The 70,808-nt window shown below is 45.5% G+C and overlaps 2 protein-coding genes across 4 annotated transcripts; one reads left to right on the top strand and one right to left on the bottom strand.

The window, feature by feature from the left end:
• Window positions 1-13,791: 13,791 nt before the first annotated feature.
• On the bottom strand, window positions 13,792-24,967 carry ANKRD16 (ankyrin repeat domain 16). Of its 2 annotated transcripts, XM_046679807.1 has the most exons (8): window positions 24,246-24,376; window positions 22,696-22,910; window positions 21,380-21,600; window positions 19,870-19,912; window positions 17,348-17,456; window positions 16,674-16,835; window positions 15,404-15,482; window positions 13,792-14,368 (listed from the first exon to the last, which is right to left on the bottom strand). In XM_046679807.1, exons 2-8 carry the CDS (start codon window positions 22,887-22,889, stop codon window positions 14,211-14,213), a joined length of 966 nt encoding a protein of 321 aa, XP_046535763.1. In that variant the 5' UTR covers window positions 22,890-22,910; window positions 24,246-24,376; the 3' UTR covers window positions 13,792-14,210. The 2 variants fall into 2 exon arrangements, with proteins under 2 accessions (XP_046535763.1, XP_046535762.1); XM_046679806.1 differs by lacking the exon at window positions 22,696-22,910 and having other exon boundaries at window positions 24,246-24,967.
• A 190-nt stretch (window positions 24,968-25,157) lies between these two features.
• Window positions 25,158-69,055, top strand: FBH1 (F-box DNA helicase 1). 2 transcript variants are annotated; one of them, XM_046678550.1, is made up of 21 exons: window positions 25,158-25,293; window positions 35,684-35,839; window positions 38,068-38,669; window positions 41,595-41,725; window positions 41,831-41,966; window positions 43,538-43,728; window positions 46,030-46,122; window positions 46,474-46,568; window positions 48,589-48,757; window positions 49,467-49,689; window positions 50,340-50,427; window positions 50,511-50,597; window positions 51,300-51,436; window positions 54,840-54,939; window positions 55,029-55,150; window positions 56,973-57,048; window positions 57,664-57,861; window positions 58,414-58,539; window positions 60,075-60,181; window positions 67,932-68,063; window positions 68,571-69,055. In XM_046678550.1, coding segments are annotated over exons 1-21 (3,141 nt in total). In that variant the 5' UTR covers window positions 25,158-25,292; the 3' UTR covers window positions 68,742-69,055. The 2 variants fall into 2 exon arrangements, with proteins under 2 accessions (XP_046534506.1, XP_046534507.1); XM_046678551.1 differs by lacking the exon at window positions 35,684-35,839.
• Window positions 69,056-70,808: the final 1,753 nt, after the last annotated feature.

Here is a 70,808-nt window from a genome sequence, read left to right as displayed (position 1 = left end):
CCACCCACCACCAACGTCGGAGTCAGACATTTCATGAAGGAGAAACACACCTTACCTCTCTTAAGCTCCTGAGATTCTGAGGTTGATTATTTCAGTGATGATTTAGATGTTGGGCTCCAAATTCAGCTCAATTCATTTTTACTCTGTTTAGCTAACAAAACAAATTAAAGAGCAAATCATTTTTGCCCTTTAAAAAAAAGGGGCAGAGTTGCTATATGAATTGGCATCTCATTTAGGGCTGCCAGACCTAGCAAATGAAAAATACAGATGCCTGGTTAAACTTGAATTTTAGATAAACAACAAATATTTGTACACTTTTTTTTTTGTTTTTGCAGGGGAAGACTTGCCCTAAGCTAACATCTGTTGCCAGTCTTACCCCCAACCTCGCCAAAAGCCCCAGTATGTAGTCGTATAGTCTAGTTGTAAGTTCTACTGGTTCTTCCATGTGAGCTGCTGCCATAGCATGGCTACTGACAGAGGAGTGGTGTGGTTCCGCACCAGGGAACTGAACCTCGCTGCTGAAGCAAAGCTCACTGAACTTTAACTGCTAGGCCATCAGGGTTGGCTCAACACATACTTTTTTTTTAGTTTAAGTATGTTTCATGCAATACGTGGGACATAGTTATACTAGAAAATAATTCACTGTTTATCTGAAATTCAAATTTAACTGCGTCTCATCTGGCAAGCCCAATCTCGTTATATCACATCCTTGCTCTTGACTGCTCAGAAAGCTCTTTCCCATGGTCTCCATAAATCAAAATGATTTCCATGCTTCAAATCCAGCCCAGATGCACTTCTCCCACACAACGTCTCCTACAGTCCTTCCTTTGTGGCTCTTGCCTGGCCCTTCTCACCCCGTGCCCATCACATAGTCATATGACGCATCCTGGTTTTCTCTTAGACTTTAGATTCTTGAGGGTGGAGAGTCTCGGTCCGGTACTCCTCACCTGCACCATTCATTCATTCAATAAATATTTACAGAGGGCCCACGCTATGCCAGGCACTAAAGAGACATGGACATTGATCTTGTGGATTTTACAGTTGTGTAGGGAAGACGGGCATTATTTAAACAATCACAAGCAGTTATAAGAAAAGATGTTACCAAGTGCTACGAGAGAAGGGCTGGCTTTCCGACTGGGGTCAGGGATGGCTTCTCTGGGGGAGTGACATTCGCGGACCAGAGGGATGAATAGGAGTAAACCACATGACAAGTCAAGAGAAACTTCCAGGACACCGAGGTGGGAGAAAATTTGGTCTGTCCGGGGAACTGAAAAGCCTGTGACACGGAAGCGTGACCTGGAGTGACAGGTGTTTTACGCTGATGGAGAGGCAGGGCTGGGCCATGCAGAGACTCATGTACCACTGGATTTTGTCCCAAGTGCAGGGTTATGAGCCACGGAGGGACACGCCCTAATCTGTCATAGGCTTTTTCAGGCTGCTATATGAGAATTACATGGAGGGACGCACAAACGTGGAAGTAGCAAGCCCGGTCAGAGGCCATGGGAGGAATTCAGGCAGGAGAAATGTGGCCGAGTTCGGGTTTGACAAGTGCTCACACAGTACTTCCAGTCCCACCTGCTGTCCCCAGGAAGAGGTGGAGTCTGTTTCCCTTCCCTTTGAACTGGGGTGAGGTTTTTGGGATGGCCCTGATGAACGGAATGTGGGGAAGTGAGGTTCCACGACTTTCAAAGCCAGGTTGTGGAGGGCAATATGGCTTCCACCCAGCCCGCCCTCCTTCTCCCTCTCTCTGGGTGCTCATCGGTGGAACCCCAGCCTCCAGCCTGTGAAGAAGCTTATACCAGCCCCTAGGCAGAGACCTCCTCTGGGAGAAGCCCACGTGAAGAACTCAGACTCCAACAAGAGCAGCATGGACTGCCAGACGCAGGCAGGAAGGAGCCCTCGAATGAGTCCAGCTTTCCAGTCTTCGGGCTGAGACCCCAGTCACCGTGGAGCAGGGAGGAGCCGCCCCTGTCGTGCCGGGCCAGGGCTCCTGACCCTCAGAACCCATGACCGTGATAACTGGTGGTTTTACACTGCTAAATTCTGGGGTGAGATTTTACCCAACCACAGGAACTGGAACCAGAGGACATAGTTAGAAATGTACAGGAGCAGCGGAGTGGAAGAAAAGTAGACCCATCTGAGACGTGAAAGGAAATAAAATTAATAAGATGTGGTCATGAAAGGTCAGAGAAGTTCTCAATTATGAAGATAAGAGGGAAGGCCCAGATGGAAAACATTTTGGAAAATTTTTCTTTACATTGTCAATGATGCATGCATTTCATCTTGAAAACTTCATTCTTTTGGTTTAATTTGATCCCTGTTAAAATGGAGACAACTCAGCGATTGGTAAAATCTGAATTTTTTTTCATTCATTAACATCTTAGCATGGATAAAGATGAGACCAGGTTTTCTTTTAGAGTAAAAAAATAGAGACACCTGAGGGCTAAGGAAAGGATGTCCCCAAGGAAGGAAGGAAGGAAGAAAATTAGGGAGACGAAATATAAATGGTGCCTCCATAACTCCTTTCTTTGCGGTCAGCCCTTCTCTCAATCTTGCCGCTGCTGATCGTGATGATTTTCATTCGTCTTTGATGAGATCAGCTGGTGCTGTTACTAACGATAACAAAGGCTAAGGTTCACTGAGGTGCTTGCCGTGTGCCGGGCATCACGTGCATTAATCCATGTCATCCTCACATCGGCACTGAAGGAAGTGCCACTCTTAGCCCTTTTACCAGGAAGCAGCGAGCAGGGAATTTAAGTAACTTGTGCAAGGTCACCTGGCTGGTCAGCAGTAGTGTGGGGACCCACATGCAGCTCTCTGTGACTAGGAGCCTGTTCCTCATCCCGACACATCTTCACTGATGGCCTCCAGTGTCCGCTACAACTTTCAGTCTATAAATAAGGGGACTGCTCTCTGCTTTCTAGGACTTTGAAATCTGAGGTTAAGGAGTGAGAGCGTGTGGGGACAGGTGACTGTACACAAATGTCCTCATCAATGCAGCTCTGATGAGGGCAAGTGACAGAGACCATAACTGTCCCCCAACTTCAACCCTCCCCTAGCTACCGTGTGTGGGTAAGCTGTGGCCAATGGGACGTGACCTCCCCTTCACCCTGGTCCCCTTCATGGGCTGGTGAGCAATCTTGGACCCCAGAGAACAGGGCCCCATGCTCAGGATGGCAGAGCCACCAGGAGCCTGGATCACGACACCAGGGGTCTGCACGTCCCCATCTGACCTAACTCACCCTAGGTTGGTGCCGCCCGACTCTTACGTGGGAGAGAAATAAACCTGTTTATGCTACTGCTATTTTGGGCCTTAGCTACAGGAGCAGAATTTATATCCTAACTAACATGGGCAACAAAGAAGGTGTGAATGGAGTGATATGGAAGCTCTGAGAAGAAGCAATTATCTGTGAAAATATTTATATTGTTCTCTCCCACTGTGTGTGTGTGTGTGTGTGTGTGTGTGTGTGTGTGTAAGGTGAGGGATGTGCGGGTTTTGAGAAAACATAGTATCCACACTAACAGTACAGATGATCCATTTCTCTTTGCTCTTGGAGTCTGTATGTTTTCCTTGCAGACCTCTCGTATCAAGCGATTTTTTTTCAGTCTAAGGTGAAATTGTAAAGTTGAGTTTGCTAAGCCTGCGCCAGCTGTAAGAGAAGGAAGGGTGTGAGGCCCAGAGCTACATACCCAAGGGCAGGATAATCCACAAGCTGGAGTTTGTTCCTAGGTCTTTTACATTCATCTGAATCTTAGTTGATTATGGATTTTCAGCAAAACAGGGAAAATAAAGCCCATGCAGACTGCAGGCTGGCACGGATGAAAGCCCTGCCTTAATGTTATCACAGACTGTAATCAAAATAGAAAGGCCCACCACACCCAAGCTGAACGTGCTTCCCACTCAAGTGTGTTAGCCTCTGTGTACGTCCACACCTATTCAAAAGCATTTTTTTAAAAAAGGAGATATATAGGAGATTTCTCCAATGCTGTAGTCTGTTCTTGTTTTTTCACTTATAAGTGTATACCCAAAATTTTATTGTTACTATCTGAATTTTGTGTAGAGTTAATTAACTCAATATAAAAGATTCTTACAAATCAACAAGACAAGGCAAACAACAATCAAAAGATAATGCACAAGACTGACTTCACGGCTGGTGCCAATCAATGGCCTCTCTGCGTCCAGGCACTGGGTGGGGCCCTCTCACACTGGGGCTGCACTTGGCCATGGGATTTGCTTTGGCTAATGGGATGGAAGTACCTGCACAAACAGAACAGAGATGAGAAAAGCACTTGAGTCTTTCTCCTTCCTCTCTTGCATCCCTGCCATCATCATGAAAATAAGCCTGGGCTGGCCCGATGGAGGCAGAGACCACATCCAGCACAGCCAGCTCTACTCTATACCTGCCAGCTCGAGCGACCCACCAGCTGACCGCAGACACACACGCGAGCCCAGCTATCAGCTGAGTCAGCCAGCATCTGCAGAACCACCCGGATGACCTGCAGACTCCTGAGAAAGAATTAATAGTGGTTGTTTTAAGCCAGTGAGTTTTGGGATAGTTTGTCACTAGGTAATAGCTAACTAATACAGAAAAAATTATGAAAAAGAAATAGAAATGGCCAATAAACAAAGCTAAAGATCTTCAGTCTGATTCATAATTAAAGAAATGCAAAATTAAAACAACAGAACATTCTCTCAAGTTAATAGAAAATAAGAGGGTGATAACACACAGCTTTGGTGATGCTGTGGAGAAATCAGGCAATTTCATATGTGGTAGATTTTGGAAGGTATTTTGGTAACACCAAGCATGGCTGGTGTGGGCGGCACTCGAGATCCATTCCAGCCTCCTTTTCACGTGCTTTCGTAACACTGCAGAAGCAGCAAAGTTATAAACCACACTTCCTGGGCTCCCTTAGAGCTGGATTTCCGGATGGGAGTTGGATTTTGCTAATCACTCGAGTTTGAAGAGGCACCCACGCTCCTGCTGGCAAACACTGTCAGGAAGGTGACCACTTCTCCCTTGGGGACTTCCTGGTTCTTCCGGCTTCCTGACCGCAGCAAAGACAGCAGCTCCCGGAGCTGGGAGGTGAGGTGGCAGCCTCCCTGTGGGCAAGGATTTTCGTGATGGAAAAGGCAGCAGTTCCTCTGGAGGCTCAGGTCTGCCACACGGCTCTGGAAGTCATTCCTCACAGTCCTGCCCAGATCCGTCTTTGAGCCGTCCCAGCAATTCTGCATACCCGCCTGTACCCTGTAATAAATCTCCTCTACTGAAGCCAGAATGTATGCTGCACTCTGTAAATGATACAGCTAGCAACATAAAACATTTACATATCCTTTGATCCACTTCTAGGAATTCATCTTCCAATTGCTCACAGAAGGACACAAAGATATGTGTTCATTGCACCACTGTTTATAATAATTTTGAAAACCTTAGAAGCATCCTAAACGTCCATAAATAGGAAACAGTTTAGACAAATTATGGTCCATCTGAACGATCAATGTTAAAAAGAGTGACTGAGATCTGCAAGTACTAATGAGAAAACATGGCCACGGTGCGCTGTTACGGTAAAAAAGTTGCAGAGGAGTATGCACTATAGGATCCTATTTGGGATCAAAAAGGAAATATATCTATCTCCACCTCCTGTGTGGAAAGCCCCCTAACAGTGATTACTTCAGGTGAGTGAAATAAGAAGCTGGGAAGAGGACCTTTAAAATTTTTTGGTGAGGAAGATTTGCCCTGAGCTAACACCCGTTGCTAATTTTCCTCTATTTTTTCTTGAGGAAAATTAGTCCTGAGCTAACATCTGTGCTAGTCTTCCTCTATTTTGTATGTGGGAAGCCTCCACAGCATGGCTGGTGAGTAGTATAGCCCTGCACCCAGGATCCAAACCCAGGAACCCGGGCAAGCAGAGTGCAAGGAATTTTAACCACTCGGCCACAGGGCCAGCCCCCAGGGGAAGAGGACTTTTATTTGCACTGTTCCAATTATTTTTTACCATGAGAAGTATTACTATGCTTGTAATAAAAACTCATTAAAAATTAAATAAGATACATGAGTGTTAGATCATGTACGCGTTTCTTTCAAATCCATAAATAATTTCTTGAAGGTACAATATGGGCCAGGCACTGGGTGCAGAGCTTCTGGGGTTTATGAGACGAGTAGGAAATACCCCAGGGCTGCAGTTTAGTGCACTTGAGTGGATAATCAGCTCTAACACAAGGCAAACCACGTGACTGTTGCTGGAAAGTGCAAAGCAGAAACGGGAGGAGAAATGAATTCTCACCGTGAATCTGGAAGACTCTGCCGGCTGTGGGCTTCGGTGGACAGATTTACGCCAAGAGCTCATTTGCATCCAGCACCTCCTCCTCTGCGGGCCTCTGAGGATTGCTGACGTCTGCCGCTCCTGTGTGACGGACTTGTACTGAGCTGTTTGCATGCAGACTCTCGGGTAAAGTTCCCCAAAACTCTATGAAGCAGGGCGGTTAGTGGGTCATCTTACAGATGAAGAGACGAAAGCTTGGAGATGCTGAGAAACTCGCCCAAGGTCATAAAGCCAGACTCAGGTGTGGGGGCCCAGAGCCGGGGAGAGGGTCCTCTGTCCGCTGGGAGGCAGGATCCTAAGGGCAGGCTGCTGCTGGGTAGTAACTTAGGTTTGGGACAGGTACCACGTACTAGACGCTGTGCTGAGTAACCCTTTGCTCTATTTACCTGGAATAATTTCACCCCTATCGTGGTGCAATCTAACCTTGCGCCTCCTCTGGACCTGATCCTGAGCAGCTGGCTACGGCTGGACAGAACGGCAGGACATGGAACCTCAGCGCCTCTCTCAGGCGGCCTGCCAGTCCCACCGTATTTCCCTATTCCAGTGCTTCTCAAAACGTGGGCTCCACACAGCAGCACCCACATCTGCGTCCCCAGGGAGCTTGTTAGAAATGCAAACTCCCAGACACCTGCAGCCTGGACCCTGTGTGAACTCCAGACCTCACCCACTGCCTCCTGGACTCCCACTCGGGTGTCTAATGGGCAATTTGCTCAACAAACGTCTGAACCCAAACCCCTGACCTTCCCTGACAGCTTGCTCCCCACTGTCTGTCATGACCCAGTAAGTGGCAATTCTATCCTTCCGTATGCTCAGGCCCGGAGATTGCACTTTTTCTATTTCTCTCACACCTGGCATCCAAATCCTGTCGATTTACCTTCAAAACACACCCTATACCTTCTCCCACCTCTGCCCCATCACCCTGGTCCAAGTTCCCATCACATCTCACATAAAGTGTAGCAATGGCCTCCTAACTGGGCTCTTTGCTTCCACCCAACACTCAGAATGACCCTGTTAAAAACTGGGTCTGATTTAATCACTCTTCTGCTCAGAACTCGCATATGGCCTCCTCCTTCTCCCCGAGTGAAAAGGCCCCAAAGGGCCTGTGTGACTCGGCCCCCGAACCCACCTTTCTGCCTCACGTCCCACCCTCCCGCCTCGCTTACTCACTTGTGGCCACAGTGGCTTCCTTCCCCTTCCTCTCACCCGGCAGACGCACGGCCTCCTCAGGCTTGTGCCACTGCGTCCACGCTGCCTAGAATGTCCACCCAGAGGGCCGCCCGCCCTCCCCTCACAGCGTACGTGCTTCTGTGCTCAGGTGGCACCACGAGTCCCCTGCCCGGCTCTGCCCCCTGCCCCTCCCTGCTGTATCTTCTTCCCAGCGCTCATCACCATCTAATGCTTCACACACCGAGCCAGTTTTTGTTTTTTGTGTGTGTGTGTGAGAGGAAGATTGGCCCTGAGCCAACATCTGTGTCCATCTTCCTCTATTTTATGTGGGATGCTGCCACAGCGTGGCTTGAAAAGTGGTACACAGGTCCGTGCCAGGGATCTGAACCTGTGAACCCCAGGCTGCCAAACCGGAGCACGCAAACTTAGCCACTACACCACCGGGCCAGCCCCTCACAGCCAGTTCTTACGGTCTGTCTCTCCAGCTACAAGTCTGAAGTTTTCGTCTAGGCTGTTCAGGGCCAGGCACAGAGGTGTTCACAAACACTTGCTGAATGAACAGACACGGGTTCTCTCGTTTAATCCTTGTGACAGGTTCCTCTGTGGTGGGTGGCGGGACTTTCACTTTAGAGGCGAGAAAGCTAAGGCTTAGAGGAACCAGAATGAACTCCCAGGTCACACAGAGAGTGTCTGAATCCAGGATGTCTGATTCCGGAGTCTGTGCTGGTAGCAAAGCTCTGCTGCCTCTCCGCTCTGTGAAGGTATCTGAAGCGGTACATCCCACACAGAGTTAATCACCATCACTGTATTGTTTATGTTGTTTCAAGTGCCCCCACGAAACCACTGACCCCAGAGTATGTTCTGGGCCTTCTGGAGACTCGGAAGAGGAAAAAAACGACATAGCTTAACCAGGAGGCTGGCTGAAGTGTCTGCACTTAGGCTCAGGTCGATATGTTCAGGCCAGAAAACGCGCCGTGGCAGAACCTGGGGAGCTAAAGATGTAACTGTTCCCTGGTGTTTCTCAGGAACGCCACCGCCTGTCCGTGTTATCAAGTCAAGTCCCTCGCTCGGGGATGGTCACAGGAGCTAAAACTCTGGGGACGCTCTAAGACAGGCCTTCGTCACACACGCTAAGCTAATCCTCAGTCACAGCTGAGGTCGGAGGCCAGCCCTCACTTTCACCTCGTTTCTTCTCAATAAAAATCACATCACTGTTTCTAATGGTTCACTCCACACCCTTGCTGGCTTATAAAAAGCCTAAAGGCTACCAAATGTAGGTTAACATTATTTTATCATAGAAAATGTAACATACATGTTCCGCCAACCCCACAGCTCCAAATACTGGTGTTGTAAATGAGACGAGGACGCGGGTTCCACTGAAACTTTCTCTTGATCGCCATCCTTTCTTCCTTTCTACATCTTCCTCTGCATTCCAGAGCTCAGCCTCCCCGAGGGCTGTCAGTGCCTCTTCCCCCGTCTCCCGCAGGACCCACTCATCAATGAGCCTTCCCCCTCTCTGCTCCGGTTTTCTCCCCACCACTGGATCCTGCCCCACGTGTGTAAACATACACTCTAAAAAATCTACCGCATCAAACTACTTCCTCATGTCTTTCTTTCTCTTCACACTCAACACATCCAACAGAGCACGGACCTGTTCAGGCCGCCACGGTCTCCACCCCTGGCCCAGCCCGACCTTCTGGCCATCAGATCCAGTAGCCTTTGCTTCCAGTCGAATGTGACAAAGCTTCAGAGATATCCTATCTACATCTTATCTTAACAAAACAAAAAAACCGAAAAATGACAACATGAGGATAAACATGGACAAGAATATGATGGAGGGGCCGGCCCCATGGCTGAGTGGTTAAGTTCGCGTGCTCTGCTGTGGCGGCCCAGGGTTTCGCTGGTTCGGATCCTGGGCGCGGACATGGCACTGCTCATCAGGCCACGTTGAGACGGCGTCCCATATGCCACAACTGGAAGGACCTGCAACTAAAATACACAACTATGTACCAGGGATTTGGGGAGACAAAGCAGAAAAAAACAAAAAGAATATGATGGAGCATTAGAGAGCGATTAAAATAAAAGTTCACAAAGTTTTGAAGAGCATTATGATATGCCTGTGATATAAAGTCAGGGTAAAAACTGCATAAATAGCATCATCTCAACTATATACATATAAAAAATCTAGGAGGAAATAAGAGTGGTTCTTTTTGGTTAGTGGAATTATAGGTTATTTTTGTTTTCTCCTTTACTTTTCTGTTTTACAATGAATCTTAAAAAAACACTATGTGAAGGGGCTGGGTCGGCCCCCTGGCCGAGTGGTTAAGTTTGCGTGCCCTGCTTTGGTGGCCCAGGATTTCACCAGTTCGGATCCTGGGCGCAGACATGGCACCGCTCATCAGGCCATGCTGAGGCGGCGTCCCACATGGCACAACCAGAAGGACCCACAACCAGAATACATAACTATGTACTGGGGACCTTTGGGGAGAAGAAGGAAAATTAAAAACAAAGAATAAATAAATAAATAATAAAATTTTTAAAAATCCAAAACACTATGCCAATAAAAGGGTCGCTGCTCTGGCCTGCCCCCTGCTGGCAAGTCCCAGCAACGTCACCGTCACACTTAGGGCCTGCCCTTCCTCTTTATTACCTGAGCTCCCTTCACATACAGTTATCTCTTTTTTTTTTTGGTCTGAGTTTTGTAATTTCTTTCCCATTTTGTAATTCCTTTCCTATTTTGTCTTGTAAATACTTTCTTGCGTAACTTTTTTTGGTAATATGTTAGGCCTCGCTATTTTCCAATGATTGCAATTCTCACGTATTTGTATCTCTTTCCAGAGGCTTCTGCCCTGGTCGATCTTAGGAACACACGCCCACTGTGGATCAGGTGTGCTTTCGGAACCAGCCAAAAGCCCCTGTGAAAGCGGATCTTGGTCAAGGCACCGGAAACCCTGGTGAACGTGCCCGTGTGTTCCCTGGGAGGGGAAGCACGGCAAGACCCCGGCAGCAGTCGGTGCCTTGGTCACGTTAGTGAGAGCTCACAGCTACGTGGAGGATGGATCTGAGGAGGACAAGACAGGGAGCAGGAGAACAGTTAGGAGGCTGCTGCAGTCGTGGTCTGGATGAGCACCTGAGGGCTCGGACCAGGGAGTCACAGCAGGCAGGGAGTGGAGCAGACGGACCGGAGCTTCCTGCCGGAAGAAGAGCGCTGGATCCCTGGTTTGCAGCTTGGGTCACTGGCTGAACTGCGGTGTCATCAATTGGGCAGAGAATACAGGCATATAGTAAGCAGGTTATGGGGAAAGCTAGGTTTTGAATAAACTGAATGTGGGATGGCCTTAGATGTCCACGCAAAAACATAGAGCAGGCAGAATAAAACAAGGGTTAGAGAGAGACTGGGGTGCTACAAACATCAGGGTGCAGGCGGAGTGAGCAGAATGGAGGAGGTGGCTTTGGGAGTGTACACAGAATAAGGAGAGCAGTGAGTGGGTGACAAAAGCAGGCATGTTAGCACTCACGGGACAGGCCTGAACACGCTCATGATGGGGACAAAAAAGGAAACATCAGACAGAAAAACCCAGGAGGTGTCACCAGAGGTGACAAGAAATGAGCTTCCAGAAGGCGGGAGTGACGGACAACTGAACTGAAAAGATCAGTAACATAAGGGCTAAAATTATATTGCTTGATCTGGCGATCAGGAAGTCACTGGTAACCGACTAGAGAACAGTGCACACAGCAGCAGCGAGGAAGCCGGACAGCAGTGGGGAGAGCAGTGCCTGGGAGCTGAGGAACCAAGTGTAGGAGCTTCTCCAAAGAAGTCTGGATGAGAGAAGATGCTTGAGACAGAGTAATAATTAGGAGGGGCTGCATGGGGCAAGAGTCAAGGGTTGAAATGAGGCCATCTAGGTGAGGCATTCAGCACAGTATCTAGGATACAGTAAGTGTTCAAGAAACATAAACTATTATCACTCACTCATTGACCATCTAATAATTTCAAACCTTGCCATATGCCAGGCACTGTTCTGGGCCCTGTAGACGTGGTAAATGATCAAGAGAGACAGAAGTCCCTGCTCAAGGACCTTACGTTCTAGCGGGGGACACAAACAGTAAACAAAATAAATAACTCAAAATGTATAGCCTATCTGATAGTGGTAAATGCTAAGGAGAATAAACAAGCTGGGAAAGGAGATACAAAATGCTGGAGGAAGGAATGAAACTTCAGACGAAGTGAGCTTTGAGGGCCTCCCCGAGATGGAGACTTTTAAATAAGACCTAAAGGAAGTGAGAAAAGTACCTATAATTAGGAAGTGAGGGAATAATACTAATTATCACTATTGGCATTAGCATTCTTTTTTTCAAAGGTTGGCACCTGAGCTAACACCTGTTGCCAATCTTCTTTTTCCTTCTTCTTCTTCTTCTCCCCAAAGCTCCCCCAGTACATAGCTGTATATCCTAGTTGTGAGTGCCTCTGGCTCTGCTATGTGGGACGCCGCCTCAGCATGCTTGATGAGCAGTGTCATGTCTGCACCCGGGATCCAAGCCAGCGGAAACCCAGGCCGCCGAAGTGAAGCGTGCCACAGGGCCGTCCCCATCATTAGTACTCTTAATATCTCACTATTACAGTCATAAATTACCATCTTTGCCACAATTAATGTCATCATTACTGCCATCTCCGGCTTTTGAGCAGTTTCAGCAGCAGCATCGAGGAGCCATGGTCTACTCTCCACAGGCTTCTCAAATCCAGAACCCCTGGGGAAGAAAAGTGTAACCCGAGAGACCACAACCCCTGCTAGTTTGTTTGGCGGGAGCAACGCTACAGATGCGACTGGACCTTGCATGTAGTCATGGCAAATAAAAAGCTGATTCAGGTGTGTGCTGAGGGGCAGAGAAGGCCCACACCACCTGATCCTTCCATCCCACCGGCACACCTGGAGCTCCACATAACGGCACCACCTTCAGACCCGCAGGGCAGCAACACAAAGACATGTCTGAAACAACAGGAGGATGGTAACCGCAGCTTGAATGGGTGCAGACGCAGAGCATGTGATTTAGAGGTCACAAGACAGGATTATATAACCAAGCTGTGCTTCTACCGGAACACGTGTGTGGCTGTCAGGGATAGGATCAGCCAGCACCATCTGGGAATAATGAAGAAGCGGAAATTCTTGCTATTTACCCAGTGCAGTACGATGCTGAGAATAGGTGGGTGTGTAAATTTCTTACCAGATTGCACTGAGCAAGCGGATTAAGTCTTGCTTGTGATTGATGCATACAATTTTTTAAGAGACTGACTTGAACTAATAATTATTCTTTGCAATTCAAAGAAAATGATCAAAGAAAAAGAGAAGAATCCAAATGCCTGAGGACTCATCCTATCTTCAATCTTGCAATTTAAGCTGATGCAAAATTTTTTACAGTTACGCAAGTGTTCATTCCTTAACAATCACAGGCTTTGTGGGCAGGTGGCACAGGACAGGAGCTGTGACCCTTGTGTTTAAGAACACACTCTTTCTTCAACTGAGGTAATGGAAAAGTTCAGAAAATATCTTAGATGCACTATTTGTTTTGAATGAGTATTTTATTTATTTCTTCTTGCTGGGAAAGATTTGCTCTGAGCTAACATCTGTTGCCAATCTTCCTTTTTCTTTTTTTTCCTCCCCAAAGCCCCAGTACATAGCTGTATATTCTGGTTGTTAGTCCTTCCAGTTCTTCTATGTGAGGCACCACCACAGCATGGCTACTGACAGTCGAGTGGTGTGGTTCTGCGCCCAAGAACCGAACCCAGGCTGCCAAAGTGGAGCATGCAGAACTTTAACCACCAGGCCATCAGGGCTGGCCCTTGAATGCATTTTTTAGACGTATTTATTACCTGAAAACAGCCAATACAGAACTTGTCTATTAAGAAAAATAAGTCCCGGGGCCACCTTGGTGGCATAGTGGTTAAGTTTGTACGCTCTGCTTTGGAGGCCCAGGGTTCGTAGGTTTGGATCCTGGGTGCAGACATGGCACCACTCGTCAAGCCACGCTATGGCGACATCCCACATAACATAGAGGAAGATGGGCACAGATGTTAGCTCTGGACCAATCTTTCTCACACACACACACACACAAAAGATAAAGAATCCTCAAGATTAAAACATTATAGCTTAACTAGCAGTGCTTAAAATATAGAAACATTTTCATTAACTCCTTATAAATGTCTGTGTCAACAGATTATAAGCACTTCCTTCCCAACTACAAAACCAAAAGTTAAACCATTGTAATGGCCAAGAAAAAAGCATATGAAAGAAGAAAGTAAACAGCTAACAGCAGTTTCTTCTACTTTTAATGTTATCATTGCCTTGCCATATATTTATTATAAAACATTTCATATATATACACACATATAAAAATATGTACACATCATATTCATGCACATTATCTGCTATTCTAAGGAGTCCAGACACTGACCTCACAGACATCATCTAATCCCACCTGAAGGGTAGGAAAGTGAAATACAGCCTATGGGAAGATTCCGATTGTGCTCAAGATCTCACACTGTGCCAGTCACACAGCTGGGAAGCCAGCCTCCCAATCTCTGGGAATTCTCAACTGAGTGGAGAGGGCAGAGTGAAGGAAGGCAGAAAACACTGGCTACTGACCGACTTCACTGAATCTGGTAACGACTTAAGCAGCAGGATGGCAGTTACCACGCGCTGCACTGTCTTCCTTTAGAAACACCCTCACGTCGTCACGCTGTGGTCGAAGCAATGGAGGATGTCTGCACTCCGTGCGAGCTGCTGAGCCAGGGTGCCCGTGATGTCTGCGGAGTCTCTCAGCCCAGACTGCAGGAGAAACTCGACACAAGCCACGTGCTGCCCTGCACAGGCCAGGTGCAGGGCTGAGCGGAGGGAGAGAGAAGCCACAGGAACTCAGTGCATGACCCCAACACAATAATGACCTAGTAAGTACGTTGCTCCTAATAAAAACACTGGCTCTTTCAATTATACAGATCTTATATTTCCATAATTTATCCTTACGACTGCCTATATGGGATCAAAACATTTCTCCTTTTAACCTGACTGGGACTGAAATGGTTTTAAAAATAATAAAACCAACAGGAGAGGATGTAAGAGACTTGTCTGAAGCAACAAAGCAAGAATGAGAATCGGAGACTTCACATGGCACAGAAAACATTCTCAAAGTTTCGTGAATTCTCTGTGTGAGTAAAAATATCACCATGAATAAGAATGATGTGACAAAAAGAAAAAGTGCTGACATTTTAGAAAAACGCTAACCCATTCTGGTTAGAAGTTAGTGCAGGTTTCCAGTGTGCTGCGGGCCCCAAGGTCCCGGGTCCTGCCCCATCTTTAGGAGACAGTCTTGTGTCCCTGGACTCAGTGACCGCCCTCTGCAGCCCCACGGCGAGCAGCTGGTTATCTGTGCGATCCCACTAGACCCTTGCAAGGTGGCCACTGGCGCACAGAATAATAACGAGAGGGTTTATTCTAAAGGGTAAGTCTAAACAATTAGCTCTGAAAATATCTTTCTGAGCCATAAACTTAAAAAATTATAGTGATTATAGTTTCGAAATACACTCTAAACAGGGATGACCTATGAAGAATCTATATAACACCCGGATAGCTGGCGTCATCATGGATTAAGATAAAGTGCTTTTATGTCACATATATTGTTGTGGCTTAAAATAATAAAAACGACAATAACAGCAGTAGTAGTGAATAGTAGTCATCATGATTGCTATGGCAACAGCAATATTTCTATAGCTTTGCAAACAGAACAGACGTTATTTTAAAGAAAAGCTGGCTGAGCTATTAGAGGACTAGTACTAAACCAACGGTTTTAATATTAAGGTCCACGTACTGTTTCTATGCGGTTTACTAACAATTTCCAAGGCCCATGTAAAATGAGGGCGTACCTGACCGACTTCTTGCATCTTTAGCGTTGATGTCAGCACCCAAGGATAAGAGCATCTGAACTGTGCTTACGTGACCTTCCTGAGTGTTGAAACAAACTTGTTATCGCTGCGATGAGGACAAAAGCAAAGCTTTAAATGCAAACTCTAATGCACATTAGGTACTTTTTCTAAAACACAACTGCTAAAACTGAATTTTCATATCTAAAGGAAGACATGTTATATCACTCTCAAATTTCAGTAAAAATCAATAAATAAAGATTTTGGTGACATTTAGTCATTAGAATATAGAAGATTAACTTTGTAAGCCAATTTATTGACTAATACAGTTGGGTTTCCTTGAGTGCATTGAGTATAAATCTTGTGATTTGTACAGAACACACAAGTCCAAACCCTCCCAAGCAAACATACTCTTTGCTGAAGTCTTTAGGGAAGAGACAAACTAGAGAAGACTGCAGGCTCTCCTGGATGGGATTTTTATCACAGCTAGCATCACCATTTATAAGGCAATTTATGGACTTTCTGTCTAGCCAGTTAGTCCATTAGGATGCAGTGAGACTAAAATCAATTGCAGGTTTACTTTTCCTGTGGGTGAAGCCGCTAGCTTTTCTCCCCCTGCGGCCACATGCCACACCCTCAGCCCAGCCTCATCTATCTATCCACTTTCTCACGGGGGGAACGCAGGCAGGAGTGTAGCTCACCAGAAAAATACTTATTTCTGTTGCTAAGAAAACTAAGTAAAGGTAGGTAGCTAACCATGTTAAAGATAATCCACAAAAGACTCCTGGCATTTAAAACAGGAAGGTGCAAGCGGCTACTTTTCTAGGGAAAACTTTTTGCATGTCAAATATTTTATACATCGGAGAGTCCAGTAAATGCAATTTCCTTGCCTCAGTTAAAGAAATCTTAACTTCTGAAATCCAGTATAAGGAGAAAGAGCCAGAAATTTTATACAATGGATTTTTATGGCTTCAAATAACATTCCTGAAAACAAAAAAAAAGGTAGTGGTGGGGGGTGGGGAACGGACAGACATAAAGCCCAGGCAATATATGGAGTAAAGGGTTTTTCTCAGTTTTTACCTAGGAAAAATAAAGGCAGTTTTCTCCTTAAAGGGACACAGGGCTTCAGAATCACAAACATTTCAGGAGTATATCATGGGTGATTTCTTTCCTCCACAGAGTTGAAGCCAAAGAAACAGAATTCTGGAGCTACTCATCAGTGGGGTGAGGCAAGCCTAAGGGAGCAGGGACGCCGTGATGAAAAGAAACAAACCTTAGCTGCATAATGAAGTGCCGTGAGGCGGGTCGATGCTGCTCTCACATCTACGTCAACACCAAGTTCAGAGACCAAGAACCGGATGGCTTCGTTCTGCCCGGTGACTGCTGCCCTGTGGATAGCCTGGGCCCCCAGGGAATCCTCAGCAGAAACGCAAGCCTAGCAGGTTGGGGAGAGAGAGGAACAAAAATAAGGCGCAGAGAAACCTGGGCCATGGACCTTCTGATCTTTTGCCAAAGCTTTGTCATCTATGTATGTTTTTCTGGGCAGATGATACATAGCTTATGTAAGATTCTCAGAGGACTCTGTAACCAAAACAAAGGTTAAGAGTCAACGCTCTATGCTAAAGTACCAAAAGCGTACTGCGTGGGGAGAGCTTGTGGTTATCAGTGCTATCAAACGGCTGCTGTTTATGGAATCCTGACTTTGCTAACTGCTTTATGTGCATTATCTTATTTAATCCTTATGGTAACCCTCTGAAGAAAATTAAATGTGTCTCCACCTTACAGATGGGAGCACTGATGCTTAAAGAGATCAAGGGGTCCCGCAAGAGGTCCCTGTGGCAGAGCTGGGATTTGAACCCAAGGTCTGAATACCTATGCTTTCTGTTTATTCTATGACGTAAAACTTGTAGGAAGACCCAAAGGAATAAAACCAAACCATCGCTATACCTTATGTTTTTCCAGGAGCAGCCTTGCTACGTTGATGTGACCACACTGAATCGCGTCCATAAAGGGTGTGAGTCCACACTTGTCTCTGCAGTTGGGTTCATACTGGCACCTAGAGCCCAAATCCAACACACCAGAGCTGAGGAAAGTCACTGCTTCAAATCCATGCACAGTGGAGTCTTGCCCACCTGCAGTCCACAACACACCTTACAAACGATCTGTGAAAACCTGCGACTCTCCCTCTTGCCCCATCTCAGTATCTGACCTGAGCTCTTCAGGAGTGCGCCGCTCTTCCCCAGCCAATCAGCCCCTCCTCCAGCCTTCATCATTGGTCCAGCTTCTCATGCCAGCAGCCTTGAAGCCGTCCCTTATCCCTCATAACCAACCTATTACCAAAATCTCTCAATTCTATATCCAAAATATTTCAAAAAACTGTACCCTTCTCTCCATCTCTGCTTTCACCCTTATGACCAAGTCAATAGACAACAGCCTCCTTAATGGTTGTGCTCACTGAGGCTCCTGCCTTGCTAAGCCATCCTCACTGCCACCAGAGCAAGCTTCTCACCACGTGAATTTGGGGACAGCCACTCCTCCTGAAAACCTGGAACTACTCTCCAGTTGCAAAGGATAAAGTCTAAAACCACAACACGACCTCTAACCATCAGGATAACGTGGCACCTACTTACCTCTCCAGGTTCCTCGGGGACCCTCTTCCCTGGGCACCCACAACCTACTTTCTCTCCTTCCTTCCTTCTTCCTGTCCTCCCTTCTTCTGCTCCTCCAGTTGCCCAGCTCTTTGCTGCCTTGGCACTTGCTGATTCCCTCTGCTCGGGACCTGATTTCTCTATTCTTCCTTTGACAAACTCCAACTCATCCTTCACCTTGCAGCTTCCCTGCGACCTCACAGAGCCCTGTCTTCTCCCTCATCGACTGTACGACCTTCGTTCCCTCATGGCATGGCGTACTTTTCCTTTGTAGTACTACTAACGTCTGTAATTTTATGGTATTTATTTCTGTGACTGCTTGTCAACACGTGGCTTCCACACCTGCCTACAGGCCGTGAGGGAAAGGACCACGTTTGTTGTGCTTGTCACCCAGCACCTAACACACGGGAGGTGCTTAAAAAGTATCTGTTGAATGAATGAATATTTAGGAGTTTGCCTAAACCAAGAGTGTTCCAACCATCGGCAGGCAGGGCCCACACGTAAGCCGTGCTTTCAGGGCCCTGCGTCAGGCCCTCTTCTCTTCTTACCGTACATCGTTCCCTCGGGTAATCTCTTTCACTCTTACGGAGTCAACTGTCATCTCCGTGTCGATGAAGCCCACATTTGTGTCTCGGCCCACACCTCTCCACTGGGCTTCAGAACTGTGTCTCTAACTGCCCACCTCACACCTTTGCTTGAATGACTCAGAGCTACGTGCAACTCAGCATGTCCCAAAGTGAAATTATCATCTTTGCCCCCAAACCCTGCTGCTCGTCCAGTGTTCTCTATCTCAAGAAACAGCGCCCGCGCCATCACTGGTTGCCAAAGGGAGAAACCTGGAAGCCATCCTTGACTCCTCCTTCTCCCTCATCCGCTTTATCGAATTACTCACCTAGATCTGCTGCTTCCACTTCTTCAGTATCTTTCTCATCCCGACAGTCAGGTTCTTAGTCCAGCTACTGTTATCCCTCTCCCGTTCAACTGCCACAGCCTCCCACCGCTTCCACAGCACCCACTCCTGCTCCCCCTCCAATCCATTGTCTGTTTAGCAACCAAAGGATCTTTGAAAAACACAAATTTCTTGTTACCACACCCCCGTTTAAAACCCTTCATGGCATCGTATATGCTCAGAATAAAGTCTAAAATCCTTCACAGGGTCTAGTGTCCCACCTGACCTAATTCTGGCCTCCCTCCGCAGCCTCATCGCGCCCTGCTCTCCCCTTCGCTCTTGAGTCTTCAGCACATACTGAACCTCTTCCAGTTTCTCACATGCACTGTGCTTTTTCCGGGCCAAGCACTCAGGGGTACTGTTAGCTCTGGCTGAAATGCCTCCTGCCTCCCGCACTCAGCCTCGTCAGGCCACAGCTGAAGGATCACTGAGGCTGAGATTCCTCACTCCCGGGCCAAGCTGGGTCTTCCTGTCTCATGCTCCTGTCAGGGTCCCGCGGCTCCTCGCACACTCATCAGACTCCTGACTTCCGTGGGGGCCTGTCTTCCCTGCAGTCTGGGAGCTCTGAAAGGGGGGAACCACGTCTTGTTTCTGTGGCTGGATCTGCATCTAGTATGTGCTTCCTTTCTATTAGGCACTGAATTAATATCTAAATATTTGTTGAGTGAATGGTGAAATGGATGATTTTTCTTCATGCTCATTGGGCCATTTTTGTTTTATAGTCTTTGAGTTACTCACTTACATCCTTTGTTCATGTCCTTTTGGTACCTCAGTTTCTTTCCGAGTAATGTGCCTGAGCTCTTTACGTAGCACAGATTATCAACTGTCACAATTAGCGAATTATTTTCCTCTACTTGTTGTTTTGTTCTTACCTTCGAAGAAGCACCTGTACTGCCTCTAAACAGCCATGCATCGCTGGGAGAAGAGAATTGAGAATTAGAGCTTTTAGTGCGTATATAAAATGCATGTCTCCTCCTGGAACCTCTCTCTGCCCCATCCTTCTAGCTACGACTTACAGGAAGGAGTAAGTCAGGTATACTGTTACCACCCCAGAAAAATAAGGATTTAGCAGGACAAGTGGTAAAGAATGATGTTGTCACTTAACAGGTACACAGCTAACACCTGATTACCTTGTCTTTGTGAGCACTTTCACAGCAAATTTTCAATCCTAAACCTATCTCCTCATTTAGGTGCTACAAATCCCTAGGGCCAGTCAGTTCTTGCTGAGGAAACGTAAAACATTTTAACAGTAATCCACAACAAAATAACCAGGGATTTGATTCTCCTACTAAAAATAACTACACTCAGTGATAAAGATTTCGACTATGTGTTCTCCACCGTTTTCTGAGAATGGCTGGGTGCTGACTGTTTCTCTGGAAGAGAAGGGGAGCTGGTCAAATGATTATGAGCGGAGAAAAGTATTCTACTCACTTGCAAAGTTTTACAAAGGATTTCTTGGTCCCCACGTGCCCACTGTGGCTAGAATAATTACATGCCTATTTCCTACATTATACCATGTCACAGGCATTGATTTCTAGAGAAACGAAGAGCCCTGTGTGCTAATTCAACGTACCACCTAGAAGGCTAGATTATGTCCTGAATTTCTGGATCTGGACTCTTGAGCTCCTCAACATCCATCTCATCTTATGCCACAGGACTTTTGCTTTTTACTAATTTAAAACAATCCAGGAATAGATAATTCAGACTTAAGGATAATTACTCCAAACAACAACGACTGTACCCCAAATCTGTATCTGACATCGTCACTAGACAAGTCACATGCACTCAGCCCAGGTATTGAGTTAGAAGCCCCTCTACCTGTTTAGGTAGACAGCACTGCGGGGGCTGCTGCTGAGGATGTAAGAAAACAGCTCATTCCCTCCTGCCTTTAATAACAACAATGTGAAAATGACTATGGAGGGAGCAGCAGCTGGTTGTTCTGTGCTCACCACATGTCAGGCACTGTCTGAGGGATTCCCACACATCATGCTCTGGAAGCCCAACACCCACCCTGTGGAATGGCATCAATGCCATCATCACTTTGCTGATGAGGAAACTTGCTCAAGAGGCTGTTTCTTGCCCGAGGTCAAAGACTTCCTTAGTAGAGAATGGAACCAGCTTACCCTCTAACTAACTGGGGAGAATAAAACAGATAAATATGAAAACTGAACAACAGAGAAGAGCATGTTAAATGCCAAGTTACACTAGCTTTAGAAACTAATTGCATGCCAAAAGACCCCAAAGCTGCTCTTATCCTCTGCCCTCTATCTTCCAGAACCCTCCATACCCCCGTGGGTGCCTCGACCTCGATGATGTTCTGCAGTTCTGGGCAAGGCAGTCAGCCCACCCACGCCGGCAACCCTGCAGAGCTCCAGGCCATACCTGCGGTGTGCAGAGGAGTTCTCCCAATTTTGCTCTCTGTCTTCCAGGCAGCCGGGCAGACAGCGAGCAAGTACTGGAGGATCAGGGGGTCGCCTTCTCGGCTGGCAATGTGGAAACTGTTCCAGCCGTCTTTGTTCTTCAGAAGCGGATTGGCACCATGTTCCACAAGGTCCTGGATCACCCCGAGATTCTTCCTTGTGCAGGCCATCATCAGAGGAGTCCTGAGGCCAAGCAGGACAAGCTGTCAGATGGAAGGGCAGCCGAGACATTAGAAGCGCGAGACCAGGTCTTTAGAAAAATGCACAGCCTTGGGGGAGATGGGAAACCGAGAGGACTCAGGGGTCTGGGAAGCAGGAAGACTGGCAACTTCTCTGCCTGCTGTGAGGACCCTGGGAGAAATAATGAGGGGAAAATGGTGGTGATGAAGGTGCACCCACAGGAGGAAAATACCGAGGAGGCAAAGCTGCTTCTGAACTAGTTTACAGTATGGCACTGAATTGGGACAGAGCTAACCAAAACCAGAGACAGTTTGTCCTGAATAACACTTGCATAAGAGGTACTTTGCTGGACTTATCCCATTGACTTCAATCAGTAACCATTTATTAATTAAATTGTGCTGAAAAGGAATTAAAGAAGAGCATTTGACATAGCGTCTGGCCACAAGGAGCACACACTGGTGAAGCAAATGACACAGTGTGACTACAGTAAGTTTCTGAACAGACTGTCCTCAATCATGGGAGAGTGAACTATTATTAATGAAACAGGCAAACAGTTAGCCATTGATGATTAAGCAGCTAGCAACTAGAGTTTTTTTTTCTTTTTTGCAATTACTGATTATAGCTTTTAGTTGTTCACACGCCCACTGTTAACTCGGCTATTTAGGCAATATGCTGTCTGACTCCCACCACGTTCCTACAGATAACATCTCCCTGGGGATGGAGCCTGGATCACCATGATAACGGGCGTTTGAGCTGTTTTTCAGGAATTAGAACCCTTTGTCCACTTTAGACAGGTGGAGACCACCAACCCATCAAGCGCGCCCACGCAGATGTCAGATAATCGACCTTTTGACGTCAAGAGGCTAAAAACTCTACCCTCAGATCATGCTAACGCCACCATTTTGTGAGCATGCATTCTATGAAGAGCCATGAAATCTGACTACGCTTGCGCAGATCATCAATTACCTCCCCTCCAATCCCATCCCCTCCAATCATCTATCTCCACATTTCCGACCACCTTGCCCCCCACCCCATAAATATCCCTGAGTCCCTATTTTCGGGGAAGGGGATTTGAGACTCATTCTCCTGTTTGCTCACCTGGTTCCTCCATGATTAAACCCTCCCTCTGCTGCCATCTTGTCATCTTGGTGTCTGGTTTTCTGGGTGATGGGCAAAAACGAACCTGGGTTGGGTAACATGAATATCGAGGGAGGCGGCTCTGGCCTTCCTCTTCTCCCACATAAATGATTTGGGGTAAGCCATTTCACTTCCGCAAGCTTCTGGTTTCTCATCTGCAAAATGAGCTACGATTCCTGGAAAGCAGGGGAAGGTCTTGTTTACCTCCTATTCTAAGAGTTAGAACCTGTGTCTGGCACACTGCAGGAGCTCACTATATCGAGAAGACCTCTAAAGTCTCATGTAGGATCTCTCCTCTAAGGTTGCTATGACACTATTTACTAACACAACAGATGTGTATCTTTGGTCATGCGGTAATGACAGAAAATGACAACTTAAGAGGGAGAAACCCTGATACATGAAGGCTGGAACATTCAAGAACTTCACAGAGGGAATGAGTCTTGAGCAAGGCAGGATGACGGGAAAAGCGGGGCAGAAGGTATTTCAGAAAGCCAGGAAGATGACAATGCACGAAACTGTCCCACTGTGACGACACCTCCCAAATACAGAATCCAAGGAACCTTGCCCTTTTAACAGTTTTTGGGGGAGGCTATTTCCTTATCCACAGAATTGTTTTGAGGAGCATACGAGGAAATATGCCTCTGGGAACTATCTTTGGACCAGTTTACCGGCAGCATAAGAAAATCAGTCTTGTGCGTGGTCACAGCCAAAGTGCAACCCTCAAAACATAACCAGGCCTACGCCCCCACTCCCGTGGGCGAGATGCACTCTATTTAACTATATGGCTGTCTGCAGGCATGAACCTTATCATGCTACGAATCTTAAGATGTTCCTAACCTCTAAGGAGGCCCACATAGTACCGAAAACAATGTCCATCTAACAAAATGCAATCGGTTTGTGTGATGGTGAGTAATCCTGACTGTGCAGCAAGGCTACACACGTGAGAAAATCACAGATCGCCAGACACACGCAAGTGCATGTATAACTGGTAAAATCTGAATAAGCATATTGATTGTAGCAATGTCAGTTTCTTACTTTTGTTATTGTATCGCAGCTGTGTAAGATGCTAACTTTGGGGAGGCTGGGGGAAGGGCGCGTGGGACCTCCCTGAACATATCTTTGCAACCTCCTGGAAACCTGTAACTATTTCAAAATAAAAAGTCAAAACAATGCCATTGGTGAAGTAATCATTTGGCTAGATGATCCCAGAAGAACATCGCATTCTGGGGCTCATGCTACATGCAGTGCACACAATTCACTGTTGGATCCTTTGATCCATTCTATCTGTTCGATCATATTCCATACCGTTCTCTGCTTTATCAAGGGAAGCAGTTTGGAACAGAAGATTGGAAGAGTTAACCCCACAGGGTAGGAACAATGTTCGCTGCAGGTCATCTGCCCTATAGGGGAAGGGGGAGAAGCTATGCCGTCGAGGCGGACGAAGTACACGGGAATCCTATTCTGCGGGGAAGGGGGGCGGGGGGCGTCTTTCTGGAACTCCCGCCACCTACCAGTCGGCCTTCTTCAGGCAGTCGACCGCGGCTCCCCGGCCCAGCAGGTACTGCACGCAGTCCCGGTGGCCCATGGAGGCAGCCTCGTGCAGAGGCCGCTTGTAGTCTCGGTTGGCGGCCTCGATGTCCATGTCCCAGGCCTCGACCAGGTAGGCCAGCACGTCCCGACGCCCGTGGCGGGCGGCGCAGTGCAGGAGGGTGTCCCCGGCCGGGCCCGGGCAGAGGGCGGGCCCCGCGCCCCGTAGCTCCTCCCGCAGGGCGCCCAGCCGACCCTCCTGCACCAGCCTGCAGAGCCGCCGCGGGTCCGCCATGGGCCCAGCCCCGGCCCCGCGTTGGGGCACACCGGGACCCCCAGGCCCGGCGTGGGGAGAGGCCGTGCTTCCCTGAGCCCGGGGGTCAGGCCTCCAGCGGGCCGCGGGCTGCCGCGGACGCGCGCTTCAGGGGCGCCAGCACTGGTCTCGTTTTGGGGCGGAACGGGAGGCAGTGGGGTGATGCCGCCGCCAGGAGAGGCGCGCGCCGCCCGGGAGGAGCAGGCCGGCGGGGCCCTGCACCGGCGAGGGGCGCCGATCCGGGCTGGCTGGACCGCGACTCCGCGGAGGCCGCCGCGGGTCCTCGCCACCAGGCGGCCGCGGGCCCGCCCCTCGCTCCCCCAGCCGAGCCAGTCCCCGCCCCGCCGCGGCCCCTCCGCGGGTCCCTGGGAGCTGGGAGGAACTCTGGGAAAGTTTCCACTCGCCTCCTCGGCCCAAGCGGAAGCACGGACGGGGCGGGGCCCGCTAGCGGTAGCCTCGCCCCCTCCGGACGCGCGCTCCGATTGGCCTTTCGAACAGTTCGTCAGCGCTCCCGCTTCGTGCACACATCCCGATTGGCTGGAGGGGCAGTCCGTCAGCCCTGGCGGCGGGCTCTTCCCGGGCTGCGGCGAGGGCGCAGCTGGCGGAGGAAGTCCGCGGCCTGCTCGGGCTCGCGCTGCCCTGGGAACGCCGGGACTGGGAGGCCGGGCGGCCCGGGCCCAGCGGCGGCGGCGGCTGGAGCCCCGGTCCGGAGCGCCATAGTGCGTGAGGCCGCGGACGTGGCAGGGGGCGTGGGCGGGGCCCTGCCGTGTGGACACTTAACCTTTCGGGGTCCTTAGTGGGGGTCCAGCTTCCAGGGGTGGTCAGTGGGTCCGCGGGGGCACCGGGGTCCGGGCCGAGCGCAGGCGTGGAGGGGCTTGGGCGGCCGGCGGGGGGGAGCTGCAGGGGCGCGGCGGGCGTGCACGCACGGGGCCGAGGGCGCCCCCACACTGCGGCCCAGGAAGGGGGAGCTCGTCGTGTCTCGGTGGTTGTAGCAGTCACGGGGGACGTGGCCTCGGCTGCTGGCGAGCCAGCATTTCCTTTTCCCTCTGGTGTTTTGACCTTGGGCAAGTCATTTTATTGTGTCCTTTTTGCCTCTGTGTCATATGTCGTCTCCCTCCCCCTCACCTGAATTTTAAGAAATTTCAGGTGATGGGGGAAGGCCTGGAGCTTGTGGAGGGTAGGCTGAGATCGGAGCATGCCGTATGGGGGTGATGGCAGAGATTAGGGTAGGTGTTGAGGTCTCTGCCCGATCTCATTAGGTACTAGTCATTTAAACCCCCTGGTGTTTTCAGTTCCTTTAGCGATGAAACGGGAGTTGCTACTATTTGCCAGGTCAGGAAACAATTGTGCTTTATATTTTGGGTTGCACTCTATAGTTTACAAAGCACTTGACATTAGTTATCTATCTGCAAACAACCCTGTAAGGCGTCCTTACAGGTGGGGAAATTGAGGCCTGAAGAAGTTAGTGATTTTTCCACAAAAGTGTAGGTAATAAAGTCCCTTGCAAGGAAAGATGGTAGCACCTAACGAGTCTGCTAGTGCCTGGCAATCTGCTCGATAAATTAAGGGAGATCAAATGAAAAAAGACCCCTGGTATGAGCCCCAGACTATTTTACCAATGAGCAGATTGAATTTGGTTAGTTTATTGAATAATGTGGCTAGTCATTGGAGACAAAACCAAGGGCAGCTATCAGCTTTGCCAAAGTTACTGTTCACAGTAATCTTGCCTCTGCAAAAAAAAAAAGGAAGAAGTAAACATGCTTTGAAATGCATGAAGTTTTAGAACATTCCAGTCTTCGTCTTTACTGCAGCTGTTGGTGTCAGCTGCAAATGGAAGTTGAGGCATTTGGTAGCTTTACACTTTTTGCTCTCATGCTGCCCTGCCCGTCCTAATTACAAATGACCTCACCTTCTCTTGCCTTATGCCTCCACTTTCCCTGTCTTTAAAAACAAAATTGGGACACACGGATGCACAAGAGGACAGAATATTTTATATCCAGACGACTGGTGACTTACAAATGCAATTCTGCTTCTGCTGTCTTCTTTAGGAACTTATTTTTGGTCTGTATCCCCCTTTCGAAGACTAGGTCATATGTAGGTTAAACTGTACACGGCTCATTTGATGTTTCTGGAGCCAAACCTTGGTGCAGAGGGGAGGGCTTCTTACAGTAAACTGAGAGATGGAGCTATTCTGGGGTCTTGGTGATTTCCCAGTTGGGTTGCCCATTTCTTTTGTGCAGGCTTTTGGAATTTGTGGTCTGCCCTTTAGTGTCTCGTTTTGCATACAGTTGTCAGTGGCATTGTGACTTGCTACTTGGCCGTCTTCTTTCCTTTCTGTTACGTTGTGTTTCGTGGTTCTGTAGCGTTTAGTTATGATTGTCACTGTCCTGATGATCTGACATGTGTGGTCTGTGAGTGTCAACACCAAACTGTTGGTATGGGGTTTAGAACACTAATTTCAGAATTGTTGCCATCTTCTTTTCTTTGCTTTCATATCCCTCTCCTTCCTAGGCTGATTTTATTTGAAGACTGAATTTGGGTTCTGTCTTTGCCCTTCTGGATCTGAAATCACCTACTCCTAGAAATTTATTATCTGTTGCCAAAGCATCTCAAAGTCTGTGTCTTCAGCTGTCACTCACATGCCTTTTGACAACCAGTCTCGTATTTCAGAGTTCTTCCTGGAGCTTAACCTGGCATTCCACAGATAGCTCTAAAGCAAAAGAAAAACAACTATTTTCAAAACTGAAAACTTTCATCCTACCCCTACTCCAGGAAAAAGTGATTAAAACAAAAACACTATTTCTCCTTTACTCCTTAATGTAGTTAGTGACATTATCATTAAATTCTAGCTAGAAATGTGAGTTATCTTTGTTGTTCTTCTCTTTCACCTTTTTCTTCCAGTCTTGTTGAAAAAGACTGTCTTGATCTTCAGTTTCCTTTCTGTTTCTTCTGCTGCTGTTCTAAGGCCTTTACCAACTCTTGCCTCGGTTGGTAAAGTGACTTTCTGCCTTCTTTTCCTGACAATCTCCTTGTCTACCCAGCCTCTACCCAACCTCCAGTTATTTTAAAGTGTGAATTTAATTGTGCAGTGACCCCACTTATAAGCTAGGTAATTCCTGAATTGCCTACACCATAAAATCCAGTGTCCTTAGCATTGTATTCAAGGACTTTTATAGCCTGTGCCTCCAAATTCCTCTTCCAGCCTTGTCCCCTATCCGTGACCCTTTTGTTGTAATGAAACCCAACTTTTCGGCCACAATAGTGCTGTGCTATTTCTGCGTATTTTTGCATGTGTTTCTCTTGCCTTATTGAATCCTACTCATCTTCCGAGGCTGAACTTTTCCGAAAGCCTTTTCCAACCTTCCTAACTATGTTCACTTTTGTTTACCACCATAGCACTTCATGCATGCATTTGTGTAGCACTTACATTGCCTTAGGTATAGTAGTTGGTGTCTGTTTTGGTAGCTGCCGTATGGGCAGACTAAATCATTCGTTTTTATGTCCTCATTGTCTAAAGTAGCATTTCACATCAGAGATACCAAGAGAGGAAGCCCTCCTGGTGTTTATAATGAATCTGGGACATGCTAGATACTTACAAGAAACTGTGGAATGAATTGATGGTAGATAGAGCCTTTCAAATATATAAAAATATATTCTAGTCTGTAAGTAATGATCACTTTCTTGTTTTTCTTTCACCCTTCCTTCTTTTCCTTGTGAGAAACATATGTAGTGAAAAGCTCTGTCCATCCTTGTTTGCTAGAAGGGAATGCTGTCTCCAAGGGAGGAGCAGATGTGTGCATGGTGTGAGAGGATCTAAAGATTGAGCCTGCGAGCCCAGACCTTGTGGGTTCCTAGAGAAGCAGGATGTGGTGCTGGGAGGGCCCTGGCTTTGCATCAAGAGCGTGTGCTCAGAAAGGAGCTGGCACTAGAGTGTTTTCTTTCTGTTTGTTTCCTTTAGAGCTAACGGGGACAAAATATTTTGAAGTTTTTTCATTTTGTGTCTACAGTATTTAGTGATATTTTCCTTATAATTATGTTTTCTAAATACTTGTTAAATCTTTGGTTATGACATTTCACAGTGATAAAAAACAGTCACATGGGAATTAAACCTGAGGTTTTTGGAAGTTGCTTTAAATCTTTCTGGATACGGAAGGGACAGTGTTACAGGAGAAAGAACATGGACCTGGGGAGTCAGAAGACCTGAGTTCCATCACCTACAGGCTGTGTTGTGACTTCAAGCAAGTCTTCTCTGAGATCTGGTTTAATCGTGGCACAATTGTAGGATTATGCGAGGATCAAATGAGAATATGGGAAAGAGCTTCGAAAGCTATGAAGCACTTAGGAGCTGTAAGATAGTGTAGGGTTTCAAAGCCGAGGAAGACAGCCTAAACTTCAGAGGGCAGCGCTGTGGTTGTGCATTTGTTCATTTAACCGATAGTTACTTTGCAGTACGTGTGGGATGCTGGGGCTGAGTTCCTCTCTCCTCCCCCCTCCCTCCCACCAGACCCCAGAGCTTTCAGCCTGGGCGTGGAAGACATATTAGTACACACACCAACAATTGTTAATAATATAACAATAAAGTATACTACAGTAATAATAATTTGTGTATGACATATTAAATACATAATTATACAAATAATCGTTACAAGTATCTCAGAGACATGCAGAGTGGTTTTATTATGGCAAAGTGCCTCCCGGCTTGAATGCACACTTGCTCCAGTACTGCAGTTGGGGAGTGACACTGTTAACTGTGTTTACATTGGGCTCTTCCGTCTCATGGGTTGCAGTTTGACCTGTGAATTCTCTAAAACCTTGTGGTAATGGCCTCCATTGCCGTGCCTCTCTGCCCTGTCCACAGGAAACACAAGAGGGAAAGTGTCCCCTTGATGATCTTCACAGAGCCCCTTGGAGACGAGTGAGAGGCTGTGGGAACTACCAAGATGAGGTGGGGTGACTCAGTGAGTTATCTAGATTAGCAGAATTGCCCTCTGCGGTTCTCGTTATGAGCAGTCTCTCCACTCGGGTACCTTGTACTAGAGAGTTACCTCGATTTGTAATTTTTAAAAAAGCGGTTATTTAATAATAATCTTTCCCTCCAGGACTTGTAGGCACTTATTATCTTCATCTTGTCCATTTAGGTCTGTAACCTGTAAGTTTTTAGAGGACTTTTCGGCATAAATTCTGATAAGTAAACGTGGGAGAAGAAAGGAAATTATTGGGTATCAATTTCCAATGATCCTGGACCGGTCAGGAAGCTTGGCTGCAGTAACAAATAGATGCAAACGTGTCCTGACCTCACCATCAAAGTTCATGTCTCCATCATGTAACCATGTGAGGTGGTTCCAGGTTTTTGGAGAGTGTGTGTGTGTGTAAGTTAGGGGGGAGGAGAGCGCTCTTTAAAGCAGTAATCCAAGGACCCATGCTGCTGGACGCTCTTCCTCTTTGAATATGTGGCTTCTCAGGATGGCCTGGGGAGCCCCTTCCCCGTTAACTGGAAGGGAGCCGGGAACCGAGGAACAAGCAGGAGTGGTGTCTCCAGGCCAGGCCTGGAGGAGTCATGCATTCCTTTTGTTCACGTTCCGTTGGCTGGAGCTCAGTCAAGGCGACATCCGACTGCAAGCAAGACGGAAATGTGGACTAGCTGTGTGTCGAAGAAGAGGACTAACAGTCTTTGCCACAAAACCCAAAGCACTCCGTTTCACTTTCTGTGACTTGTTTTGTAAATTTTTTTGCAATAAAGAAGATTGAAAAATAAAGCCAGGCAGTTAAAGCAGAATTGAGGAATCATAGTCACGTACTTCTTGTTCAGTGGGTATTTGAGTAGCTGTTATTTGCAAAGTGTTGTGCTAAATGCTTGGAGGAATAAGATTACGAGACATGTTCCGTGCCTGTTAGGGGCTGTAGTCTTGTGGAAGTTTAGTAAGAACTGTAGTTCAAGAGAGATGGTAAGAGTCTAGTCTGTCTGCAGGCCTGATGGGGAGTGAGGCGGCGGGAAGTGGGGCTAGGGTGGCAGGCCATCAAGGTGGAGAGATCCTGTGATTGACAAGGGCCAAAGGCCTGGTCAGCACCACTTTGAAGTCAGACAGCAAAGACCGGGAAGCTGAGGTGCCAGTGGTCTGCTGAGTTGGGGTCTCTAGGAAGGGGGACCCACGGGAGTGGGGGATTGGAGAGTTGTCATGGTGTGTAAAGCCATCACAGAAAATCAGCGTAGGAATGGGCAAAATTATTTGACAAAATGGCTTTGATACATTCTCAGTTTTTTTCCTGTCCTCACACCTGAGGGATATGTTGCATTTCTGTTAGTCACTGGTAGTCTGCAAGAGGGGTACAGATATTCACCTTGGTATACGGGAGATTCAGTTGGGCATCCTCGGGGCCTTATATAATCTGGAAGGCCCACGAGTGATTCTGATCTCTCCCCATCCGTTCACTGCACATTCCTCAGGGAGCACTCTCTAACTTTGCTCCTTAAAGAATTCAGGGAGCATTCTCTAACTTTGCTCCTTAAAGAATCGTGAGCAGCTGCTGACGATGACTGCCCTTTAAAGAGGCGTGTGGTGCACTTGCTGTTTGAGGGGGGGATACTTTGAGGTTTGGGTGACTCAGGGAAGGAAGAAGGAACATTTGAGCATCTTTATTTTGACGAAGTTATATTTGAACTGCTGGTTAAAAAGCATGTATAATAGAAGGGTGGTTAGAATTTTACTGTAGTAATTTTTTGTAATTCCGCAAGAACAGTAATGCTATTAAAATAGAACTTATGCACCTTTTAGGAGACACTCAGAATGGTGTGGTCGACATGTAATTCTCACATTTCAGCTGATAGGTTTTGTCAGCCTCAACAGGGGTGTCACAGGGGTGTCACTTTTGTCTATTGTCTCATTTGAACCTCATGCCATTCTGTGAATTCAGTGTGGCAGGTTATTATAATCCCCATTTTTAATAAGGGACTCACCTACCGAGTGGAGGAGGTCTTGTGACTCCAAATCTGAATACGCCACACATCCTTGTAGTTAAATGGGCTTGTTTAACTCCAGAGGGAGGTGCCGGCTCCTGGCTCCCAGTTCAGTGAATCACAGAACCTCATCTCTGAGAGACCTGAGAGGCAGGTAAAATACACTCTAGTTTTTCTGACCTCTAGCTGAAATCAGAAAAGTAATTTTTGACATGTAAATACAATAAGAGTGTTAGCTCTGCCTGCCAGGTGAGCAGTCATGACTCAGGTGGCACCAATTCCGATGGACCATATGGGTAGGCGTATTAGTACCCAGGAGCCAGTTGGCTTAGTCCAGGCACCCCTCCCCCGGGCTGTTAACCTTCACTCCTTCCATGGTGGCTTCATGACAGAATACGCCGGAAAACACCAGAACTCTCTGGAAGCAGAACACTGTTCCACTCACTCCCATGACCTCTTTCTTTTGCTCCCGTGCCTTTGTTAGATTTCTGCAAACGTTTAATCTTCTCAACAAGGCTTTAAGATCCAGACGTATTTTACAGAATAAATACGCAAATAAAAGTCTACCCCTGTCTGTATTACCTGTTGTTCCAAAACAGTTCCTTTTGGGTATTTTTGATGTTCTCTTGTCTGTCTGTTGTGGTACCTTCCGGGAGGTCCCCCTCTGTGGTCTGCCCTTGCCAGGTTCCACATGAAAGCAGTTTTGCAGCAAAATCTTATGAATTAGGGCTTAGGTTCCTGTTCCTCCCAACCTTACCACTCTTACCTTTCTCTCTTCTCATCCTCCTTTGTTCTTTTGGTATCTGTGTGCCTGGCACCGTGCCTGGTGCAGAGGGCACAGCAGTGGAACAGGTAGAGTAATTCCTTACCTTCTTGGAGCACTCTGTCTTTGACTCTTAGGCGTGTGGTTAAGACCCTCCTACCTGGTTGATGGTCATCAGGGACTCTCCAGTTTTATTATGACATCGCTATTATAGTTAGTTGGCTGGGGAAGGCTGGGATAAAGCCATTCTTAGGTACTTTTTACAGAAAAAGTTCTAAGGTGCCTTGTATATGTATGAGTACCTCCTTTATACAAATCTGCTGCCAGCCTATGTCTTGTGTAACTTTCCAAAACCTGACTTTAGGGGTATATTGCAGATTGGGGTGGGCATCTAATCTCTTGGTTGACCCCAGCGTTCTAATTGGTTATATGTCTCTACTGACTTTCAGAATTCTTAACATTACCTGATAATGGCAGTAAGCTACAGGCCTGTGCTGGCACCGGGCTCCTGGATCATGTGAATCTGAGCGGTGTAATATTGTTGATCTTATTCCTTTCTGATTTTATCTATGGAAACTGCCTCTCCAGGTCAGGTTGGCGATAGACCGTCACCTTCTGTCTTAACTTTTCTCAGCTACCTCCAGTTCCAGTTCTAGACAATGTGTTTGCCAGCTCTGAAACAACTGGGGAGATTAGAAGAGAGAGAAAAGCAGAGATCCGTCACATGTCTGGCATCTGTAGGGTCAGCGTGTTTATTGGTTGGAATTCTGTGGCAGCTCCTGTGGTTGAGCCAAGTGTGTTTGAAGCACCTGGATTAGGGACCAGGGTTCGTCAATGTTCTGGAAGGCCCGTTGTAGATTTACTTTATCTCTTTTGCCAGTCTGACCAGAGATTCCTGTTCAGACAAAATAGTAAATAGGTCGTTGACTTTGTAATATGAGGGGTTTTGAGCAGAACAGGTAAAACTTCATGTCTTATTTTTAAAAAGAGAATAATCAGACTTCAAGCTTATTTTTTTCAATATAGAAAAATTTCGTATTTTTTTTTTAATATAGAAAAACTGCACATTCATTTTTTGCCTCTGTAGGTGTGAATAAGACTATTGGTTTTGGGGCCAGCCTGGTGGCACAGCTGTTAAGTTCACACGTTCCACTTTGGCGGCCCGGGGTTTCGCCAGTTTGGATCCTGGGTGCAGACCTACACACCACTTGTCAAGCCATGCTGTGACAGGTGTCCCACATATAAAGTAGAGGAAGATGAGTACAGTTGTTTGCTCAGAGCCAGTCTTCCTTGACAAAAAAAAAAAAAAAGAAGAAGAAGAAAAGACAAGACTGTTGGTTTTCATTGTAGGGGAATATGTTCAACAACAACAAAAATTCAAATTTATGAAATCATTACAGTGGAGGGGATATTTTCTGTTCATAATAAATAATTAAGACATATTACTTGTTATTTCTTGTGTATTTCCAGTAGTACAGAATTGGCTGCAATTGGACTGCTGATGCACCTCACGTCTTGCCACTATAATTTGCATCTTTATAATTTGCAAGTTATTTCAATGTTTTATACAAATCAGTAATATCTAAGCTTTGTTAAATAGAATAAGCAGATGGGTGTGTGTAGAGTTTTATAGTTTAACAAATATTTTTGTATTTTCTCATTTAATCATTATAACATCTCTGAGTCTTAGAGAAGCTGAGTGACCTGGGGTCCCACAGCTCCTGTGTGGTCGGCTGAGGGCTCACACCTGGTTTTTTCCCTTCGAGTCCACTGTCCCCTCCCTATACAATACTGCTTTTATCCAGCTAAGCTTATTTGTAAATACTACATGGCTTAATAGTTATGTCACTGCATTTAAACCTAAATTCGGGTGGTTGTAGGGTCTCTAGCATCCTTTTAGAGGGGCTTGTAGAGCTATTTTTATGTATAGAAATAGTTCTTTTAAAGTCTTAAAATATCCATGAAGTTTTTTTTTTTTTTTTTAACTCTGTTAAACCTTGAAAGAATAAACTGAAATTTGGAAAGGTAACTTCTGAAGAAGCTAAGGGCTGAGGGGAGTTAATGGTTAAAATATAAACCGTATCAGTTAGGGGCCAGCCCCATGGCCTAGTGGTTAAGTTCGGTGCACTCCACTTCGGCAGCCTGGGTTTGGTTCCCAGGCACAGACCTACCCCGCTTGTCAGCAGCCATGCTGTGGCAGCGACCCACATACAAAATAGAGGAAGACTGGCACAGATGTCAGCTCAGGGCAAATCTTCCTCAGCAAAAATAAATAAAAAGTAATGATTTCTTCAAAACAACACTGTGCCAGTTATACTCATTAGTGCCTTGGTTTTAGACATTTTCAGGCTTAAAGGAAATGTTGAGTGAGGTTCCAGCATTTGATACTATGCTTTACTCGAGTATTTTTCGGACCTGTGGAATGTGGTACTGGCAGGAACTGATTTTATTCTGTCTTGACCATTTCCTGTAAAGGGTAACTTTAATTCTGTTATATCTGTTCTTGTTCTCTCTCTCTCCCTTTTTTTATTTTTTAAGTGTAACCCTTCTGTTTTACAGTAGTATAACTATTCTATTTAATGCCATAAGGAGGTAGCTTGATCTTGCATACAGTAACAGATAGAGAAACTTGAAGAGTCTAGGTTAAACATGAAAAGGAATTACCTAACAGAAAATGACTAATATAATATGAAATCTTTCAATACTCTTGAGGCAGAATTCTGGGTACAATTGCTGCTATAATGCATTGCTAAGGGAGAAGATGTAATTTCCTCCTCTGAAGATGCTTAAAAGTGAATTCGATTCTCTGTTCCTTGGGGGCCTTGCTCCCATCGTCTTATATCAGTGCCCAGTATTGAGATGCTCTGGGGGCTAAGAGAGGCGTGCGGTGTGGTCCTCTCAAGGAATTTGCAGCGGCTGTTGTATTAGTCACTGCGTTCTGCTTCTGAGACCTGGAGAAGCTGGGAGATACAGGGCATGAATGAGTGTATTTTTGAAAAGCTATCACAACTCTTAAATATTTATGGTAATTATGGGAACATAAATGGCCTGCCTACCGTCAAGGAAAAGATGCCAGATCTCAGTTTATCCATTAATGGCAACTTCTTTTTGAATGAGCATTTCATGATCAGGATGTCTAGAAAGTATAAGAAGTAGAAAAGTCATTTTGGGATCTTATTTTTAAGATTCTGTCTTAAATTATAAGGAAGAAATGGTAAGAAACTATGAAATGGCTAAAAGTTGATGGGAATATAGGGAAAAGGGGAAGGGCTGGCTGGGATGGCCCACGGGCACTATATTCCTGAAAATTAAGTAGAATTTGCTGGCTAGCTTGTAGAATTTATGATAACTAACGAGTGTCCCGTTTCTTCTGCCTCTTGCTACAAAACAGTGAGACGGTTTAAGCGGAAGCATCTTCTAGCCATCGACTGCCAACATTTGGCTCGGAGTCACTTGGCTGTGGCCCAGCCCTTCGGTCAAAGATGGACAAACAGAGATCCGAACCACGGTCTCTATCCTAGACCCAGAACAAAAAGAGGGACTAGGGGTATGTCTTCCCAAAAAGTACCTTGCATTTCAGAATCTGTAGTGTATGTGGCCTCTGAATATCTCCCAGGATTTGTAAACATTGCTGCTATGATTTTGTAGTCCTGTTGCAATAGTGTGATGCTTCTTTTCATTATTTGTGAGTTGACCGTGAAAATTCCATCCTTATTTACAGTGGTTGATAAAAGCCCCAGGAGAATGTGGCTGCGTGAATTCCATTAGCTTGCTTAATTGTAACGTGGTGGAAGACACGTACCAATATCACCACTGTTCCAGTCCAGACCATTGTGATTTCTTGTCTGTTCAGTGGTCCTCCTTGTCCCATCCATCACTAGGTCACTGTATCATTATTTTTCTCCAAAATGTCCCCTGCCCAGTGCTTCTGTGATGGACTCTGCCTTGGTCACCTCGTACCTGGGCTGCTGCGATAACCCTTCTCCTTGCCTTCAGATTTTATTTCTTCCAGTCAACTGGAATGTAGTCATCAAGTTAATATCCTTGAGTACATTTTCTATCACATCGCCTCTATGCTCAGGAGCCCACAGTGAAGTGGTTCCCCGGTACTATTATGGACTCGAGCTCAAACTTGCCACCACCTGGTATTTATTTGTTACACATCACTTCTCCTTCTGGCAGTTTGGTGTTCTTACTACCCGTCTCTGTGCCAAACGAATTCCTACTTTTGTTAGTATCTGTTGGTATAATCCAGATTGCCGTATTTCCCTGTGATATATCTAATTTCTGAATATATAATTCTGACAGAATCCAACTCAAATCTTACCTAGTTGTTTTAAAGTATTATAATATGTGTTTATCGCTTTCTGGAAGTACTGTAACCAATTGAATGAGGCAGTTTTCAACTTAGTGGGTATACATTGTTTGGTATCTTGTTTGTGTCATGTGTGTAAGTCAGCTTCTCTTCTGTGTTGTCTTTGCCAACGAAGACTTTGCCAGTGTGTGTGTGTTTCAGCGTGGAGTCCTGGCCCAGAGCAGGTCGTGTGTGCTTCATAAATGCTGGTGTGATCGAATTCCACAATTAGAAAATTGCAGAATTTAACCGAGGCCTGTTGACTTCAAAACTCTGGGTTTCTATCAAATTGCCCCAGAAGCAGTTATAATTTTTTCCTACCATAGAAAAAGCATGAAATTCTGTAACTTCTCTTAAAAGCCAAACCTGGATTCATTCCACTTTCTTATTTTCCAAAGTGAGAATTCTGGCTACAGCCATTTCAGGAAGGAACCATGTATTTTGTTATATATTGATAAGGTGTTTTAATCCTCCATTGGCATTTTTCAGTAAGTTGTAGGCGTTTAAAAATGCAGCGGTGATGTGAGAAATCACCCTTTGGACTCCCCTAAATGCCTGAAAAATGTGTGAGGGCAGGAAGCACGCACTGTTATGCGCCACATGAAGATGTTTCAGTCAAGATGGACCACTTATACCATGGTGGTCCCATAAGATTAGTACCATAGAGCCTACATGTGTAGTAGGGTATACCATCCAGGTTCGTGTAAGTACATCCTGTCATGTTCACACAACAATGAGATCCCCTAATGACACATTTCTCAGAAAGTGTCCCCATCGTTAAGCAACACGTGACTATACCATTCTTCACTTTGTATTTGTCTCAGAATCATAGGTGCTTAGTAAATGCCTATGGAATAAATGTATAGGCTAGATTATGTACCTCTATAATAATATGAAGAGAACACTGACCACCTCCTTTTCATTTTAAAATAAATTAATGTGTCAGCTTCACAGGAGGAGATATAAGTAAATTAAAAGAATTTTAACTTTGTCAGATGAGAAGAGTGGGTTTTACTGACTCCTGATAACCTAAAGCATTTTTCTTTCTGCTGAAGCAAACTCAGATTTTTCATTGTAAGAGCAAGCCAGAAGAGGTGACATTTTCTAAGTGGATCTGTGAACGTGAGCGTTTACGTTTTGTCTGTCCATTCGGGTGTTCAGTTTGTGTATATTGCAAGGTATGATGTGGTCCTCACACCATCTGAAGACTGATCTCTTTCTCTTTTCAAATGTGTGTCTGACTATATGATAGAGCCAAATAAGTATGTTTTGGATTAATCTATTTATATAATCAATTGACCACTAAATAGATCCTGTCTCTTTCCTCTATTAATATACATAATTGAAAATTAATTGATCTCATATGGCTCAACCAGTCATTTACTCATTTCTAGTTCATTGTGTTTGGGTTCTCTTTACAGGTCAAGGATGTCAAAGACGCATCACTGAATTCTTCCTTGCTGGCCGGCAGCGGTGCACCAATGACATGGCCAAAAGCAATTCTGTGGGCCAGGACAGCTCTAAGGACTCAGAGGGTGAAATGATCTTTGCTGCAGAGAGCAATTGTGCTCTGCCTCAGGAAGGAGATGGAGAAGCAAGGCTGGGCTCATCAGGGTCTGCTCTGCCTGCCAGGAAGCGGTCTCGGTCCTTTGAGGATGAAAGGAATCAGGCTACAGGGACTAGTCAGTGGGATGGGGTTTCTAAGAAAACCCCACGGCATCGTTTGTCTCTGTCATGCACAAAGCCCACGGAAGCCAGGCAAGAAGCAGAGGACTCTCTATCATGGCTCTCTGCAGAATCTGGAGAATCCAGCCAAGAAGTGGAGGACATTGGTCCTGATCCCATTCCCGACTCTTACTATGGGCTTCTTGGGACCTTGCCCTGCCAGGAACCCCAGAGCCACATTTGTAGCCTGCCCAGTGAGGTCCTGAGGCACATCTTTGCTTTCCTCCCCGTGGAAGATCTCTATTGGAATCTGAGCTTGGTGTGCCATCTTTGGAGGGAGATCATCAGTGATCCACTGGTATGTGAAACGCTTGCAGCTCCATGATGTTTCCTCTTAAAATACACAGATTAGCTTCACTTAATGCATACTTCTGATGATCATGTTTCTTCAGAATTGTGAGCTATAATTGCTTTTCAGTTGATAGAAGGTTACCTATATGTTTGTGGCCTAATCTGCTCTCTGATTGCCATTGTCTGCATGTAGCTTCCATTTGCCCCCAGAATAACATCCAGATTCACTGGAGGCATTTAAGGCCTTCCGTGCTTGTCCCAGCTTATTACTCCAGCCTCATCGCTCGCTTCTCCTCAGCACGTGCCTGTATTCTATCCACAGCAAATGGTTTGCTGCATCCCAACCATAGATCGCGTATTCCTTTCCATATGTTGGTCTAATCCCCACCCCCCAGCCCCATGTAAAGGGCCCCTCCTGTCTCTGTTGACGTCTTACCTCTTCTTCAAGGCTTCGCTCTGCTCCTTCCCATTTCATCCCCTTGCAGGTATAAATTGTCTGTTAGGAACACTACAGTTTAGAGAGCCTTCCTCCCGTCTTTAAATTATTAGCTCGTCGGTAGAAGGCTGATCCTGTTTGTTTTTGCATTCTCCATTGTGCCTCATGATATTTTACGTATAGTAGGTGATTCATAAATGAGTGTCTCGTTGAGTCACCCTGGAGAAGCTTTAGAGCTGGATACGGTGGGCAGCCCATGCTCTCAGAAAGGATTTCTCAGTGCTACAGTTAATCATGTCCTTGCTCCAGCACCATGCTCTTCCTTTCCTGTTAAATTATACTTTTTCCCACCCCAGGTTCAGGTTCTCAGGTAAACCTGAAGGCTGGGGGAATGTTTTGGTTACTTTATACATCACTTAGGCTAGCCATTGGGAATAAATCAGAGAGACGGGGTGAACTCTCCCTTCAACTATATTGAAGTTTAAAAATTCAGGGATGGAGTGTAAGATGGATATATCAAGACTTAGTACGTTTTTCTTCTAAGCACAAAAGGTTTTGGAGGAAATTTCATGTCACTCGTGCTCCATTCTTTGCTTAGGGTCTTGTCTTCTACTTTCTGAGAAATGTCTTTCTGCTTTTAAATGTGAACTGTTTTCTGTATTTCTACCCCAAAAGTTGAGACCTCTCTGATGTGAACTGAATAGTCATAGATGGGGTTAAGTGAGGGTTTTCTCCATTCTGCTTGAGAAGGTTTTTGGGAACATATTCCAGCTTATACTTATCTCTTGAAATGTTAGAATAATGTATCATCACCATCAATGACACAATGTATTTATTTTCAGTAACCTATTATAGCTCTCATTTTCTTTTCATTTCTTATCATGTCTTTGTCTGGCCTTGGTGTAAGGTTATGCTGGCCTCATAGAATAAATTTAGAAGTGCTCCCTCCTCCTCAGTTTTTTCAGAGTTTGAGAAGGATTGATGTTAATTCTTCTATAAATATTCAGCAGAATTCTCTAGTGGAGACATCTGGTCCTGGGCTTTCCTTTGTTGGGAGGTTTTTGATCACTGATTCAATCTCCCTGCTGGTTATTGGTCTGTTCGGATTGTCTATTTCTTCATGATTCAGTCTTGGGAGGTTGTGTGTTTCTAGGAATTTATCCATTCTTGTAGGTTATCCAATTTGTTGATGTACAATTGTTCATAGTGTTCTCTTGTAATCCTTTTTACTTTTGTGACATTAGTTGGAATGTTCCCTCTTTCATCTTTGATTTCAATTATTGAATCTTCTCTTTTTTTCTTAATCAACCCAAGAGTTGTCAATTTTGTTGAGTTTCTAAAAAACAATTCTTAGTTTCTTTGTTTTTTTTCTATTTTTCTATTCTCTCTTTCGTTTATCTCTGCTCTAGTCTTCATTATTTCCTTCTGCTAGCTTTGGGTTTAGTTTGTTCTCCTAGTTTCTTTAGCTGTCAGGTTAAGTTGTTGATCTGTGATCTTCCTTCTTTTTTGACGTGAGTGTTTACAGCTATTAACTTCTCTCTCAGCACTGCTTTCACTGCATCCCGTATGTTTAGGGATGCTGTGGTTTTGTTTTAATTTGTCTCGAGATATTCTTTAATTTCTTTATGATTTCTTTTTTGAACCGTTAGTGCTTTTAACAATGTGTTATTTAATTTCACATGTTTGTAGGTTTTCCAGTTTTCTTTCTCCTACTGAGTTCTAGTTTCATTCCATAGTGATTGAAAAAGATACTTTCTAGATTTTCAGTCTTTTCACATTTGGTAAGACTTGTTTTGTGTTTTAGCATGTGATCTGTCCTGGGGAGTGTTCCATGTGCACTTGAGGAGACTGTGTGTTCTGCTGTTGGGTGGAGTGTTCTCGGTATATGTCTTTAGGTCAGTCGGTCTAGTGCTGTTCGAGTGCTCTGTCTCCTTATTGATCTTCTGTCTGGCTATTCTCTCCACTCTGGAAAGTGGCGGATTGAAGTCTCCTATTACTATTATGTTGCTATTTCTCCCCTCAGTTGTCAGTGTTTGCTTCCTAGATTTAGGAGCTCTGATGTTTGGTACGTTACATTTATACTTATTAGATCTTCTTGGTGAATTAGCCCTTTCATTGTTGTCTGATCTCCTTCTTTGTCTCTTACAATAGTCTTTGACTTTAAGTCTATTTTGTCTGATATTAGTATAGCCACAGCTCTCATACTGTTAATCTTCATTGAAACTCGGAGCCATTAGTGTCCTGATATTTCAGATATGGAAATTGAAGCACTATCTTTCCCAAATTCTATAACAAGTTAGCGCTGAAACCAAACCAAGACACGGTTCTAGTTTCCAGCCAAAATCTGTGTAATGTTTCTACCCTATTTTCCCAGCTTTTGAATTGCGAGCTATAATTGCTTTTCAGTTGGTAGAAGGTTACCTGTATGTTTGCGGCCTAATCTGCTCTCTGATTGCCATTGTCTCCATGTTGTTTTGGGTTTTTTAAACTATATAGTTCATTCCTTGGAAAAAGCTGTATCATCGATACTTGATGAATGAAGAGCAAGCCGTCAGCAAGGTGGACGGCATCCTGTTGAACTACGGCATAGAGAAGGAGTCCGAGCTGTGTGTGCTGAACCTCATCCGGTGAGTTGCTTTTCTCCTGGGAGGAACACAGTTTCTGAAGACCTTTCACGTATATTATCTCTTATGCTCATTTTTCCCGTGGACTCTGCCGTGGATGTTTTACAGCTACACAGCCACCACTAAATGCTCCCCAAGCGTGGATCCTGGAAGGGCATTGTGGAGTCTGAGGGATCATCTCCTCCTTCCTGAGGCGGAGGCGTGCGTGCGTCAACACCTCCCTGATCTCTATGTTGCTGCCGCGGTACGTGAACAGGCTGCGGAATTGTTGGGCCGGGCAACCCCTTTTCTCACGGGGAGATAGCGTATTGGTGATTATGTTTGGCTGAAGGTTATCTTAGATTTATTTTCAAAATCTTTGAGGCGTTAATCTTGTCATTGGTCCCACTAGAGAAATAAAAGACCACATTGTTACAGATTCTTAAATTTGGAAGGAATTTTAAAAAAGCATTTAGTCCAATTTCCCTTTCTGTTGAGGAATTCTTGACAGAGGATGGTTGTCTAATCTCTGAACACTTTTATTTTTTTGAGGAAGATTAGCCCTGAGCTAACATCTGCTGCCAATCTTCCTCTCTTTGCTGAGGAAGACTGGCCCTGAGCTAACATCTGTGCCCATCTTCCTCCACTTTATATGTGGGACGCCTACCACAGCATGGCTTGCGGAGCGGTGCCATGTCCGCACCTGGGATCCCAGCCGGCAAACCCTGGGCCACCAAAGCAGACTGTGGGCGCTTAACCACTGCGCCACCAGGCCGGCCCCTGAACACTTTAATTAATAATGATTTCTTTATAAGGCAGCACATTCCATTGTTGACAACTTGGGTTAACTGAAAGGACGAGAGAAATTAAGGGTCTTGCTCCAGATACGTAATGAGTTGATGAGAAGCCAGAAGTAGTCCTCAGTTTCCTGACTCAGTCTTGTGGCTCCTCGTTTAGATCACGGTTTCTCACATTTTGTCTTGGAAGCTGACCGCAACCTCAGCCTATACTCTGCAGCCAGTGGAGGGTTGGAATCCAGCCATGTGCATTTCTCTTTCTGTCTGTAGTGAAGCGATTGTCGATGATGGTGGAGTGAGTTTTCTTTCACAGGATGGCTGTAGTGAGAGGTGCCTGGAACTTTTCCTTTCTTGGAATGCATTTTTTAACAGGAAGACTTGTCGTAAAGTTAAGAATGATAACGATATATGTCCATTATTGACTGTTTGTATGTTAGTGAACATTTTCTTAGACATTACTAAATGGAGCATACTGTGTCCGTAATAATAATTTTTCAATAATTTACTATTTATTTAACTTAATATTTAATGATTATTAAATAATAATGACATAAATAGTAAATTAACATCTTAATGCCAGGAATTGTCAGTCTTGATTTCCCCCTCCGAAGACTGCTGTCTTCTTTTGTGTCTCCCCCCTGTTGTGCCTCCCAGGTAGGCACCCATCTGAGAGGGAGCTTGTTTCGACTCTGTTGAGTATCTGTGGCCCTGAGAGCTCACGTTGACCTGGAGAGGGGTGGGGTGGAGAGGTGAGAGTATCATCTCCATGCAAGGTCCTATGTTAGAGACTTTATAAACGTTATTTAATTAAGGAAAACTAAGAGCCCAAATCCAAAAGTGCTCAGAAAGGACTCCAAGGCAAAAAAAAATGGTTCCCATTATTTCCCAGATGTCAGGTGGGAAGTTTACACCCAGTTCAGACAATCTGTAGATGACACCAGGACCCCAGACATGGCTTTCTTCACTGGTTGTCTGAGGTGATCTTTATTAATTATGTTTTGGGTCTTTTCTCCCCTCCCTGGTCCACCCCCCTCCACAGGGGGTCAACGTGTGGGCTCTGGTCGCAGCCATTGTCCTCCTCTCCAGCAGTGTGAATGACATCCAGCAGCTGCTCTTCTGCCTCAGGAGACCCAGCTCCACCGTGACCATGCCAGACATCACTGAGACCTTATACTGCATCGCCGTGCTTCTCTACGCCATGAGGGAGAAGGGAATTAACATCAGCAATCGGTAAAGTGGTGGGAGGAAGAGCAGAGACACGGAGAGAGTGAAAGCTCTAGACTCACGACAGTCCCAGCCCTGCTTACCGTCCCGTCTCTGCCACTGCCGCTCACCAGCTTTCACGTGGGGGTGGGGAGAGCACATAACACTCCCACTGCTTCTTTATCTGTAAAGTGAAGGTAGTGTGAGGCTTAAGTGTAGCGATGCAGGAAAGATGCAGGAAAGAGTGCTCTGCCGTTTAAATATGAAGTGCTCTCCAACTGTAAACATCCCTGAGGCAGTTTTGAAGTCCCCTCACAAAAAGAAGTCTCTATTCATATGTGCATACATTTTCCTAGGAAAACATTAGGATTTGGTTCCTCCATTTCTCATTTTTTGGGGATAGGATGTGCAGATTGTGGTTAAGTCTTATTTGCCCTGTCACCTTAGAGTGAGAAAGGCCATGGCTGTGGGTTGCTAATTCAGAGGGACCTTAATGGTTTCGCTCATCAGCAGATATCTGCTGGTGACTTTTGAGAGAGATCCGTACATGCAGCAAATTTTTGAAGCCCTACTCCACGTCAGATACTTTTCCAGGCACTAGGAATGCCCGTGTGAAAGAGGGAGACAAGATTCTTGCTGTTGTGGACTGTATGTTCTAGTGAGGGGAGGCAGATACCGCCTGAGTAAATGTGTCAAACAAGAACATGTGAGTGAATGATAAGTGGTGCAAAGAAAAAGAACGGGGGGATGGGCGAGGGAGGTGGGGAACACTATTCTAGATCGGGCAAGAGAAAGCTGCTCTGAGGAAGTAACGCTTGAACTGAAACCTAAGTGTCAAGGACAGGCTGGCCGTTTTAAGATTCGGGAGGAGAGCATTTTAGCAGAAGGAATAGGTAATTTAAGGGAGCAAAGACAGGAATGAATTTATTATATACAAGGAACAGAAGAAGTCTGGTGTGGCAAGAATGTGGTGAATAAGAGGGAGACTAGTACGCGATTTTAAGAGGTCAACAGCAACCAGATGAGGGAAGATGTTGTAGGCCCTGTAAGAAGTTAGAGTGAACTCCAAGGTGTGAAGGGCAGCTTTGGACGGTGCCCAATCCCTGACCTGGAGACAGGCAGCATGATAATGCAGCGGATGCTGGAGAAGAAGTTCCAGAGAGGATTTCCTTTTCTGGAGTTAGTGAGCTCTAGGAGAAACGTGGCTGGTGGCACCAGGTGAGCTGCGGCCCAGTCATCCTGGGTGAGATTGAAGGATGGAACATTCATTCTCTAAAACTGTGAGAGCGTTTGCTCTGTTTCTGGGTTATGTTTGAATTCAGTATATATAGTTTATGTTGTTTCCCGCTTGATGGCACTGAGGCATGGGGCAAGGAGCTTTATGACATAATTTGGACAAGACAAACAGACAAATGATGAATAACATCCTTAAGTGCACATACACATTATCTGCATCTTTACACGGACATAGATGAGGAATGGGAAGTACGATATATTGAGTTTTGTTATGTTTATATATTTCTTCCTGCTTAATCTGGGAGATAATATGACCAGAGATTGAAATGTACTATGAAAGGTGTTTATTGCATCAAAAAGATTGATGCTGGGAGATTACCTCTTCTCACTCTGGGGATGGGAGCAGTGCACTAAACTGTGGGCGATCGGTGACGTGGGAGATGAGTGTGGGTTCAGTGTGTACATGGAGAGGTTTGGAGTGGCTTATGGCGGGATGTGTTCGACTGTGTCCAGTGCCTCTGTTAAGCGCTCTGAGTCACCTTCAGCCCTTCTTGGTGCCGTGGAGGCTGTTTTCTTTTCTAGTCCTTGGTAATCGTATCTTGCTATGCACGTAGCACCCTTCCTTTGGGACCTTAAAAGGTAGGATGTTCTTCAAGCTTCTAGAGTAGTATCACCTCACAAGAAGCAGGGAGCAGAGCAACAGAGGCTCAGAAAGATAAGACGACGACGTTAAGTTGATGTTGAACAATCTCACCGCTAGGAGCAGAGTTTACAAAGTTTGTTTTCAACTGGTCCTTACTGCTTTTGTGATTATTTGTCCCTTAATGTCACGGCTAGTGCCTCATTCCCCAAAGAGCATGTCCTGCTCCCTCCTTCTGCCCTTGCACACTGGAGCCAGGTGTCTTTCCCAGAACTGCTCTCCAAGAGGGCATGGGTCAGCTAGGGGTATTTAAATCTTTTCCTTTTTTTCATAAAGTGATGGTAGGCGTTTTCTTTATAGAAATGGAAAGAGGTCTGAATACATCTGAGGAAAAGTAAGATACAGATTGTGACTTAATTTGAAAATCTCTACGTCTGCCTTTTCCCTCTTAGGATTCACTACAACGTTTTCTATTGCCTGTATCTTCAGGAGAATTCCTCTACTCAGGCCACAGAAGTTAAAGAGGAACCATCAGTTTGGCCAGGGTATGTATATGGATCAATGTTTGCGTGTATGTTTTCTGTTGTCAGTTTTGACTCGTTCTCGTGCTTAAGGAGAAGTCTTTGGTTTTAACAATTTTATTGAGGTAGAAGTTACATTACATAAAATTCGCTCATTTTAATTATACATTTCAGTGATTTTTAGTAAATTTACTGAATGTGCAACCAACGTCATAATCTAGTTTTAGAACATTTCTATCACCCTAAGGGGAGGCCTTTCTTGGGGGGGCGTTAAATTTTGTTCATCCAGTCTGCCTGTTTGGTTTTTGATAGTCCCTTACCTGTTCTTTTCAATTCCTTTCTGTTTTTCTCATTTCTCTTCTGTATTGATTATAGCAAGAAAACAACCATCCGACTTACGCACGAACAACAGCTGATCCTGAGCCATAAGATGGAACCTCTCCAGGTGGTAAAAATCATGGCATTTGCAGGTAAGGGAGCTCTCCATTCCTGGAATAGAGTCGGGTTCCTGCCTGTTATCACTGCATCCCCCTTCTCTACCACCTGCCAGAGTATCTTCACCTTGATTTATTATCAAATTACTGCCATTGAAAGATCGAAAAAGCAGTTGCCAAGGAATACTTGCTTTTTTTGCCACTTCAGGGAGCATCCACACTGGAGTTCCAGTGAGACAAGTAGTTTATAGGAATTAGTGTGTAGGGTAGATACCACTGGGATTCATCCAGCCTTTCATTTCTCAGTGTATACACTCAGTCACCGATTGCTTATGGAGCAGCAGTGGCGTTAATCTCCCACTCGGAGGGTTTCAGTCGCTCCCTGGTTTCTGTAGGGTGAGGTCTAGAAGGCCCTCCCACCATTTGGCTCTAACCTACATTGCTAAATGTGTTGTCTATGATTCTGCCTCAGTCGGCTATCACACTTACAGTCTCCTAAAGCCCTTGGGAATTCTTTTGTCTGAACCTTTGCTCCTATGATTTTCTCTATCTGGAATTCCTTCCCACTTCTTTTCTGCCCGATATCCTACTACAAAACAATAACCGTTTATTAAATGCCTGCCATGTGCCCAGCACTGTGTTAATCCTAACAACATTCTGTGAGGTTGGTAAGTTATCTTTAGTTTATAGATAAAAATTCGAAGCTCAGAGAAATTAAAATGACTTGCCCCAGGTTAAATAAGTAATTAAGTGGTGGAGGTTGGATTCAGAGCTGGATCTGTTTCTCTCCAGAAACATGCTTTTTCCCCTCCCGGTCTCCTTCTGTCTTTCCCCCTCCCTCTCTTTCTTTGCCATGCTAGGTTGACTCCCCTCATTTCTGTTTCTTTTTGATGGAGCCTTCTTTAGCCATTTGACGCCTATGTCATCTCTGAACTCTTTCTGTAACTAATCATCTGTATTGACTGTTCAGTACCTGATTATATAGTAGGAATAGCCACACACACATTTTATAAGTCCTTCCACACTCTGTCATTAATCCTCTAAACAGCTCTGTTAGTTGGGGAAAGAGGTACTGTTTTTCTTCTTTTACAGGTGAGATTTTTTGTTTCCAAATCCATATTCTTTTTCACTCTACTGTGTTATCATTATAGTCTCATTTTGTTCTAATTGTTTCCACTGTGTTGATATTTTATTCCCAACTAGACTGGAATGTAGAAAGCTTGCTGTGTGTTTTTAATACACTCTTAGGACTTAGCATACAGCTGAACACATCCTTGGTGCTCAAGAAATACTTATTAAATGAATGAAAGTTGGATAAATACATAATCTGGGCCAGCCTGGTGGTGTAGTGGTTGAGTTCACATGCTCTGCTTTGGTGTCCCAGGGTTCATGGGTTCAGATCCAACACATGGACCTACACATCGCTCATCAGGCTGTGCTGTGGTGGCGTCTCACGTACAAAGTAGAGGAAGACTGGCACAGATGTTAGCTCAGGGACAAACTTCCTCAAGCAAAAATAGGAAGATTGGCAATGGATGTTTTCTCAGGACCAATTTTCCTCACCAAAAAAAAAAAAAGTGCATAATCAAATGAATGGTGGTGAGGTTGGGCAGACAAGAGAGTTCAGAATGGGTCAGGAGAATCCTTGAATCTCATTTTCATGCTCTTGCCATGGAAGCATTAATGACTCCTAGGTGAGGAATAGCTACCATTTATGGAGTTCCTCTGCTGGATATCTTGCTTATCTTTATCCTGCCAGACCCTATAAGGTCAGTGTTACCCACACATGACTGAGGAGCAAACAGTGAGGTCAAGTGGCTCACCTTTCACTCCTTGGGTAGAACCTGCCAGAGCTGCAATCCCAACCCAGGTTAATCTAGTTTAAAATTGGCTGCTCTTTTCGCTACACCATTTTTTAGTTTTAATCAGTATTGAAAATCTTGTCACTGGGAGCCAGCAAGAGGCGAGATAAGCGTGGGTAAGACCTGATTAGGGCATCCTTCGGGACAGTTTCTCCTGATCAGAGGGTCACTTCCTTTCCTCTTGGCTTCCCCAGGCACCGGGAAGACCTCCACCCTGGTCAAGTACGCCGAGAAGTGGTCTGAGAGCAGGTTCCTGTATGTGACATTCAACAAGAGCATCGCGAAGCAGGCCGAGCTGGTCTTCCCCAGCAACGTCACCTGCAAGACCTTCCACTCCATGGCCTACGGACACGTTGGGCGGAAGTGAGCATCGCGTTGCCACCATCGTCATGTCTAATTACGGTTTTCCACGTTGTGATCATCACGATCACATATGAACTTATGCTGTAATAACACTGAGAAAACTTCATGCTTTTATCTCCATTTACAGGCAGGAAGGATAAAGATAGATTTAGTGATTTGTACTTTTACCCCATAAACATATATTGTTTCCAAACAGCAGTATCTTGCTGAGGGGGGTGTTCTCATTTCTCTGGAATTGAGGCACAGAAAGTCAAAACGACTTGTCTGAAGTTCAGGATATCACCAATCTGATTGATCGGTTTTAGGCTTTCCTTGGAAGGGAGGGCAGGACGGGGAGAAGACTGGGTGGGGGTACAGTGGGCCCAGGTCTCCTGGGGCCCCTGAACATGGCATGAAGCCTTCAAGGAACTCCGAGTGGCCCTCCTGGGGGCCTCTTGCAGGCTGGTCTATACCTTGGAACAGTTGTATCTGCCCTGAGCTAGTTCATCTTCTGGGTTATTATATGTGACTTCCTGAAAGCCTGATGAAGCCATTTCAAATCATACGTGGACCTTGCTCAACTTCTCTGGCTTTTTTTTTCCCCTCACCTGTATGTGACGCTTAGGGTGACCTTGTGTCATTGGAGAGAAGGGGGTTGGGAGTAGGGGAAACACTAAACACCAAATTCCCAGTAAAGCCGACTACTGTTCATTTGGGATATGCATTACAGGTACCAATTAAAGAAGAAATTGAATCTCTTCAAGTTAACGCCCTTCATGGTCAATTCTGTCCTTGCGGAAGGGAAGGGAGGATTCATCAGGGCCAAGCTAGTATGTAAGACCTTGGAGAACTTCTTCGCCTCGGCTGATGAGGAGCTGACTATTGATCACGTGCCTATTTGGTGTAAGAACAGCCAAGGACAGAGGGTCATGGTTGAACAGAGTGAGAAGCTGGTGAGTATCCAGGCGTCTTTAGTGTTGGGGATCTGGGAGTGAATGAGCAGGGTTGACATGGTACAGTGTTACATGTGTCTTTCACTTCTTCAGAACTTCCTGCAGGCAGTAAAGGTGGAAGGGAGAGACTGTAGGCCCGCCGTGATGACTGAATGGTGCAGTGTCTTCTGTGAAGAACACTCATGAACATCTCACTTAGTCCTCACACTGGTCTTCCCGTTTAACAGATGAGGCACCTACCCAAGGTTTATAAGATCTTGTCCTTGGGTGTGCTGGACCTAGGATCTAAGGATTGGAAATCTCTTCTGATTTTTATCAAGTCTTCTCAATCATTTGCCATTCTTGTTATGAATTAGCTGTCAGTCATAAATCTAGAGAAATAATCCAGCCTTTTCTGGTTCATCAGATGATGTGCTCTCTGGGTGACGTTCTGTCCCCGGGCTTGGGACGGCCCCAGCTTCTTACTCATCTCGGCACTTGACATTGTTAAAGGCTGTCGTGGAGGCAGAGGGAGGTTAGGGGTGTGCCGGCTCATGGTGCTGTCATGGTGCCTTTGCTCTGACCTCTGTACGTGGGATGAAAGTGTGACTTCAGGGTGCTGGCTTTTCCAGGGTCTTAAACTGGGAGTTACCATATCACTTGCTTTCTAGAATGGTGTCCTTGAAGCAAGCCGACTTTGGGACAACATGCGGAAGCTGGGGGAATGCAAAGAAGAGGCTTACCAAATGACTCACGATGGTACGAAGTTCCCAAGTCCTTCTGTCTGTTCACTCTGGCTGCTTTAATTACGAGTTCTGACTCTTGCTCCTCCCTTCTTTCAGGCTATTTGAAACTCTGGCAGCTGAGCAAGCCTTTGCTTGCCTCTTTTGACGCCATCTTTGTGGATGAGGCCCAGGACTGTACCCCAGGTGATAAACTATTCAGGACATCAGTAGTCAGATACATAGAAACAACATCATGATTATGTAAGAGGACATATATGTGAATAAGTTGATTATTCTTATTTGTTGTAAAGAGGAGGAGCAAATGATGTTTAGTCATTCAGAAATCCTTTATGACCTGACTTTGGATGTCAACACTTGTCCTTCTCCCCGACCCAAAGCAGATTTATTTGCCTCTAAATGTTTTGCTTAAGTTATTCTTAAAATGTTGACCAAGCATGGGTCATCAGATGACAGGGACCTAGACTCATGGTGAGTGGGAAAAGGGAGTCAACTTAGAGTCAACAATTTGTGTTGTAACTTTTTCAAGGGGCTGCTAGAAAATAGTGTGACTGTGTAGGTCATTTTTGGGCCTTAAGTTATAACATTGGAGAAGATAATTTGCCTTATTTTACATTTGCCTATGTGGTTTCCTATACTCAATAATTTATCCGGGACTGAGATAATCTGCATTCCTAGGATTACAAACTGTTTCTTGTGTCCAGTATAAAATCGTTTTTTGGACTGAGTGTGCCTATCTTCCAGGAAAAGACAACTCTTGTTGTCCAGCCTGCCCTGGCTTAGTTTCATGAAAGCGTTTTCATCCTTTGTTGCCTTAAATATGGTTTCTTTTTGCTGTGTGGGCCGACGTTCCCTCCGATCTCTTACTTTCCCTCTTACTGGTTGCAGCTATCATGAATATCGTTCTGTCGCAGCCATGTGGGAAAATCTTTGTAGGGGACCCACACCAACAGATCTATACCTTCCGCGGTGCAGTCAATGCTCTCTTCACCGTCCCTCACACGCACGTCTTCTATCTCACACAGGTAAGAGCTCTCTTTGCTTCCGAGTCCCCAGAAGCGCATGAGCAAGCGTGATGGCCCCCCACCCTGGTTTCTCAGGGTCTGCCACGTGCCAGGCCCTCTGCAGCATCTGTGTCCAGCTCATAGTCTATAGCAAACCCCTGCTTCTAAGCAGTGGGTTCTCCGTCATTCTCAGGGGATCCGCAGAGTCACAACTGTTCTCATAATAGTTATTTGCCTTTTTCACTGTGTTGACATTTGCACTGATGGTGCAAAGCCGGTGGTGGGTAAAACCACCGGTGCCTTCCATGAGTCAAGGCTTCGGCACCACACGATACTATCCATCATTGTATTCTTGACTGCAACACACTCGGAGTTAAAAAAAAGGAAAAAAGCAGTCCACATAAGAATGTCCTTGATGATACAGCAAAAGTGAGTAATTTCATTAACCACTGACCCTTCAGCATGTCTTTGATATTCCGTGTGAGGAGTTGGGAAGTATGACTAAAGTGGTTCTGCACACTGGCATGTGGGTTGTCTCAAAAAGAGCACTTTTTTGGTTGAGCTGTGAGCTCACTGGCTGCTTTTTCTTGTGGCATTGTTGGTATGTGAAAGAACGGCTGACAGACTGACTCTGGTCGTTCAGACACGAGTATTTGGCATTTTCTCAAAAATGAATGAGATGAGCTATGACTTCAAGGAAAACAACTGACAAATGTTTGTTGCCAAAGATAAAATTCTTGCTTTGAAGTGAAATCAACATTTTGGAAAACTTGGGGCTGGCCTGGTGGCACAGCAGTTAAGTTCACACACTCTGCTTTGGTGGCCTGGGGTTCGCCAGTTCAAATCCCGGGTATGGACCTACTCACTGTTTGGCAAGCCATGCTGTGGTAGGCATCCCACATATAAAGTAGAGGAAGATGGGCATGGATGTTAGCTCAGGGCCAGTCTTCCTCAGCAAAAAGAGCAGGATTGGCAGTGGCTGTTAGCTCGGAGCTAATCTTCCTCAAAAAAAGAAAGAAAGAAAAAAAGAATTTTGGAAAACTTGTATCTGCCCCTGTGGGCATGACAACTCTTGGTGTCTTTGATTGTCCCAAAAGGCTGTATTAAACATTCCTCCCCTTCTCAATGTATATCCCTGTAAGGCTGAATTTTCTTCCTGTACTTCAACCAAGACGATATATCACAACAGATTAAATGCAGACAGAACTATGAGAATTCAGCTGCCTTCTGTTAAGCCAGGCATTAAAGAGATTTGTAAAACAGTGCCCCTCTTCTTGCTAAATGTTTTGTGTTTTGGAAAATGATGGTTTAAAAACCTGCATTCTCCATGTTATGTAATGGGTTTATCGTTATTTTTAAATGAATTAAATTTCTAATATGGTAAATAACGATAGGTAGAACTGATATAAATAAAATTTCCTTTAGCTCCTTAGTAATTTTTTAGAAGTGTGAAGAGTTCTGAGACCAGGAGGTGTGAGAAGCACTGTTTTAAGAAACTCACCTCTAGTTAGAGGACATGAGAGGTGGCGGCTTTTATTCAGGCGTTGTCTGAGTTTTGCTCTGTGGTAGAAAGTCCTGCAGCCTGTTCTGTGACTTTATTCTCTCGAGTTCCTGTCATTGCATGCTCCAGTCATTTAGAGTGGCATCAACTCAGAGTAATTTTTTCTAATAGACTTTTTTAGTTTCAGATTTACAGAAAAATTGAGAAGATAGTACAGAAAGTTCCCGTATATACCCAGCATTCAGTTTACACTATTAACATCTTATATTAGTGGAGTACGTTTGCCATAATTGGTGAGCTTGTATTGACACGTTATTAGAAACTAAAGTCCATAGTTTATTGAGATTTCCTTAGTTTTTACCTAATGTCATTTTTCTGTCCCAGGATCTTATTCGGGTCACGCCATTACATTTAGTTGTCATTTCTCCTTAGGCTCCTGTTGGCTGTGATGGTTTCTCAGACTTCCCTTGTTTTTGATGACCTTGACAGTTTGGAGGAGTACGGGTCAGGTGTTTGTAGGATGCCCCTATGTTGCAGTCTGTCTGATGTTCGTTCTCATGATGTTACGGGGTTTGGGGAGGAAGGCTTCAGAAGAAAAATGCTCACTTTCGTCACATGATATCAAGAGCGCCTACGGTCAGCCTGATTTGGGACCGTTGATGTTGACCCTGACTGCCTGGCCAGAGCAGCGTTTGTCAGGTTTCTGCACTGTGGAGTTGCTTTTCCCCCGCACCCCCTCCTTCCGTAGTGTATGCTTTGGAAGGAAGACCCTGTGCTCAGCCCTCACTCAGGGGTTAAGTGTTGGAGTATCTACATAGCCTATTTGGAATTCTTCTGCAAAGGAGATTTGTGTCTTCTCTCTCATTTATTTATGTCAGTGTGGACTCATGGATACTTATTTATAATTTGGGTTATGGCTCACTCACAGTGGTTCTATTGCAACGAAGTACTATTTGTTGAAAGTCTCATTTTCTGTAGGCTGAGTTATTGATGTTCTCCAAAAGGTTATATAACTTTATTAGCTTAAGTTATCAATACATGGAAAAAGGCAATAAATACCAGGAGTTTGGGCAAGAATGGTGTCTTTCCAATGGCAGTGGTCAAGGAGGTAGGGTGTTGGGCTGCGTTTTGAAGGGCAGGAAATTATTTTGCTGTGTGCTGAGGCAGGGAGAGTGCACGGAGCCCTCAGGACATGACGATGATGTGTGAGGCTGCTTATGTCAGGCAGTGGTTTTAAATTAATCTTGAGGGAATCTCAAAGGCAAGGGGAGAACCCCCCCCCTTTTAATCTTTTGTAAGTACATTTTACATTCTTCGTTAGGTTTGATTTGGGAAGAAGGGTAGATTTGCTTAAAAGAAAAGTTTGCTATTGGTCTTGGGGATAAAGGGGGATAAGGCTGTCCAGCTGTGAGAGATCTTGAAAGTGCATGCATCGCCTTTCCATCGTGTATTGCTCTCCTTTTTTGTAGCAAGGGCGTGGCTCGATGAAAGAGTGTGGGTAACAGTCACCTGACAGAGGTACAGGGTGGCAGTGGGAGAGACCAAATAAGCGAGGCATGAGGTTTTGGTTTCTGAGCTGAGCTGGTAGCAGTGGTAAGAAAAATAGTGTAGAAAATATGGCAGAAGAACCGTCAAGATTTAGATTTGGGGGCAAGAGGTAAAGAAAAATAGGTGACTCTAAGGTTTCAAGATAGAAAATGCTCTTCTGAAAACTTAGAAATAAAGTCAGTAGTTCTTTGCTTGTCACACTCCCGTTCAGTATCAGTGGGTTCACAGTAGGGAATTTCCAAATCTCCTCTCCCGGTTGGGTGAGTCAGGAATGATCAGTTGGGTTTGGCAAGGCCAGGACTTGCCAATAGTGAAATGTGTTCATGTACTCCAGGAAGGGGTGTTCACGCCTTTTGTTTTGTTGTTTTCCAACAGAGTTTTAGATTTGGTGTGGAAATAGCTTATGTGGGAGCTACGATCTTGGATGTCTGCAAGAGAGTGAGGAAAAAGACTTTGGTTGGAGGAAACCACCAGAGTAAGGCTTTCAGTTACTCTTATTTGTTACAAAAGTGAGTTTTCCTCTTTATTTGGATCTGCCATAGAGTCTGTGCTCTCTCCCAAAAGGTGGCATTAGAGGTGATGTCCAGGGGCAGGTAGCCCTGTTGTCCCGAACCAATGCCAACGTGTTTGATGAGGCCGTACGGGTGACAGAAGGAGAAGTACCCGCGAGGATACATTTGATTGGGGTAAGAGTAAATTTCCGTTGACTGCTTCCTGCGCAGAAATGCTGCAGACAGATGTAGCCAATGAAAGTGTTCAACTTCATTAGGATTATTATGCAAGCAAGCATTTGGGTTTTTGACTATTTTCTCCATCTGCACTGTGACGGAAATCTTTACCCTTGGCCATTCTGGTTAGGCTAGCCAAACTTTCCTATAAAGTCAGACCTAATAAGGACTGAGGATCTTCTCTCCTACTATTTAAAAAAAATAAATGCCCTTCTCACCTTTGACTATGCCAATGAGGCTGCCGGCTCTCTGGAGTGTTCTGGTGTGTGTTGTTCATTAGCGTAAGAACAAGTGACATGACAACACAGCTGGGAAGCGCTCGGGGGCTCCAGTGTAGAAAGTGTGAACACCTGGGTTCTAGCTCTGGTTCTGTCACTAACTTTGTGTGGCTTGCGGCAAGTCACAACTTCTGTGTGCCTCATTCTCTCCATCTCTATGATAAAAATAATGCCTTTCCTTTACCTGTTTCACGGGGAAGTTAGGAGGATTAAGTGACACGTGTGTGGCATTTTTAACTCTTCGAAGCAAAGCTATATGACTAAAACACATTCGCTCATTCATTAATGAAAAAAATATTTTTGAGGGCCTACTATGTGGAGACACTCAATAAATAGAGTCAGTGAATCATAATCAAAAGATGTTCTGACTTTTCTCTTTTTTATTTACAAAGATTATAAACAAGTGTCAGAAATTTTGGGAATTAAAAGGAAAACAAAATCACCCTTAATCTCAGTATTTTATATGATAATTTTCATTTTTGCTAATTATTTATGTCGTTGTCCTTATAGATGTATATTTTTACATAATTGCAACGATAGTGTACATAAAAATTATGCTACTTTTTACTCAACACACAACCATATTTTCTTTCATGTTGCTGCTTTAATGACTTGACAATATTTTGTTTAGTGGATATAGCATAATTTAGCCATTTTCATTGTTGCAAGTAAATAGTACTTTTGGAGTGTCATCCATGCTGGGCACGATATAAAGCAAGTTGTTCTCATTTCCTCTCACATCAGCTCATCGCTTGTAGCATGCATCGTTACACTTGATCATATCTGGTTTCCAGTTTTGACGTATACTGTCTTATTTTGGTCTCTGTTTTATGTTAATGTTTTATGTGTCCCTTCCCAAAATGATGATAAATCCTTGGAGCGTGGAGTCTTTGTTATGTGTTCCTTCTTCCTGGGGCTGGGCGCCATGTGAGGGCCGGGGCCCCCAGTCGGTGCTCAGCACATGCTTCTAGGTGGAACTGGGCCGAACGTGGCTACAGTCAGCCCTCTCCTCCGGGAGCTAGGCGTTTAAAACATACACTAATCTGGACCTGTAGACAGTCTCTAGTTCTTTCCTCAAAAGAAACGATGGTAAGTATTCATACTCCACACTTTATATTCAGGTGTTATTGTGTTCTTCATTGCAACCATTTTATCTTCCTGGAGGTAGATGATTTAAATTGCCCTTTTTTGACAAGAAAGCAATGCGGAGCTAGTTCTTGCCTTTTTTTAAAGCCAGGAAGAGTTTGAGGTAGCAGCCGAAACTTAGTGCTGGATCGTCGCGAGTTTTCGGGCTGCGTTACAGCCTAGTGCCTCTGTGCTTGATCGAGTTTCCCCGCCTGCTGTCTTTATGGGTGCAGTTTGAGATCCATGTCCAAGCAACCATCTCATTTCAAAATCACATCTCTACATTTGCCTTACTTGGTTTTGTTAAAACAACAGCAAAAACAGAACAAAACAAAAAACAACAAAAAAACAAAAATCCCACCAAACAACTTTTTCAGGGGATTAAATCATTTGGATTGGACAGAATCATTGATATTTGGATCCTTCTTCAGCCGGAGGAAGAACGGAGGAAACGTGAGTACCCTCCTGGCCACAGTGCAGTGGACGGAAACAGTCCATCACGGGGGTGAAGGATGGGAGAAGGATGGGCTTGTTCTCGTTTTCCTCCTGGAGATGGGTGGAGCTGGCGTTGCTCTTTCCCACCAAGAGTGGGATGCCTGAGGCCTCTTGTTTCAGAGGCACCCATAGCTCTGTCCAGGTCCTTCTCTCAGGAGTCTCAGTTTCTTTCTATCGTTGGTCCCCTAGGCTGTCTTCCCTCACCATCTTTCTGTCTGCCTGGGCACCTTGACACGCTGAAACTTCTCCATGGGCCCCAAATGATCATTTCTAACCTCTCGATAGCGCTCTTCTCGTTACTGCGCTGTTCCACATCCCTGTGAAGTAGGTAAGGATCTCAAGGGTAGGGCTCTTGATCCTCAGTTTGGAGACGGAGAGGCTAAAGCACAGGTCATTTCACTGACTTGCCCAGGAACACACAGCAGGTTAGTGATGTAGTCGGGACTAGAACCCGGATCTCCCAGCTGTAGGACCATTCATTAGGAGTGTGCCGTTGGCTAGGAACGTGGAGCTGCTGCCGCTGTACGTCGGTGTGGCCTGTGTCACGTTAACCTGTATATTTATTCTCCTTAGAAAACCTCGTCATCAAAGACAAGTTTATTAGAAGATGGGTGCACAAGGAAGGCTTTAGTGGCTTCAAGAGGTATGTGACCGCAGCCGAGGATAAGGAGCTTGAAGCCAAGATTGCAGTCGTGGAAAAGTATAACATCCGGATTCCAGAACTGGTGGAGAGGATAGAAAAATGCCATATAGAAGACCGGGACTTCGCAGGTGAGAGGAGTTGTCCCTTCACTTGCCCCAAGGCAGAGGGACACGGGGTCTTCTCGTGCTTCCTGCCTGCATGAGTACCATGTGTGACCCAGGGAGGCACTGTTGCGTTCCTGGCATCGCTGAGAAGAGAGGGGAGCAGAGCTGCCTCTCCTTTGGGGCCCTGTATTTCTGGTCTACCTCCAAGCTGAGGGCACTTTCTAGTCCCAGCTCTGCCACTGTGGGGCTTTGGACGAGCCACTCACCCCTCCTCTGGGCCTCTGTCCCTTCAAGTGTAAAACACAGAGGTGGGTGGGTCACTGAGCTTGGCAGTGTGATGCTCAGGTGGACTAACTGGCCTGCAACTAGTTTTCTCCTTTCCCGTCATCTTTTTATTTCTTTCTCTCTCTCTTTCTGACTGTAGTTTCCCCCTTCCCTCTCTCCCTGCAAAGCTGCACACAGGCAAGAACACATAGTTGAGTTTCAAGAGTCTATTAGGAAGAATAGCCTTTTTCCCCCTCTCTTGTTTCCTTGCCTGTCGAGCCCCTCTAACTGTAGGCTGCGTTTTTATTCCAGAGTACATTTTGGGCACCGTGCACAAAGCCAAAGGCTTGGAGTTCGATACCGTGCATGTTTTGGATGATTTTGTGAAAGTGCCTTGTGCCAGGCACAACCTTGCACAGCTGCCCCACTTCAGAGTCGGTAAGGAGACTGCTTGCCCCGAGGAGCCTCTCGAAGAGCTGCCTGGGATGTTTCCTTTGGACTGCCCTGCTTTCTGTTGGATGGTGTGGCCTCTTGGAAGGATCCTTCTGGAAAAAAGCCCGAAACTCCTAGTCCTAAATATTTTATTCTTATACTTTATTTTTAGAAAAACTGAACTTTCAGGGTCTACCTCTCTCCGGGCTGCCTCCTGGGCAGTTATGGTGATCGTGGCCCTATTTAACCTGCGTCAGCTCTTCACCTTTGGGTTGTTCACCCTCAGACGTTGGGTGCCCCAGCCTCATAAAAGCTTCAAAGTGTACAGCTTACCTGCTCACCTAGATGTCTTTTCTTTAATTAACTCTTCTTTTTATTAAAGAGGCCAGAAAATCCTAAAAGGTGAAATAGCAAGCACTCTTCATCATTTGTCTGCTTTTGTATAAATTCATACTCAAGGCTAGTTGTTGAACTCTAAGCATCAGTGCTGTTGTTTTGGTTTTAAATCTTAGAATAAAGCCATGTGAAGTTTTCCCACAAACAAACAAACAAACAAACAGAAGCTCTCTCTTAACCGTGGATTCAAAATTTGGGGCATAGCATACATTGGTGGGCCAAAAAAGAAATACTAAAAATTCCTTATCGCTGATGAATATATTCATAAAATGAGAGAAAGATACGGGATTGAACATAAATTGGAGTGGAGCGGGGAAAGGAGGTGGCCGTAGAGAGGTACCCACTGCTTTAGACTGGGAAAGAGAAGTTTATTTAATATACTACTGCCTTTTTTTCCTCTTGGTCATTATATGTTTCCATATATATATTTTAGGGGGAGGGATAACAGCTTTACTGAGAGAGAATTCACATACCATCCAGTCTCCCCATTTGAAGTGAACAATTTAATGGCTTTTAGTATAGTCAGCATCGCCGGCTCTTTATCGAGTTCTTAACGTCATTCTGGGTGTCGTGAATGAGAGAAGAGAGGTGTAAAGCAGACAGTAAAGGCTGCGATGGTTTTTTTCTCTGGTTGTCCTGTGACAACATAAGACATTTCCAGACTGGACTGAGTGCGAGAGAGAGACAGCGTCAGGAAAAGGGGAGGACGTGGGCTTTGGGCATGGGGACACTTGGGTTTGGCTCCTGCGCTCTTGACCGGCCGTGGCCCATTTGTCCAGGTGACTTCACCTCGGGAAGCCTCAGTTTCCCCATCAGTCCCACAGGGTTGTTGAGAGGAGAACAGGGAGCATGAACAGGAATATGCACCAGGCACGTCACAGGTGTGGGATAACCAGTGAACAGGTTCCCAGGATTTACCAGTCGCAGCACAAACTGAAGCGCAGTGTGTTTGTGCCACTAGTCTGTGAGGTTTTTGTTCATTTTGGAGTTGGCGTTTGTGGGAAAATTTTGAATATACAGCCAGCACATCTTGAGTGGTTTTCTTGGGGAAGGAAGGGGGGTGAGAAGTAGTCAGCATTTAGATGAGAACATAAATTTTGGCAAGCAGGTCTTTGAGATGCTCTGTTTTTTTTCCCTTTGTTTAGAGTCGTTTTCTGAGGATGAGTGGAATTTGCTGTATGTTGCAGTAACTCGTGCCAAGAAGCGTCTCATCATGACCAAATCGTTGGAGAACATTTTGACTTTGGCTGGGGTAAGAGGAGCCCGTAGCCCAGTTAACTTAACGTTTGGGTTTTATTGGCTTTGAATAAGGGATCAACCCATGGCCTTCGAGCGCCTTTGGTTCAGGATCCTGGGTTGGAAGAGAAGGACTTCTTTCGTGAGTGCACAGAGGCCCATTGCTAGTTCAGGAAGCGTTCTAATCAAAGAACCAAAACCATGGTAAATTCTTTCCTAATTCAATTTTGAAAGTTCTTTTTAAAATATCAACTATGCTTATGTATTTCTTAATTTCTCCCTTGCTCAGTTAGTGATTGACACTCTTAGGGAACAAATAACGAGAATGTTTTCTGCATCTGCACCTCCTGCCTCCCCCTCCCTAGTCCCTTTGAACTGGGTCTGCAGCTGCCACCAGTGGGCTTCTCCGAGAATGCTCGTCCTTGCCGGGGAGCACGAATATCGAGGCCGAGTGCCTCTGTAACTAAAAGTTACTACCCAGTTCATCTTTCCCTGAACTTGGAACCTAGAACTTATTAACAGTTATTATAAATACACTTTCTTCTTAGCTAACTCCAAAACGTGTCAGATTTTATATAGCAGGATGGATGAGTGGAAGTGCCATATTGCGTGTTCTCCCGAGGAAGTGAGACTGTTCGCAGCGGTGGAACCTCAGCATTACTGCCCGGGGCTTTGAACCTCAGGGTGGCTGGAGGTGTGGGGCAGTAACTGTTCTTTAGTAAATGGTGTTCAGGCTCAGAGGTGTTAGTGGTGGTAAAACAGAGCCCTGATTCTCATAAGTGAACATTGCGCACCTAACATGTACCAGACTCGCTTCTAGCATTAGAGGTATAATAGTGGGCAAGAGAAATTCCTGCCCTCAGAGAGTGTGCACTGTAGGTGGAGAGGTAGACAATAAACGAGTAGACAAATAGGATTTCTTTTGACATTTTTTTTCTCTTTTTTTGGTGAGGAAGATTGACCCTGAGCTAACATCTGTGCCAGTCTTCCTCTGTTTTGTGTGTGGGACACTGCCACAGCATGCCTTGATGAGCCGTATATAGGTCCGTGCCCAGGATTTGAACCAGTAAACCCCTGGCCAGGGAAGCGGAGTATGTGAACTTAACCACTACGCCACCCAGTGGCCCCTCTCTTCACATTTTTGAGGAAGATAATAGAGTTTCAAACAGAGAAACTTTGCAGATAAATACTGTCTGACCCATCACAACAGCAAAAGCTTCTTGCATAAGACCGATTGCCTTGCATTTTTATCACACTTTTCTCTTTTGAGCCTCCTTGGCATTTTTCTTCCACACCTTTCTGAGACAGGCCTATTTGGCTATAAGAAAGTTTCTGAAACTTGAAATCCACTGCATGTTCCCCAAGCAGCTTTGTTTCGCCTGGTCCTCCCCACGAGTGACACCTCGCCTAGTGTGACAGCTTATGGGTCAGAACTCGGAACAGAAACCCTTTCTTTGATTGCATCCTTAGTGGTACCCGGGTCACCCATTGGAGGTTCCAGAGATGACTTAGAGCAGAGCTGTGTACACTGTTTCTGTGCAGGCCAGGCGGTGAATACTTTACACTTTGCAGGCCATATGATCTCTGTCACATCTACTCAGCTCTGCCGTTGGAGCACGAGAGCAGCCACAGGCAGCTCGTTAACGAGTGAGGTCGGCTGTGTCCCGATAAACTTTATTTGCAGCAGGTGCTGGGTCTGGATCTGGCCCCAGGTTATAGTTTGCGGACCTCTGTTTACAGATAAGTGTGGCTTTTCTTAATCTCTAAACCAGTACCCCAGGGAGTCAAGCAGAGTAATAATTTTTGTGTACAAATAATCTCTACCTTTTACATGAGTTTTGTGTAAACTTTGATCATAAATATTTTTTTAGCCTGTAATATGGTTTTCTCATAGAAATAGTGTTAGGCCAGTGGTTAGATCTATAACAAAACCACATTGTCATGCTGGTAACTTTTAGTGGAGGTATTGTAGAGCAGTAATACCATTTCTCAACATGGGTCAAATAGGATATTTTTTTTAATTTAGGGAAATTTTGAGACATTTAAAAGTTGAGAAAATAATATATTGAATTACCATATACAAATCACCCCTATATATATTTGGAGTACACATCTCTAAAAAATATGGCCCTTTTTTCCATAACCACAGTGCCATTATCATATCTTAGAAGATTTATAAAAATTCCATGTGGCCTCTACTACCCAATCCATAATCATACTTTTACACTTGTCTCAAAAATGCCTTTTTATAGTTGGTTTGTTCAAATCAGGATCCAAACAAACATTGGGTTGTTCGGTCTCTCAAGTTTCTTAATTTATAGCAATCCAAGACCCCCTCCGTCCTTTTAATGCTCCTGTCTTCTTGCAGACTCTCAGTCAGTTGTCCCACAGAACGATCCACGTTCTGGATTTGCTTCCTTGTGTGGTTGTGTAACTTGTTCTGCCGCCTGCCCTGGGTTTCCAGTCCCTGGAAGTCAGCCACAGAGGCTTGCTTAGATTCAGGCCTAACTGCTCTGCAGGAATCCTCCATCTGGGGGTGGGAGGGGGCTTTGCTTTGTGTTGCATCCTATCGGGAGGCAACGAGAGATAGCAACTTATCTCCCTCTTAGTGATGCTAAGATTGTTCACCTTTTTAGTAGACAGAGCTGTGAAATCTGTATTTTTGAAAATAAAGACAAAGTCAAGAGTTCATACTGATAATTCCAATCCCAATTTTTTATTTAAACTTTCTGTTGTTCAACAGAACACAAGTATATCAAACAGATGTACCGTTTGCAATTAGGATGAGGTGAGCCTCACCCAGGCCAGGAGACTGGCTATGCCAGCCTTCCCAGACACCTTCCAGGCGGCCCCTCACAGTCAGCACCCCTCCCTCCCGGGAGCAACTGCCCTCCCAGCTTTTACCACGAGCACTTGCTTACTTTTCTTCATCGTTTTTTACCACCAACAATAGGATCATAAGTTTTTTTTTGAAACCTGTAGTATGGTTTTCTCATAGAAAACAAAACATTCTCATTGACACAAACATTGTCACTGAAAACAAGACATTTTTTGCACATGCTGTCCCCATTCTCCCGGTTTTGTGAGGCCGCGCTGCGTCTGCATTGTCAGGGCTTGTAGCCATTTACGTTTGTAACTCGTCAGTCGTAGTTCTACAGTCGAATTAAGATTTAACATCAAAGGATTTTTACTTCTTTTACACTTGAATCTTTTCTCTCAAACACTGAAAATCTTGATTCCTAACAGTATTTATTAATTACTTATTTACAAGAGTCTACTGTATATAAAAGTTTTAAAATAATACCAATATTAGTGTTAACAGAAGACTGAATGGAATTTAAGATTTCCTAACAGCTCCATTCGCCACATTCCAGTGAGAATACGTAGTTAGAGTATCATGTTCTGATGGCACTTGACATAAGTCCTTTTGATCACCAATTTAATTACAGTCAGATATATTTGTTTGTTCACAGTCCTTACAAGGATTGCATTACTTCTTTTTGATCGTCTGTTTTGAATTATAAAACATTTGTTTTCAAAGTCAAAACTTTGTAACTAGTGTATTCAGAGAAGTCTCATTATTTCCCTGTCCCCTTCAGACTTTCTCTGCCTCCATCATTGATAGCTTTTTTTTAAAATTAGTTTTTGATTTATCCTTCAGTATTTCTTTTTGCAAATATTAGCAAATATGTATGTATTTTTCTATTCTCCTTTTTCACAAAAGGTAACATTCTATATATAATGTTCTGTACCTCACTTTGTCACTGAGAAATATGCATGGACAGCATTCTTTATCAGTTGATAAAGCTCTTTCTCATTCCTTTATACAGCTGATAGTATTCACTGTGTCACCGTATCATGATTTATGCAGTCCCTCACTGATGGATATTGGGTTCTTTCCAATCATTTGCTTTTTTTTTGAGGAAGATTAGCCCTGAGCTAACATCTGCTGCCAATCCTCCTCTTTCCGCTGAGGAAGACTGGCCCTGAGCTAACATCCATGCCCATCTTCCTCTACTTTATATGTGGGACGCCTGCCACAGCATGGCTTGCCAAGCAGTGCCATGTCCACACCCGGGATCTGAACCAGTGAACCCCGGGCCGCCGAAGTGGAACATGCGCACTTAACTGCTGCGCCACCAGGCCGGCCCCTCCAATCGTTTGCTTTTAATAGTAATGCTACAATGCCTAATCTTGTGCACAAGTCATTTTCTTTTTTTTTTTTTTGCTTGAGGAAGATTAGCCTTAGTAACATCTGTGCCGGTCTTCCTCTATTTTTTTGTACGAGGGACACCTTCACAGTGCGGTTGGTGAGTGAAGCACATCTGTGCCTGGGATCCGAACTTGTGAACCTGGGCCACCGAAGCGGAGCATGTAGAACTTTTCCCCACTCAGCCACGGGGCCGGGCCCAGCCATTTTCGCTTTTGGCCAGTGCGTGTTGGGCATACATTTCTAGAATCTAAATTTCTGGGTAAAGGATAAATCTCTTCACAGAGACTGTAAACCGTATGGAGTCCCACCAGTTACGTATGAGAGTCAAATAGACTTTTGAAAGTTAATTGGAAGCTTATCAGTTGGTGACTGCATGCATTTTATGGGGAAATTGAGTTTTTCCCGTAAAGAAAAGAAAACGGAATCTAGAGAAATACTTGCGCCTCACTGAGAAAGCCACGGAAATACGGCCCATTTGTGTGAACGGATGTTTATGAGCCTGGAAGTCCTTCATGAGGAGGAGTGCTTCTCCTTTCTTCTCCACACCTTACGAATCAGTTTGAGGACATCCTGTTTGAGAAGTGGCTGAGTCCACCCTCCGCTCAGAGAGGAAGCCAGAGGGGATCTTGAAGGCTCTGGGGTGAGGGGGGGTGATAATTTAGGGGGTACAAAAGTAGGTTATGGACGGGAGACTCTGAGAGCAAAGCGAGCCACTGTTTACTCTGAGCATTTAGTCTCCCCTGGAACCAAGAGCAGGGCGGGCAGCCCCCTTAGAAACTCCAGCTAATCACCAGAAGCCTTTTTGTTCCTTTCTTTCTTTAAGTTTTGAGGAAGTGAAGGGGATCATTACATTATTGAATTATTAAGTGACACAAAGTTATGCTAGCTGCTCACAGATAGCTTCTCAGTCTCCCAGAAGCTTAGATTCGTAATCCGGATCTCACAGGCGCATCCTTGGAACGGGGCCTGGCAGGTGGTTGGCCCTCCGTGAGTGTTTGTCGAGTGGATGAAAGGAACACCCCGTCCCGTCTGAGGCCAGACACGGCCCGATTGCAAAGACTCCGGATCACACTGCCTCGGTTCACATTCCAGTTCTTCCGCTGGGGCACTTTGTGACGTTGGGCAAGTTACCTCTCACTCTGCACTCCTGTCTCCTGATCTGTAAAGCTGGCGTCACGGCCATGACTGCACCTCGGAGGAGGTGGTTGGAGAAGGTGGTGATGCGCTGACGCAATGACGGCGTTACGGTCCACCGGGGGAAACATAGGGGATTCTCAAAGGCAGTCACCTTTCTTTGAGACCTTTAACTCCAGAAGGGGTGTCAAGGGGAGAACTGGCATCTGAGGAGGGCTGTGTGGTCACGGCATGCGTGCACTCACGCATTCAGCAGTCCTTGTGCAGCACTGCACCTGGCAGAAGTGCTCTTGAGTCCTGTGCTTCCTCGCCTCTTAGCTCTGTATGTGGAGGTTATGGAGGAGGAGAGAGACTCACTGTTGCCTGGCGATTGCGAGCACACGCCCTGGACTTAGGCAGGCCGGGTTTGAGCCCCGTGTCTGCTGCAGTCCAGCTCTGCGATCTTATATGTAAGTGACCTCGCTTCTCAGGTCTTGCTCTCTCATCCATGCAGTAGAGACGAGGACAGTGTTGCCCTCGGGAAGTTGTCGGCGAGACTTCCGTGCACAGTGCTGTATTAGCAAAGGAACCAGTGCGTTTAGAAATGAAACAGCCTGGCATCCCATGCCTTTGAATTCCTGAAGGCCAGGGCTTCCACCGAAGCTTTGGGTTCACTGTGCTTTTCCCCCTTGTGATGGTGTTTGCGACAGCTGGTAGTGGCCCTCTGCCAGCACCTGACGCAGTTTGATGCAAGCCCCTTCGCAGTCCCTTGGGTGATGGTGTTTCCTTACAGTTACTGGTCTTCACTCCTGTGAAAGTATTGGACACCTAAGACATCACTAAAAGGGGGGCTAAACTACTTGATGCACGTGTTCATTCAGTGACAAATATTAGATGTCTGGAGCCCCTGTTAGATGCCAAGCACTATAGTTAGTGCTGGAGGTATAGGTAACGAAACCAGTAACGTGGTCTGTGATCTCAGGGAATTTAGTCTAGGAGAAAGCCGTTAGGCGGCTTTAGATCCACCGGCAAGATCTGGGGAGTCGGAGAGGGTGCCACGCTACGTGTCATGTAATCACACCTTGGGACAGATGGACCTTGTGTCTTCTCCACAGCATTGTGTCTCTAAGGGCACCAATGATTGATTGTGTTTTCAAACTAACTGTCTATATAAGAAGATTTATTTTCTTCCCCTTATGTTTGAGATTTTAAAGTTTTGGGGTTTTTTTCTTTAGCTTTTAGAAATTATTAGGCTGTGAAATGACTCTCATTTGCCCAAATGGGATCCCTTCTCATCTTAAAGATCCTATTAATGAACGGGAAATGGAAGTTCTCCCCGAAGAGGATGTTCAGTAGCCACCAGGATCTTTACTGTGTGGAATTTGATAAACTAACTCTGAAATTCCTATGGCAGAATAATAGTCAAGTTAGGGAAGGACGAGGATGGAGAATTTTGGATGGATATTTGGACTGAGTTTGAAGAGATGTAATTAAAGCCATCTGGTTTTGGTGCAGGAAGAGATGGAGCTCAATGGAACAGATTAGAGTCCCCGGAAGGTCACATGGGTAGTGGGAGCCTTGTATGTAATAGGGCGGTATTACAGACCGAGAGGAAAATTAGCATTGTCAGTCTGTAGCGTTGGGGTAAAGTTCAGTTCTTAACCTCATATCCTCATAATAAATTCCAACTGGATTAAAGACCTCAATGTGAGAAAAAAATTTATAACTGTTAGAATACCACCTTAGGATAAGGAATTAATAAGCATGACATAAAAATAGGAAATTATAAAACAGGTCAATCTGATTGCACCAAAACGTGCAACTTCAGTGTGATAAAATGATAGCTAACATTTAGTTAACCCTTCAACAACATCCTTTGAGATGCAGTTACTATTATTTTGTAAGTTTTACAGATAAGGAAACTGAGGCACAGAGTAGTTCAGTGACTTGCCCAGAGTTGCACAGGTAGTGAGTGGATGGATGGGGCTGTGAACCTAGGCACTCTGATCCTGGGCCTGTGCTGCTTTGCATAAAGTTAAAAGACCCACCATAGAGTGGAAGGAGTTGCTTTTTTCATCCATTCAGCAGATGCTTACTGAGCGCCAGCTATGTGCTAGGCACTGTTCTAAGGCCATGGCAGTGAGCAAGACAAATCTCTGCTCTCCCGGAGCTTATATAACTGCAGAAAACAGGACTGGCAGTGGTCATAAAGAACCACAAATTCCTAAGGAACAGATAACCTCACGGGTTCTCTCTGGGATGCAGCCTGACAGGGAGAAAAGGTAGAGAAACGTGGGGAAAACCGGGCAGTCAGTGCTTTTCTCTCTCTAGGACTTATATACATCTAAAGAGTGTTTCCAGCTCCTTAGCTACGGGAGTTTCCAAGAAGCATGTGGCAGCGGTGTTGCTGTTATTCTCTTTCTCACCCTTCCCTTCTCAGGAGTACTTCCTGCAAGCAGAACTGACAAGTAACGTTCTGAAAACAGGAGTGGTTCGCTGCTGTGTGGGGCAGTGCAACAATGCCATCCCCGTGGACACCGTGCTCACCATGAGGAAGCTCCCCATCACTTATGTACGTGGTCTGGGCGGCAGCTTTGGCTTTCTGTAGAATTTAATGCAGTCATCTGTGTTGTATTGCATGTGAGCTACGTGCTTGTCTGTGGGTGAGGGAGATGACAGAGAAATGTGTATAATCCTTACCAGGGGCTTTTCATAAGGCACAAGCCATGTGTCAAAGATGATATAATTGGAGTCAGAGGGTGTAGCCTAGTTTGGGAGATTTGGGTATGATCGACACTCAGAGAAGTGTTTGCCTGGAGGGCCTGGTTAAGTGTTTCTTGGCCTTCATTCCTGCCTTGGTAAATTCTGGTTTCTGCTCCAGGGGAATTTGATAGAGTTGAGTCTATCTTAGATGATTGTGCTGTGGGAGCTATTCCTTCTGAGGTTTGCGCAGTCTGAACCCATCAGAATGATGATGCAGAGTCCCCTGGCAGCGCTGACAGCAGTTCAGCACTTGTGGGTGGGAAATCCCTGTTCTTTGACCTTTCCCCTTCCCTCTTTTTCTTACCCCTCAATGCAGAGCAACAGGAAGGAAAACAAGGGTGGGTACCTCTGCCACTCCTGTGTGGAGCAGCGCATCGGGCCCCTGGCCTTCTTGACCGCCTCCCCGGAGCAGGTGCGCTCGATGGAACGCACCGTCGAGGACCTCGTGCTGCCCAGACACGAAGCCCTGCTCTTCCTTGTCTTCTGAGAGCCGAGAGGCACATCCTCCACGGTACAGAATGCCTTGTGTGGACCAGTTACTTGAAGAAAGCCAGTGTCGGGTGGGGTTCTCACTGACCTGAGACTCTGAATTCACTCTCAGAGCGTTTTTGAGGAAGACGAAGCCAACCGGAGCTGGACCTGCCCGTGTCTCCATCCCCTCTAGGTAGCCAGTTTCCACCGCCCCTCCTCCGTGCGCATCCGGCTGGGGACATGGGGATGTTCTTTTGATAAAAAGAAACATTTTATGTATTTAAACTTTTATTACAAGGTTTCAATTAAACAGGCATTGTAGCACTGGCATACCAGTGTGTGACACCTGCCTTCAGCCCCGCTGTTTCCAGCTTTCTCCAACTCTCTCTCTCTGCTCACTCTTTTCAACAGCCCTGTCACTGTTCACGTGCTACACGAAGCAGAGTATGAGACCTAATGTCCAGGGTGAAAACTGACGCATCAAAAATGAGATTTTCCTGTGTGGGGACTCGCACATGTATAAGATGTAGTGTGTACCTTTGTCGTTATGGAGCTCACAGTTTAAACAGGGAGGCAACGTAATACCTAAAAAGACAAGCACAAAGTGACAGTCGCTAGACTTCCTGTGCTTCCCACAGGTAGAACTGGAGATCGAGGGAAGTGGAGCTGGCCAGCCGCCACGGGGGAGACGGGAGTGGGTAGAGATGGAAAGTTGGTACCTGGTTCACTGCCTGGGGATGCTGGCTGGATGTTGTGATAAAGCTATTTTTATAGAAACCAGTGAAAAAACTCACACATCTTAGATGTTCACAGATCTCGTGTTTTCACATTCTTGCCATGCAGCACTTCAGGGACCCAGATGGCAGGTGGGGGAGCTGGCACGGCATGGCCCGGAGAGCTCACCACATCTAGTCTCTGAGCCCACCCCGCAGAGTCCGAGAGCAGACCTCAGCCTCAGAGGTGGCACTGCCCTGACCTCTCCGCATCAGGCCTCTAGTGCAGGCTGCTGAGGAAACAAGGGTGCTGTTGGATCGGGCCAGGGTGCTCGGAAGGGCGAACGCCAGGGTAATGTCCCCACATCGAGGAAGATTCACAGACGTGGACCTAAAATGGGGGCGGGGGGGGAACTTGAATGAAAAAGGGACGAGGCCGCTTCCTCCATCCCACTGGTGTCCCTGCCTCCCCTCATTTTGCGCTCGTGGATAACTCGGAATAAAAGAGCAAGTGAAAGGAAATTACTTGAATTTGGATTGGCCACAGTACTCAGTGTCCTTCCAAAGAGGAATTGGGAGAGGGGTGGCAGGAGAGAGCTCGTTAACACGCTTTCTGGAAATCGAGTTTTGCCAGCCCGAGAGGAGGCGACTGACTGACTGGAGAACTCATGAACTGACTGAGCCTTCATGAGCAGCTGTTGCGTGGCAGGTGCCGTGCTGGTGGGTCTGTGGAACCCACACATGGTCCCTGACTCCCGGAGAGCGCAGGACGAAGCCTGCTGTAGTTCAGGGTGAGGAGTGTCTGGAGAGAGGGCTGCACGAGTGCACTGGGGCCGGAGGGCCGTCTTTATCAGAGTAGAGCTCGGAGGGCTGCCCAGAGGGGGTGGTGCTGGAGCTGTGTCTAATAACAGGACGAGCAGTTAGCTAGCTGTTAAAGAATGAGAGAACATTCCACGAAGAAGGAACATGAAGGACAAAAAGTGCGTGTGTGGAAACAGCACTACCAGAGCAAAATGTCAGTACTAGTGTTTGGGTACTTATTTTGAAAAATAACAGAATCTAGGAATTAAAACTGGTATTTCATTTTTTTAAGTATTAATTTAAAAAAAATCATTATGACTAAATATTGGTGTGTTTCAAATAGAAACACAATTTAAATACCCAGTAAAAATATAGATTTTAAAAATGAGTGTTAATATCCATTATCATTTTAATGTAACTGATTAGATGAGAAGAATAAAAGCATTACTCAAAAATATAAACTAACCACTGCGTGAAAATGAAAATCTATTAGATCTTTTTGAAAGTATATTCTTTAAAATAAGAGGCTCCCATGATTTCATTTAGCTGTGAAGCTATTTTTGTGCAAG

The sequence above is a fragment of the Equus quagga genome, chromosome 12 (genome assembly GCF_021613505.1).
Source record: "Equus quagga isolate Etosha38 chromosome 12, UCLA_HA_Equagga_1.0, whole genome shotgun sequence".
NCBI lineage: Eukaryota > Metazoa > Chordata > Mammalia > Perissodactyla > Equidae > Equus > Equus quagga.
Note: the sequence above shows the minus strand (reverse complement) of the source record. Positions and strands in the feature narration are given on the sequence as shown.

Coding starts and splice junctions, on each gene's coding strand:
- ANKRD16 (XM_046679806.1), bottom strand. CDS start 24,556: ATGGCGGACCCGCGGCGGCTCTGCAGGCTGGTGCAGGAGGGTCGGCTG. Junction 15,483..16,673: donor CACTTCATTATGCAGCTAAG/GTTTGTTTCTTT, acceptor TTCAACACTCAG/GAAGGTCACGTAAGCACAGT. Junction 14,369..15,403: donor AGATGCAAGAAGTCGGTCAG/GTACGCCCTCAT, acceptor CCCTCCGCTCAG/CCCTGCACCTGGCCTGTGCA.
- FBH1 (XM_046678550.1), top strand. Junction 51,437..54,839: donor ACGTCTTCTATCTCACACAG/GTAAGAGCTCTC, acceptor GTTTTCCAACAG/AGTTTTAGATTTGGTGTGGA. Junction 57,862..58,413: donor AGAAGACCGGGACTTCGCAG/GTGAGAGGAGTT, acceptor TTTTTATTCCAG/AGTACATTTTGGGCACCGTG.